The 72089-nt window shown below is 35.0% G+C and overlaps 4 protein-coding genes across 13 annotated transcripts; all 4 read right to left on the reverse strand.

Annotated features, from left to right (window-relative positions):
- Nucleotides 1–9407: 9407 nt before the first annotated feature.
- On the reverse strand, nucleotides 9408–12580 carry LOC114175403. Its single transcript, XM_028060170.1, has 15 exons — nucleotides 12440–12580; nucleotides 12099–12366; nucleotides 11943–12018; nucleotides 11723–11850; nucleotides 11582–11660; nucleotides 11345–11492; nucleotides 11104–11261; nucleotides 10907–11027; nucleotides 10666–10836; nucleotides 10487–10564; nucleotides 10322–10411; nucleotides 10149–10238; nucleotides 9981–10070; nucleotides 9669–9728; nucleotides 9408–9578 (listed from the first exon to the last, which is right to left on the reverse strand). Exons 1-15 carry the CDS (start codon nucleotides 12578–12580, stop codon nucleotides 9408–9410), a joined length of 1869 nt encoding a protein of 622 aa, XP_027915971.1.
- A 15798-nt stretch (nucleotides 12581–28378) lies between these two features.
- Nucleotides 28379–41005, reverse strand: LOC114177801 (lysine-specific demethylase JMJ706-like). 7 transcript variants are annotated; one of them, XM_028063338.1, is made up of 12 exons: nucleotides 39384–39684; nucleotides 39239–39261; nucleotides 38788–39136; nucleotides 35710–35866; nucleotides 35404–35623; nucleotides 32135–32188; nucleotides 31977–32056; nucleotides 31252–31529; nucleotides 30731–31126; nucleotides 29837–30219; nucleotides 29472–29750; nucleotides 28379–29079 (listed from the first exon to the last, which is right to left on the reverse strand). In XM_028063338.1, the coding sequence occupies exons 2-12, from the start codon at nucleotides 39245–39247 to the stop codon at nucleotides 28771–28773; spliced, it is 2514 nt and encodes an 837-aa protein (XP_027919139.1). In that variant the 5' UTR covers nucleotides 39248–39261; nucleotides 39384–39684; the 3' UTR covers nucleotides 28379–28770. The 7 variants fall into 7 exon arrangements, with proteins under 7 accessions (XP_027919139.1, XP_027919140.1, XP_027919141.1 ...); XM_028063339.1 differs by lacking the exons at nucleotides 39239–39261; nucleotides 39384–39684 and adding an exon at nucleotides 40572–41005; XM_028063340.1 differs by lacking the exons at nucleotides 39239–39261; nucleotides 39384–39684 and adding an exon at nucleotides 39726–41005.
- Nucleotides 41006–45621: 4616 nt separating this feature from the next.
- Nucleotides 45622–48896, reverse strand: LOC114176548. The gene is made up of 7 exons (XM_028061621.1): nucleotides 48574–48896; nucleotides 48413–48502; nucleotides 48163–48317; nucleotides 46589–46709; nucleotides 46184–46303; nucleotides 46024–46094; nucleotides 45622–45931 (listed from the first exon to the last, which is right to left on the reverse strand). Exons 1-7 carry the CDS (start codon nucleotides 48682–48684, stop codon nucleotides 45703–45705), a joined length of 897 nt encoding a protein of 298 aa, XP_027917422.1. The 5' UTR covers nucleotides 48685–48896; the 3' UTR covers nucleotides 45622–45702.
- An 844-nt stretch (nucleotides 48897–49740) lies between these two features.
- LOC114178366 (heat shock factor protein HSF8-like) lies at nucleotides 49741–55115 on the reverse strand. Of its 4 annotated transcripts, none has more exons than XM_028064217.1 (4): nucleotides 55020–55115; nucleotides 54532–54776; nucleotides 51879–51947; nucleotides 49741–51243 (listed from the first exon to the last, which is right to left on the reverse strand). In XM_028064217.1, the coding sequence occupies exons 2-4, from the start codon at nucleotides 54685–54687 to the stop codon at nucleotides 49981–49983; spliced, it is 1488 nt and encodes a 495-aa protein (XP_027920018.1). In that variant the 5' UTR covers nucleotides 54688–54776; nucleotides 55020–55115; the 3' UTR covers nucleotides 49741–49980. The 4 variants fall into 4 exon arrangements, with proteins under 4 accessions (XP_027920018.1, XP_027920014.1, XP_027920019.1 ...); XM_028064213.1 differs by having other exon boundaries at nucleotides 54532–54813; nucleotides 55020–55103; XM_028064218.1 differs by lacking the exon at nucleotides 55020–55115 and adding an exon at nucleotides 52072–52298 and having other exon boundaries at nucleotides 54532–54701.
- Nucleotides 55116–72089: the final 16974 nt, after the last annotated feature.

A 72089-nucleotide genomic window follows, 5' to 3' on the forward strand; every position in this document is an offset into this window, starting at 1 on the left:
AAGGTCATGATAATCGATTATTCTGCTTGATAATCGATTATTCTAGGAATTTAGAACTTATTTTGGGAGAAGATAATCGATTATCATGAGTGATAATCGATTATTGAGCGTTGTTTTACGAAAATATGAAAAATGAAGGTTATTGCTCTTTCAAGAGACTTCTAATATTCCTAAATCTCTCCTAAGCTCATAAAATCTGTCTTTGGCTAAAGGCTTTGTAAAGATGTCTGCCAATTGATGCTTGGTGTCTATATAGTCTATCATACAATTGCCTTTACTTATGTGATCCCTTAAGAAGTGGTGTCTAATTTCTATGTGTTTTGTCCTAGAATGCATTATGGGATTTTTAGTTAAGTTTATGGCACTAGTATTGTCACATTTTAGAGGTATATGATTTAGATAGATACTGTAATCCTCTAATTGTTGCTTCATCCATAGGATTTGGGCACAACAATTGCCAGCAGCAATGTATTCGGCCTCTGTAGTTGACAAAGCCACACAGGCTTGTTTTTTGGAGTGCCAAGAAACTAATGAGCTTCCTAAGAGGTGACAAGTACCACTGGTACTTTTTCTATCTATTTTACAGCCACCATAATCAACATCAGAGTACCCTATTAAACTAAGTGATGCCCCAGAAGGATACCAAAGTCCAAAAGATATAGTTCCTTTAAGATATTTTAAGATTCTTTTTACTGCTATAAGATGTGATTCCTAGCTTGATATCTAGCACAAATGCATACATATTGCATAATATCAGGTCTACTTGCAGTAAGATATAAAAGAGATCCTATCATACCTCTAAACATGGTTTGATTTACTTCAATACCTGATTCATCTTTATCCAAATAGCAGGAAGTTGCCATAGGAGTACTTGCTGCTTTAGCATTATCCATTTCAAATTTTTTAAGTATTTCCTTACAATATTTAGATTGAGATATGAATGTCCCTTCATCCATTTGTTTAATTTGCAAACCAAGGAAGAAGTTTAATTCTCCCATCATTGACATTTCAAACTCACCCTGCATTATGCTTGCAAAACCTTCACATAGAGATTTATCGGTTGATCCAAAAATTATATCGTCAACATACACTTGAACCAATAAAATGTGTTTACCTACTCTTGTAATAAACAAAGTTGAGTCTATTTTACCTCTTTCAAAATCATTTTCGAGCAAAAATGTGCTTAAGCGTTCATACCAAGATCTAGGTGCTTGTTTTAAACCGTAAAGTGCCTTTTTCAATTTATAAATATGATTTGGAAATTTGTAATCCTCAAAACCAGGAGGTTGTTCAACGTACACATCTTCTTTGATAAAACCATTTAGGAAAGCACTTTTGACATCCATTTGATATAATTTTAATTTCATAATAGAGGCATAAGCAAGAAGTAAGCGTATAGCTTCTAACCTTGCAACAGGGGCGTATGTTTCATCATAGTCTATACCTTCTTCTTGTCGATATCCCTTTGCCACAAGCCTAGCTTTGTTCTTAGTAATATTTCCATCTTCATCCATCTTATTTCTAAAAACCCATCTTGTTCCAATCACTTGAAGTGATTCATTTCTTGGAATCAACTCCCATACTTTATTTCTTTCAAATTGATTGAGCTCCTCTTGCATTGCAATGCACCATTGATCATCTTGAAGAGCTTCTAGAACATTTTTTGGTTCAATCTGCGAAACAAAAGCAACATTCATGCAGAAATTGTTCATATTTCTAGTGATTACCCCTTTTGAAATATCACCAATGATGTTGTCTAGAGATAGTCCTCTTGGTGACTTCCAGTATTTTTCAAGATCTTCAGATTGATAAGGTGGATTCTCATTTAAATACATCTCATCAAGGGCCTCCTGAATATATTCTTCATCACCTGTAATTTGCTTTTTTGACTCAAGAGGGTTCACCTCAAGGTCTACAACTTCATCAAAGACAACATGCATGGATTCTTCAACATTCAAAGTTCTTCGATTAAAGACTCTATATGCTTTACTAGTAAGAGAATATCCTAGAAATATTGTCTCATCAGCTTTAGAATCAAATTTTCCTAAATTTTCTTTTCCATTATTTAAAACAAAACACGTGCATCCAAAAATTTTAAGATGAGCAATATTTGGCTTTCTACCTTTAAATAATTCATAAAGAGTAATTTTTATAATAGGCCTAATAAACACTCTATTTAAAACATAACATGCAGTACTCACAACATCAGCCCAAAAATATTTAGGAACATTATATTCATTTAGAATTGTTCTAGCTAGTTCCTCTAAGGATCTATTTTTCCTCTCTACAACTCCATTCTGTTGAGGTGTCCTAGGTGCAGAGAAATTATGCAAAATTCCATTTTTATCACAAAATTTTTCAAATGACTCATTTTGAAATTCCCCACCATGATCACTTCTTATAATCTTAATTTTCAAATCTTTTTCATTTTGAACTAATTTTGCAAATTTTTTAAATGCTTTAAAGGCTTCACTTTTTAAGGTAAGAAAGAAGGTCAAAGTAAACCCAGAGTAGTCATCCACAATAACAAGAGCATAATAATTTCCTCCATAACTCTTAATCCTAGAGGGACCAAATAAATCCATATGCAAAAGCTCTAAAGGCTTTGAAGTAGATAAAATATTTTTTGAATAAAAGGATGATCTTACTTGTTTTCCTTTTTGACAAGCAGCACATATTTTATCTTTTTCAAATTTTATTTTTGGTAAACCAATCACTAATTCCTTAGAAATCAACTTATTCAACTGTTTCATGTGAATATGAGCAGCCCTTTTATGCCACAACCAAGGATTTTCTTCTTTTGCAATGAGACATGTTATATCACTAGATGATGCACAATCAAGATCAATTAAATAGATATTGTTGTGTCTCATACCTTTCAAAGCAATTTCATTAGAATCCTTTTGGTGGATAGTGCAGTAATCACTTTCAAAGATAACTTTGAGACCTTTGTCGCATAGTTGACTAATACTGAGAAGATTGTGCTTCAGTCCTTCTACAAGTAGCACATCCTTGATCTCCAAGGTATCCCCTCCACCAACATCTCCAATTCCAATTATTTTCCCTTTGTTGTTATCTCCATATGTAACAAATCCTTGATCTTTTCTTTTGAGATTCTTGATCTTCCTTTTATCACCCGTCATGTGTCTTGAGCATCCACTGTCAAGGTACCACAATGATTTTCTAGCTTTGGAAGTTAACTACAAAATAAGAAAAAATAATTTCTTTAGGTCCCCATTAACTTTATTGGGTCCTTGGGGTTAGAGAGATATAAGAATTATCTAGCAATAGGCATCCAAGTATACTTCCCATTTGGAACATCATAGTGTTTAATATTGTATTTATTTGATGTATGCCCTTTTTTCATGCAATAAAAACAAGTAGCTAAACAAGTATTTCTATAGTGAGCAGTTCCTTTTTCTACCCACACTCTACGAGTCCTTTTAATTTTATTTTTAGGAACATATTTATTTCTACTTAGATTCTTCTTCTCAAAAGCATGTTTTTCAAAAGATTTATTTTCTAAAGCATCTTTAAGTTGTTTTTCTAAAATCATTAACTCAAACATATAGCTTTTGCAAGATTCACATTCAACTGCCTCAATTTCTCTATTTTCTAAACTTAAGATTTTATTTTTCAAAACATTTTCTTCTTCAAGAGATTTTTCAAGATTGTCTTGTAATTCTTTAAAATCCTTTTTTAATATTTTGTGAGCAATATCTAGTTTACTGGATTTAGCAAGCAATTCTTGAAAAGCATCATAAAGAGAATCATAATCATTTTCATTGTCAGAGGAGCTTACCTCACTGTCAGAGTGATCACTATTGGCCATTAAGCAAAAGTTTGCTTCTTCCTCATCGGATCCTTCAGAGTTGGATGAACTTGAGGCATTATCTTCACACGCTATGTATGCCTTTTTCTTATAATATTTCTTGCTTTTCTTATCTGCTTTTACATGACCAGTTTCTCCACATCCATAGCATTTAAAGTTTGAGGAGCTTCCTTGATTCTCCTTCTTATTACTCTTGAATTGATTTCTTCCTTTGGACTTCATGAACTTTGTGAACTTCTTTATCATGAGACTGAGATTCTCATCATCATCAGAATCTTCTTCCTCTTTTTGCTTTTTGCCTTTGACAACCTCGGTTTTGAATGCAATATTCTTCTTTCTTCCTTGATCTTCTTCATCATTCAGTCTTCCCAGCTCAAGCTCGTGCTCTCTCAGTTTTCCAAACAGAGCCGCCATGGTCATTGTTGCAAGATTTTGTGACTCCGTGATAGCCGTCACCTTTGGCTGCCAAGTCCTATTCAAAGATTTAAGAATTTTTATGTTAAGTTCATCAGTATCAAATGTTTTACCTAGCCCATTGAGATGGTTGACAATGTGTGTGAACCGCTTTCGCACATCGTAGATGGTTTCTCCCTGCTGCATTCGAAACATCTCATATTCTTGTATCAAGGAGTTCTTTCTAGCTCGTTTAACATCGTCAGTTCCTTCATGAGTCACTCGAAGGATTTCCCACATCTCGCGTGCACTGGTGCATACAGAAATTCTGTAGAACTCATCAAGAGTTAGAGCAGATGATATAATGTTTCTGGCTTTAACGTCATATTGAGCTCGCCTGTTTTCATCAGCAGTCCATTGAGCAAAAGGCTTTGGTTCCTGCACTTCATTAACAACGTTAACAGGCACAAATGGTCCATTCAAAACAGCATCCCAAATACCCCTATCAACTGATTCTAAAAATATTTGCATTCTGACTTTCCAAAAAGGATAGTTTTCACCCGTGAAAAGTGGAGGTCTATTGATAGACGCACCTTCAGCAAAAGTTTGATTTGACCCTACCATTTTCGAAAAATTTGAATGACTATCAAAGCAAGCTCTAATACCAATTGTTGGTATCGCGCAGCGGAATGACTAAACAATGGTCAAAAATCAAGAAGGGGGTGAATTGGATTTTTAAAAATCTTGACAGGTTTTAAAATTTTTCTCAAAATTTAATTAATTAACTTAAAGTAATAGTTACTTTAAATGCAAGTGCAGATAAATAAGGAGTTTAAGGGAAGAAGATGCACACTGATATTTATACTGGTTCAGATCAAAAGACCCTACGTCCAGTTGTTAATCTCTTAAACAAGGAGATTAACTCAATCACTATAATAATCAAAATTACAATAGATTATATAACAGAAAATATTAGAAAACACCTCTCTTGAATAACCACAAGAGATGAACAAAACTCCCCCTGAATCTCACAGAGGATGGCCAGCTTTCCTAGCAACAGCACAGCACTCAATCTTCTAAGAACTCACTTAGAAAAAGTTATCGCTCACTCACACTAGGTTTTTCAAATCTTTCTTTAAGAATCTCACAGAGCAACACTTTGCAGTCACAGCCAAAGAACTCTGAATCTTAAAAAGGTGTAATTGAAGTTGAACTGCAGTTCCTTAAATATAGTTTTCGAAAATTTGGTTAAAAAATGAGCCGTTATGTTCCAACTGCCAAGGATAATCGATTATCACTAAAGATAATCGATTATTCCAGTAGGTTTTCGAAATTTAAGTTAAAAACTGAATCGTTATGTTCCAACTGCCAAGGATAATCGATTATCACTAAGGATAATCGATTATTCCAGTAGGTTTCCTGAAAAGCAAATTTTGAATAGGATAATCGATTATTTCAGGAGATAATCGATTATTCCAGTAGGTTTTCGAAAAATACAAGTTCTGCACAGATAATCGATTATCAATAGTGATAATCGATTATCACTGTAGTTTTTCTAAAAATAAGAAACCTTCTAGAAAGACGAATGCCATGCTGCTAATTCTAAGTTTAATTAAACTATTCTACAATATACTTATTTTATTTTACAAGATAACATTTGCATAATTGAACACTTTGTCTTCATTAGTGCTTGATCATCATTCAAAATCACTCGACTTCCTTCTTTTTGCCAACATATTGTAGTATCATTTAGTACTCTCTGGAAAGATGATTGACCTATGGATCCAGCAACTTCAAACTTTTGAAATAAATTTTGACGGTGAGAACTCTGATGAAACAATCTGTGGTTCATTTCATTACTTCTTCTTTGTGGTCGTTGACCTTTTAATAGCCACCAATATCATTATTTTTTGGAGTATCTTGATTGAGGAAAACATTCATTGTTATATCACATAGTGGTGTGAAATTCCTTTTCTTCCGCTATTCCTCGTCAAGTAGGAGACTTTGAGTCTTTTGTGCACACTTCATTTTCTTTTCTTTTAGCACTAACTTTCTCTTTAGTCTTGCATTTGCGCAACCTAGATTAGATAGCACCTTCAGATCACTCATATTGGTTACTATGGCAATAAAACTTGGAACTGAAACAAAAGCAATTTGCACATTCACATTAATCTGTTAAAGGTAAAGACATTAATTATGTACATAGACAACTTTAAAATTTATCCCAATACACAAACACATTGACATAACATAAATCTTGAAAAATTAATTCCAAGATGGAATAAAGACAGGGTAGATGCCTAATATGTGCAAGAATCAAATATTAAAAATAGCATTTAATCCATTTTTGTACCTCACACTTCATTTACTTTACTGGTTGACTACTTTATCCGTTATATTGCCTGCTGCTGTGTGTTTTAGTTTTTCTGATGTCTGAAGCTATGAAACAGAACTTCCTAAAAAAGCTTTTCGTTCACGGTCCATGAATAATGCGCGCCAAAAATAATTTATTTATTAAATTAATTTTATGAAATCCTTTATTATAGAAATGATTGATTGCATGGTATGGGGGTAGTTCGACTTCTAAACGCTTTTCTAGAATGTACTTGACGTAAATGTCTACATCCATTAATTAAGATTTCATTTCTATGGTTATTTTTTTCAATTAAAAAAATGAGTGGAAAGATAGAACGTTCCATTTCGATAATCCCTTGCGTCATTTCAGCATTTATATATATTCTTTACTTTTTGCTTTTTGGAAATGTATTTGGAACTTCACCATCCAACCTCTTCAATGATGACCTCTCAGGAAAATCAAAATAACTCTGCAAAACGTTACTCCTTCAAGAACTGGTTCCATACTTCAATGACCTTGGTTCATCCACAGTGGGTAAGTCTTAAAGTTGTGATTTCATTTACTTTTAACACTTCTTTTATTGTTAGATTGCTGGAAAAAATCAATCTTTCATGAAATGTTCAACCATTGGACCGTGTATACTTATTACTTTTCGAAAAATTCCATTTTTGTTGGCTTTTGTAATTGTTTGTAGGAATTCATAGAGTTTGATGAAACCTTCTTTGCTTACTGGGGACAACACATGCTAATGGTTGAATTTGAAGATTGTTTGATGGAAAACCGCAGATTTCGGATAGCTAGTGAACTTGCAAAGTTTTATAAGTTGAATGATCTTTACTGATTAGTGATCCTTTACCGTGGAAACCGGTATTTCCAGTTTAGAATTTTCAGTTTACCCATGGAAGAAATATATTATCTTGCACCCAACATGGTTCCTATGCTGCAACGCACTTTGCCTTCTTCAAGGTTTATGACTTGTTTTAAATCCGAGATATTGGTATCTGAGGTACTATTTAAAACTTCACATCATTGTATTTCATTATCTAATTCATTTGGTTTAAATGATTTGTTTATGTTTAACTTGGTTGCAGAAAATAATTCGCCTAAACGACTCCTTTGTTATTTTTTGGGGACATGAATTGACTATCAACAAATTTAAACTTATTGATCCGCGTCAGAAGAAACATGATGTTGGTATCCAGAAATTAGACAATGGAGATTTTACAATACATGAAGGTGTCTTAGAGATATGTCAATACTACAATCTGAAGGAAAACAAAGCCATACATATGAATTATGTTGACAAAGATACCTTTTTATTCAAGGTTTTTTCTGCTGAAGCCATTGAGATTGATTATACTTCGCAATTGGTCAGCAGTAACAATTCGGAATGCGTATCTTCAAATGATGCAAAATCTTCAAATGATGGAGGTTATGATCCTGTAGACTTCTACCATTTAATGTCAAAATGCTTATCTTCAAATGATGCAAAATCTTCTTCACTGGTAACAAATTCTTAAACTTGGTTATTTGAATGCAAATTTGTTTGATGTGTTCTAATTTATTAAAATTCAAACTTCTTTCAGTACTTGGATTCTGAATTTGCTGGAAAAGCTTTGGTTAAACAGAGGAAGCGCTATTTATTGGTGAATGCAGAAGGTGATTGCTGGCCTTGCAAAATTAGATGGTCTGGAAGAAATAACAGTCAATGTTATTAACTTGTGGATGGAAAGATTTCTGCAATGAAAATGGATTCAAGGAAGGCACTATGATCCAACTTGGTGTTGATAGGGACCTAAGCATGTATATTCATGTAATGGAGATAAAAATTTAGTTCCGGTTCTTCATCATATGTTTGAAAACATTATCTATATTTTGTAAACATGTTTAATGAACTATTACATATATATATATATATATATATATATATATATATATTGCATACTATTTGCCTAAATGATTGCTTATGTTTCTCGTTGTGATCTCATAATGCTCGATGTTAAGTATTAATATTAATTTGATCATTAAGAAAATAAACTCAAGAATATAGTTTAAGGAACTTCATGATTTACCAATTTTAATGGTTATTGAGATAAAAATTTAGTTCCGGTGTTGATCATATGTTTGAAAACATTATGTACATTTTGTAAACATCTTTAATGAACTATTACCTATATATATATATATATATATATATATATATATATATATATATATATATATATATTGCATACTATTTGCCTAAATGATTGCTTATGCTTCTGGTTGTGATCTCATAATGCTCGATGTTAAGTATTAATATTAATTTGATCATTAAGAAAATAAACTCAAGAATATAGTTTAATGAACTTCATGATTTACCAATTTGATACATGTTTTTATTATTTTTACCATCAACGTACTTTTACACCAAATAGTATCCCATTTGGGTTCTTGTCCATATAACATTTAAACTTGTAACAGCAGTTGTAGCATATCACAATTAATAATCAATACTTAACCCTTTAACCCGAAATATATGTATAACAATTCTTAGAATAAAATTACCATAACATTACATATCCAAAAATATTTACATTGTAATAATAATGTGCGATATCCTTTGGTGTTTCCAACATTAATTATAACCATTTTCCATCCTTGATAGCCAACTCCAACAAAATACACCCAAGTCCACCACAAAAAACATTAACATGGTTATGGTTTCCAAAACCCAAGTTAGCATTTACCACCTACATTTAATATATATATATATATATATATATATATATATATATATATATATATATATATATATATATATATATATATATATATATATACACATCAGTGTTTTTCCTGTTTCATTTGTTTCTTAGTCTTGGACCTCGAAAATTCTACACTTGGTATGTCTTCAAGGTGGTCGCAATCAACTTCAAAGTCCAACAATAAGTCCTTTGTAGGGGTAACACAAAAATTAATATAAGGATCATGATATGCTGAACCACTCAGAGTCAACTGCAGCATATCAAAACAGTATTACTATGACATCCATTTTGTTATTTATAAAACATTTCATATTTAATAAAATTACATATCTTATCTTACCATGCAATTGTCAGCTTCGGTATTTTTATTAACACTTGGCTTACCCCTGGATTCTTTAATCTGTGCATTTAAAAATAAAGTGGTTAGAAAATGGGAAATTTAGTGCAATGAAATAAGTATACAAACAATTTTAATTAAAGAGACCTTTCCTGTATGACTTGGAGTTTTAATGGAAGCAAGTGTTTTAGATTGCGTACTGCAAGGACTTAGATCTATAGGATCACACACTTTAATCTGTAACTTGAATAAAAATAGCATATTATAAATTTAGTGTCAACAGAAAACTATAAAAATAGGTTGAAGTACAGATACCTTATTTCCATGAGATCCAGTTTTAATCGGATTTGTGGCTTTCGATTGGGTACTGGAACCACATATTGCAGTGGGATTGGACTCTTTAATCTAAAATTAGCATAAAAGTACCTTATTAGAAATTTAGTGTGAACATAGAAGTATAAATATATTTTAAAGTACACATACATTTTTTCCACGAGATCCACTTTTAATCAAACCAACCGCCATAGATTGCATCTTGGAACCACATATATCTGTGGGACTGAACTCCTTATTCTATAATTTCCATAACAACAGTTATTACATCATTTATTTAGTATCGCAAATAAATGACTAACATAAATTTAAATGACTCTTACCATATCTGTCTGAGACTCGTAAGTAATAATGGGAATTGATTCATGTTCGTTGTTAGAGTCACATATAGGTAGATCAAAAGACTGTTTACCCTGTGCGTTTAGAAATATATTTATTACATCATAAAAAACTACATACAAAGCAATTAGTGACATAAATTATTTCACCTCTTGTATTTGGTCTCTGCCCTTAGAATTTTCCTCAGTATTGGAATCACACGTATCTTCAGCGCTGGAGTCTTTAATCTACGTATGAAGAATCAAAAATTGAGTAGTTAAAAACATTTAATTTTATGTAACTATTCCAGTAGAGTATCTAAACTTAAAGCATGATATAAATGAGTTACCATCTTTGACTCAAGTTTACTTCTAATAAAAGCAATGGTTTCAAGATTGTTTGAAGCTTTCATGACCGATGAAGATCTATTTTTTGGTTGAACTCTAACCTTGAATGCAAGAGTACATCCCAGCATAACATCTAGATCCTCTGGAAAACATTTCAGATCATCCTCCCCATCCTAAGAACAAAAAAAAAAGACATTAACACTAAAATTTTGTTAAATTAATAAATGAACATAGTAATATTACCTCAATCATTTTATTCATTAACTCAACAGCTGATACACCAATCAAGTTAATGCAGTCTTGATCCCATATAACGAAATTCGCATAACTATCTTCATCGCAGACCTGTAATTCCAACTTATATCTACAACAAAATTAACTTTTTTAATTCAAACCATACAACATACATTAACATATACAATACTAAAAAAAATACAAACCTAATTTCAGGTTTTTCATTATTAAACCCACACATGACACAATTAAAAGCACATATCTCTTCAGTCTTCTTCCTGCAACCATTGCATACTGGATAACACCATCCATCATTCCCTAAATTAAACTTGACAGTAGTTCCAACAGTAGCACAATACACTTCCTATATACATAAAAAAAGTTATTACAATAACAAACTTAAAAATTCAGTAAGGATGTTAAAACCATTACTTAGTGCTATATTACCTCCTTCATTGTTGTGATTTCGGATATTGTACTCACAACAGCTTTATACATAAATTTCTCATGTTCACTATATTGAGACAGTAAACTCAATTGGCTAGCTTCTTGACTTTGACTAACTTCATTGCCAAAACGTCTATAATTCCAATATCTATGTCAGTATAATATAATAAATAGAAAACAATGTTCTAAGAACTAAGTAATTCAAGAAATGCATATTGTATCCATTGCTCCTTGAACTGAACCAATTCAGAACATTCGTCACCCATAAACAACTTTGAACCATTCCAGGAATTTGATATTGACACTGGCCACCGTCCTAAATCCATCAGAAAAATAATGATTACAAAACCACAAAATAATGAAATTAAATTCACAAACCTGAAGACGACTTGATCTTAGCTTGAGTCAACATAACAACAACAATAAAGGAATTTGGTTCTCCCCTCCAATTACTCATAAATTTAAAGTAATAGGAATCCCACAACGTACACCCAATAACAGCAGAACTGTAAAATGAAACAACAATACATTATAAACAACAACACATATATGAAACCCTAATAAAATAAAACACTATACTTATATCAAATACACAAACCTTAAATCCCTTATATGAAATACAACATTCTTGGACTGGGGATTACACCTCACATTATCCACCACTCCAATAATATCTAAAACCAATATTACCACGAAAACAAAATCATTAAATTTCTACAGGGTAAAGTAAAAAAACATTAGTATATGTACCTACCATACACCAAATCAGCAGAGAATTTTCCATCAACTATATCCTCGATACTTTTGAAATTATAAATGTTTAGAGGAATACTTGAAATTGGTTGTTCTTTTATAGTTGTTGCACCTATGAACAATAACTTGTAAGGGTGGTCACAAACCCAAAATTGTCCTTGGTTCTTCATGATTTTAAAATTATGCATTATGTAGGTATGACCCTCAACCAACTTTTCTTCCCACAAACCTATATCTTCCTTTTTTACCATTGCAGGAATCATATTCCCCTGAAAAATATCGCAAAACAGTAAAGATCATTCCATATCCCAAAAAATAAAGAACACATCAAACTTTATTTACCTTCTGATCCAAAAGAATCAACTCCATATGACGATTCGTATCCCGATTTTGAACAAACCACAAATCCTTTACTCTCACAGCAAGCTTCAAAGTCTCTTTCTTCTCATCTATATCTTTGATCAAATCAAATTTTCTAGCCATTTGAAGACAACAAATACAACCTACACGAACTCAAAAAGCACACACGAAATAAAATCCATTTACACAACCCGAAAAGTATACAAATAACAAAAAATAAAACTAAAAAACAAAGCAAAGGAAGATCATACCTCACGTAACTGGGGAAACGAAAATACAAACCAAAAGCGTTAAACACATCCAAAACACAATAACAATAAACAACAAACAATGAACTGAAAAATACAAACATGAAATGTAAAATAATTTTAGAAAATATATTAAAGAGGATCGAAGCAAGAGGAAGAAAAGAAAATTCATCTCAGACCAACTGAGATACACAATCATAGTAAACAACATCCAAAACACATTAACAGTTAATAATAAACAATGCACTGAAAAATACAAACAATAAACAAGATCAAACCAAAAGGAAGAAACGAAAAATCATCTCAGGCCAACTCAGCTACACCATCAAACCAAAAAGTCGGACACAACAACGAAGAAAACCAATAACGATATCAGAGAAAATAGGGTACTGAATGGAAGGAAAAATTCAAACAGTAAACTGGAAAAAAAATCCCATACCCAAACCAGAGAAAAGAAGACGCGAGAACCATATGAAAAAACCAAACCACTAAACACTACCCTTAAAAAACGATTTCAAACACAGCTGAGATAATTAATGCATGCAACATCAATCAACTCATGCACAGTATCCCTTCTTCCAACACTTAACAGGCGGGAAATGCAAAATTACTTTTAACCCCAAGCACTAAACGAAATTCAATCTGAAGAAAAGGGTTACAACAACAAAATACTGAGCTTTGGGTTTCAGATCACTGCCAAAACGTTATTTTACCAAAATACCAGTTTAGAAGACATGTGTCAATGAATTAAGTTGGGGTATTTGGGTAATATCCACCTGTGAAATTACTAAAAAACTTGAAAAAAGGATACGTGTCAATGATTTGAGTTGGGGTATTTGGGTAATATCCAGATGTGTTTGTTTTCTTATAGTTTAGATATAGTAGAGTAGATAGTAGATAAAAGGAAAATTTGTTGTGAATACGAAAATAAGACATATTTAACTTTTTTACTTTTTAACTTATTTTGAAGCATGATATTAATGATGAAATTATTATTTTATTGGAGGAGCATTTTCTTAAGGTTTAAAACATTATAGGTGAGAAGTTTCATATTAATTCTTTACAACGTGATACATAGAAACGTCTTCAGATATGAGAATATCCAATGAATTAAGTATAAAAGCGTATTTAAAATGGGTTCATACCAAATACAACTTTAAAACTATCATTTTTCCTATGAGATTTTAATCTAATTGTTTTAAAATGTTTCCTTCTTGGCTAGAGTATTCTCCGACTAGTGATGGAGCTTATTGTTTGACATGTTATCTATTTAGTTCAAAGCCAGATGATCCTTGCTCACTGCATAACAATGCTATGAAAGCTTATGAAGACTTGTTGAATCAATCTATGCACATTAATAATATTATAAATGTTTTATAGTAAGTTTGCAAGAACCATTAACGACTCAAAATCTCTATTGATACAATTTGTTCGCTAGCATTTCAAGCTTGTGCATTTACAGGTCACAAGGAAACACCAGAGTTAAGTAATATAAGTAACTTTCTTTAGATGATTAAATTATGTATTCATTTTTATTGTATTAGTGAATAATTAGATATATAAATTTTGAGTGTATTATTTGGTCTCCCAAAAGTATTGTTCAAAATCCACAAATTATAGGAATGATTTATATTCAAAATATAGTAGATTAAGTATGTTAAATTAACTTGAATTTTGAACCATTTCCCTTAAATAATATTTGAAGCCACATCATATACTTATTCAAAATAGTCTTACATCGCTTAGAAGTCGAGACGTGTTTTAAGGACAAAATCATGATGAAGCACACACTCCAAATCGGACAATACCTCGAACATCAGCGAAACATTGTATTGACAGGCCAAAATTTTTGGTTTATATATATATATATATATATATATATATATATATATATATATATATGTATATATATATATATATATATATATATATATATATATATATATATATATATATATATATATATATATTGTTGAGACTTTGGCAAGTGTACCAAGTCGCGCAAGTAGTAACCGGTAAGACCGGGATATCGTTTCCCAAGAGACTCGTGTATACTAATTAATTGCGTAATTAGTGACTAATTTAAACTAATGAATAAATCCATATTTTGAGTTTCAACGTATGAAGTTAAACTTTGCATAAATAATTAAAATTGAACTTTGGAAGTTAAAGGCACTTAGTGAATGGAAAAGATTAGAAATGATATGACTTGATATTGCCGGGGTTAGAATTCACCAACTATGCTCTCATGCAACTACAATTTAACATCCTCTTCATTAATATGCTAATGCCAACCCACGATATTACTCAAACCCTAATTCCTTAATGAATTGAGCCTAAATTTCCTTATTAAAAGTCAATTCCTTGAACTCTTAATAAGCAAATTTGCTTTATGCACAAAGGTTTTAATGCAACCAATGGGTCAAGCCCCATTCCTAGGTACAAGCTCCATTGAGTTTTCTTATTTCAAATCTAGGTTTCAAAAGATATTTCCACGCCCAATGAACCAAAAATCATGCAAGATATGGCTAAATCAATGCAAGCTTTAAGTGAAGAAATAAGAAGACTAGCAATTAATGAAAGAGTCACATATATAATCAAAACATTTGCATTTACACAAGAGTTTCGTGGCTACATCTAACCCCAACAAAAATGGGTTTAGCTCTCCATTGCCATGGAGAGCTCAAGCTTAAAAATGGAAGAGATGGAAGAGAAAGAGATACAAAGAGGAAGATGGAGCTGTTCCCACAAGCCCTAGCACTCCTCCAAGCTCTCCAAATGTGTTCTTCGTGCCTCCAAAATGCCAAAGATGCTTTTCCCCTCGCGAAAACAGAAGAAAAGGAGCCAACTTGCCACATCAGCGAACACAGGCGCCTGGCGGAAGGGTCTCACCGCCAGGCGGTATCGAGCAAACAGTGGGCAAAACTGGCAGCTACCGCCCGGCGGTGTCCAGTTACCGCCAGGCGGTTCGTAACAGGGGCGCCTGGCTGGCGCTTGGTTGGCGCTTGACTGGCGGTCTGTTCCGCCTGGCGCTTGCTTCGTGTCGCCAGGCGCTTCCTGTTGACATTTTTCTTCTTCTCCTTGCTATTCCGGGTCACTCATTAATCTGGATTTTTGGACAAAGCTTCCCATCTACAAAAAGGACACAAAAAATTGGGATTAATGGTATATTTAGATAAATGTAACCCAAAATGTATTTATTTACAAAAGTAAGGTAAAATTGAGGATTAAGTAGGTTAAAAGCTTTGGAAGAGATGATTTTGCTAATGAAATATAGCTTGGATAATGGTCAAAATTAACATTATCAACTCCCCCAAACTTAAAACCTTGCTTGTCCTCAAGCAAAAAGGGTAACTTGGCCTAGATGAACAACACAAGTGCAATGATCTAGCAAATCAAGAAAACATATGTCAATTGTGCTTGCTCTTATTTGAAAGATTGTGTAGCACATGTGTTTCATTAGCAAGGCAAACTAAAGCTATGGTGTTCACAAAACAAAAATATCACAAGTGCATGCAAGAGTTTATAAGGGATCAACAATCATGGCAAAATGTTTCCTTGATCAATGGGAACCACTTCTCACAAGAACAAGTGTTTCACTCAAGCCCACTAGTGTATGGATATAAACAACATTCTCTCTGCCATCACAATGTCACACAATTTAACTTTGCTTTTTGTTCAAAATGTCTAAGACTTTCACAAGCATGCTATCATCACAAGGTCTTTTATGGCTTGTATCGTGGCTAGGCTAAGAAGGAAATTTGGTTTTTCAGGATAACAAAAGTACCTTGAGCTAAGAGAGCAACTAATCAAATCATGAAAGTATTTTTCTCCCTTCTCTATTGAACCAATGAAACCAATTCCCAACTTGCTTGCACCAATTTTCTTTTCTTTTCTTTTCTTTTCTTTTTTTTTTTTTTTGAATGAAACCAAAAACTTTACAAATTTTCCCACGCTCCCTTGTATTAGCAATAATTCCCCCAAACTTGAACCATACTCATGACTAACAATCATTTGCTCTCTCAAGCTCAAAGTAAGGTAGTCAAAATCTTCACTATGCTCAAGGTTCAAGGAATGGCACATATTATCTTTAAGGCTCAAAGAAGACTCAAAGGATTTGCACAAGAAATCAACTTAAAAAGGATTGGCTCAATTATGTAAAGAAAAAGAAAGATGGCCTTGATCACCTGTAGCATGCAAGTAAATGAATAGCAAATGAACTCAAGCAAAGTCAATTATGAGTTCACAGTGATAACATTCACACAAATCAACTCTGGGGCACAACCTCTCACAGGGTATTTGGGTTCCACACTTGTCAACATATGCCAAAATCATTGATCACAATTAAACTCAAGCATCACTATATCAAAATGAGAACAACCACAAGCTCATGCTCCCAAGCCAATTCAACATCATTTCATAACAAGCACAAAAGATGATCATGAAAAGTAGTAATTCAATGCAAAAGATTAGTTCACCGCAACCAAGTTACAAAGTTCTACACTATGCTAAAAAGTTCAAAACTATCAAAAGAAAGTTAAGACTGAAAACTAAAAGTATAAAATAAATCAGGACTATCAACAAAACAAGTCCTGCAAAAAGTGAATCATTCTCTCCAAGTGCTCAGGCGTCATCCTCGCCCTCTTCGTCTAGATCTTCCTCCTCATCCTCTACAGCAGTTGAGGCTCCACCTCCTCCAGTAGTATTGGCCTGGGCCCCAGGCCAAGCAACAGTGGCAGCAAATTCCTCAGCTGATGGGGTGTGCAACTCAGGAATAGTTAGGGAGATGCCCCTAAGCATGTCAGCATTGGCCATCCCCATCCGGTATAAGGCCTGCATCTGGGGTTCCAAGAGCTGAAGGTGATCGAGCTTGGCCTCCAAAGCCTGCAACCGCATGTCAATGGTGGGAGTTGCCTCGGGCTCGGGCTCTGGCTCAGCTTCTGGCTGTGGCTGATGGCGCCTCCTGGGTCTGGGAGCAACTGAGCAGAACCTCTGAAAATATGAAAAGTCCAGGTCCTGCGTTGCTTTCTCCAACGGGGGTACAGAAATATCCACCCCTGCCAGGCTGCAAAGATGGGTGATGAGAGAGGGATGGCCAAGAGCGGCCTTGCCAGCAGCGTTGGCACACCGGTGGATCTCATTTGCAATAAACTGCCCTACATCCATCACCCGCCCTGTCAGGATAGTGTATAAAATGGTGGCGCGTCCCTCCGTAAGATCAGACACATGGGAGCACGGGGAGATGTTGGCGTGCACAAATGTTGACCAGAAGCGGGCCAAGGGGTGAAGGGAACCTCTCTGAATCGTGCCCCTGTGAAATCCTTCACCCGCTAAGCAGAGTGCTTGGATTAGCTCTCCAGGCGCCACGCCCTCATCATCCAACACTGAAAATTGGCACTCCACATTATCAGCCAGCTGGGTGCCCAAAAACTCATTGATCGTGTCAGCATCAAAGGGCACCCTTTTCCCCCGCACATAACTGAGAAAAGTGGGGGCTGCTGAGGTGGTAACCTTGGCATTAGCATAAAATTCCTTCACCAAGGTTACACTAAAAGTGCTAGGATAGCTACCCAGCCTTTCCCAGCCACGCCTGATCAACTCCAGCTGAAATTCGTTGACCTCCCCGGGCTTAAGAATCACTTTCCTCTCTGCCACCAACTTTCGTTGCATGACCACTTGGAAGCGGTCCTCATTATCCTTTGTGAGAAAGTGATGAGAGTAAATTCTCTCCTTTCGCTTTTGCCCTTTCGAAGGGTTCCCCACGGAGGTCTTCATTCTTTTGGGATTTGAGGAGGATGCCATCTGCAAAATAAACATTGGTACAAAGAGGCAATTTAGAGTTAGCATTGAAGTGAGAGATTCAATCAAAAAGAGAGTCAATTGCATCTAAAGACTAAACTAGAACAACAAAATGTCAAGTCATTCATATGCAAAAACCCTTGTAGCATTGGTGCCTCACAACCCAAGCTACAATCATATGAAAATCAAAGAAAGAGGCAAAGACAGGGGCCACCGCCTGGCCCCTCCAACACGTGCGCCAGGCGCCAGCTTGCAGCAATGGGCACTGCTAGGCGCCACCGCCTGGCGGTAAAATAGGCCAAAATGGCCACCGCCAGGCGGTACACAACAGGGCAGCAAAGTATTATGGTTAGCGAGCACAGAACAGCAAAAAGAAAAAAAAATTAACTACAGTGCCAGCCTAGAACAGCAAACACGAGTTTATACCCACAACAAGCAACAGAAACAAAGTATATGAAAGCAAAGTAAACCCTAAGCTAGTGAATCAACAATGGAGTAACGAAACAAGAATCAAAAATGCAAAAACGAGGAGAGCACAAGAAAGATGTTTTACTTGAGTGGAATGCACGAGTGAATGTTGCAAGAAGTGAGATTGGAGGGTGTGTAAGGTGAACTGGTGTGTGGTAAGGGGCAGCTGCGCCTGGCGAGAGTGTGGCAGCAGTGTGAGTGAGAGTGGTTAGGGCACGAGAAAATGAGAGTGGGTTCAAATTTGGGATTAGGGTTTGAATTTGAGAGAGATTGGGAAGTAGAGAGTGAGATTGAGAGTTAGGGTTATGAGTGTGGTGAGGAATGAGAACAAGGCGCCAGGCGGGAGTAATAAGGGGTAAGGGTTTGGGCCAGGTCAGAACAGATTTTAAAAGGCCCAAGCATAGCTCGCACAGCGCTACCGCCTGGCGGGATGTCACTAGCCGCCAGGCGGCGTATCAGCAAAATGCCACTGCACCAGTTTTTCTGGTGTGGCGCCAGGTGGGCGCTAGGGAGCCGCCAGGCGGTATGCTTCTGCAGTGCTTCCAGTGGTCAATTTTTCAGATGGCGCCTGGCGGGAGGGAGTGAACCGCCAGCGGTTAAGCTGCAGGGGTGAATTTTTGTGTTTTTGGGTAATGGTTGGGTTGGCTTTGACTCTATTGTACTCCTACCAACCTTTCACTCTTGCACACAAACTTTTTCAAGCTTTTCAACTTCAAACCAAGCATTCACACTTAAGCAAAATATTCAATTCACAAAACACATGCACAACTTAACTTAAGATATGAATTTACTACACAAGCTATGCTACTAATATTCTCACAAACAACCAATTGTACACTACCACATTCTATGATGCACAAAGGCTAAACTCAATTCAAAATGCTACAACTAGCACATGCTAACACCATCCTAAAACTAAACATGCTTAACAACATTCTAGGCTATGCTTCCACAATTTCACAAATGCAAATTTAACACAAAATTCAACATCTCAACAACACAACAATCATACTAACACAATTCACACATGCATACAAACATCATACTGAATTGAAAACAAAAATTAAAAGCTAGAATGAGTTTAGAGCAATGGGTTGCCTCCCAGGAAGCACTTGTTTAACGTCACGAGCCTGACGGGTAAGGCGCTTAAGATTGGTTGGTGCTTTTGGTGTGCTCCTTCCCAACCTCACACCTATACAACTTCAATTGAGCACTAGTCACCAATTTAGTCCTTCTAGAATAAGGAGCTTCAATTTCAATTCTTCCATCAACTTTGATGTCTCTAATAACCCATAGCCTTGCCCAATTTGACTTGAATCTTCTAGGAGAAATCTTCAAATGTTCCTTTCTCATCACAATTGGTTGGCCAAGTCTAAGTCCATTAGTCCCCATCAAAGAGTGGTGGTGAACTAGAGCATCATTTTTCTCTTCCCTCTCTTCATTCACTTTTGCAGAGAAACAATTTGAGCACTTTCCAAGCAACTTAGAAGCTTGCCACGGTCTACTAGTCACAGATAAGACTTCATTGATGGCCTTAAGACTAGTTTCTTCATCAGTTGATTCTTGCACAGCTTCAAAAACGTTGAAATTCACTTCCTCATCTTGGTCCTTCAATTTCAGCGTTCCCTCATCCACATTGATGACAACCTTGGCTGTCTTCATGAATGTCCTCCCAAGAATGAGTGGTACCCCTTCATCTTTCTCCATTTCCATCACCACAAAATCAACCGGGAACTTGAGCTTATCTATCTGCACCACCACATCTTCCACCACGCCATAAGGGTATTTGATGGAGCTATCTGCTAGTTGCAAGGTCATCCTTGTTGGCTTGGCTTCGAGACCACCAATATTTCTAAGCATAGATAGGGGCATCAAATTAATGCTAGCCCCTAAATCAACAAGAGCTTTCCCCATATCTTGATTTCCAATGGTGCAGGGGATGGTGAAGCTACCCGGATCCTTGAATTTTGGAGAAAGATTTTTCTGAATAATGGCACTACAATTCCCTTGCACTTCAATGGTTTCCTCTTCTATGTATTTCTTCTTTTTGCCAAGGAACTCCTTCATGAACTTTGAATAAGAGGGTATTTATTGCAGTGCTTCAGAAAATGGGATCTTGATCTCAAGTTGTTTAAATATGTCCTTGAACCGAGCTAATTGTCTCTCTTTCTCTTTTCTTGAAGGATTTTGAGGATAGGGAAGGGGTTTCACAACAACTTTCTCTTTTTGTCTTTTCTCTTTATCCTTCTCTTCACTTTTATTCTTTTCTTCTTCCACAACAATCTCTTCATCAACTTCTTCCTCTTGAATCTCTTCTTCATTCTTTCTCTTTTCTCTAGCCTCCACCTTTTCTTTAGAACCTAGTCCAACCTCCTTTCCGCTTCTAGTGAAAATGGCTTTACATTGTTCTTTGGGGTTGGCTTCGGTGTTGGCGGAAAAAGGACTTCCTCGTTGATCAGCCAATTGCTTGGCTAATTGCCCCACTTGCACCTCCAAGTTTTTTATTGATGCATCAGTGTTCTTTTGATTTTGAATTGACATTTGCAAGAACTGTTGCATCATGTCCTCAAGCTTTGAGGTTCTGTCAGTCAAAGAGGGATGTTGGTAAGTTTGTTGATGTGGGGGCCTATTGGAGGGTCCTGCTTGGCCCATGTTTTGGTGAGGTTTCCATCCTTGATTATAGTTCCCTGATCGGCCTTGATTGCCCATATAACTAACTTCCTCTTTAGATGTGCTTGGCATAGCACATTGCCCATTGGTATGGTTTCCTCCACATAACTCACAACTTTGCACTTGTTGGAGTTGAGCTACAGAGGCATTTTGAAGCTCTTGAGGAAGTTGTGACAATTTCTTCATCAAGGTCTCCAATTGCTGAGTCATAATCTTGTTTTGAGCCAATAGAGCATCTTGAGATTGAAGCTCTAGAATACCCTTCTTTTGAGAATGGGCTCTCTCAGTGTAAGCTTCATTATCATTGGTGGCCATATTCTCTATTAACTCATAAGCTTCCTCTGGCGTCTTCCACTTGATACTCCCACCGGCAGAGGCATCTAACATCAGCTTTGACTGGGATTTAAGTCCTGCCAAGAAAAGAGTGAGCTGTGTAGGTTGATCAAACCCATGAATGGGAGTCTTCCTCAACAGTCCCTTGAATCTATCCCATGCTTGGCCCAAGGACTCATCCATATCTTGTTGAAATGCCGAGATTTCCCGTTTTCCCTTATTAACCTTGGACTGGGGGAAATATTTGCTCAAGAACTTTGCAACCACATCATCCCAGTTAGTGAGGCTATTTTTAGGAAAGGAATTCAACCAGGCTTTTGCGGGTCCTTCTAGTGAGAATGGAAAGAGACTCAGGCGTATGGCTTCATCAGGAACTTGATGGATCTTCACAGTATTGCATATCTCCAAGAATGTGGCCAGATGAGTGTAGGGATTCTCATGAGACAGGCCATTGAACTGATTACTCTGCACCAGATGAATAAGAGCTGGCTTCATCTCCATGTTGGTGGCATTGACAGTTGGCCTAGCAATACTGTTGAAGTTAACATGGCCTGTGAACGCTGCATAATCTTCCAAAGTGCGTCTTTCACAACCTCTACCATCACCATGAGGATTGTCTGCCATTTCTTCTTCTGGCAAAGGATCAGGATTCTGAGAAGTAGATGAAAGAGTGTCTGAAGCAGAAGAGTGATGGACAACTTGTTGTGCTTGAGCTCGTCTTCTCCTTGTGGCACTATTGTTTCTACGGGCAGTTTTCTCTATCTCGGGATCAACAAGGAGTGGTTCTGAAGATGCAGTCCTCCTTGTACGGATCCTACCCTGCATAAACTATAGAGCAACAACAAAAGCAAGCTCGAACTACAAGTTAGCCAAAAATTAATGTGCGTATAAAAGTAAACAAAAACAGTAAATATGCACAAAAGAATTTAAGTCTAAATAAGTCAGAAATCACACAAAAGTCTAGTATTAGACACGGGTCCCCGGCAACGGCGCCAAAAACTTGTTAAGACTTTGGCAAGTGTACCAAGTCGCGCAAGTAGTAACCGGTAAGACCGGGATATCATTTCCCAAGAGACTCGTGTATACTAATTAATTGCGTAATTAGTGACTAATTTAAACTAATGAATAAATCCATATTTTGAGTTTCAACGTATGAAGTTAAACTTTGCATAAATAATTAAAATTGAACTTTGGAAGTTAAAGGCACTTAGTGAATGGAAAAGATTAGAAATGATATGACTTGATATTGCCGGGGTTAGAATTCACCAACTATGCTCTCATGCAACTACAATTTAACATCCTCTTCATTAATATGCTAATGCCAACCCACGATATTACTCAAACCCTAATTCCTTAATGAATTGAGCCTAAATTTCCTTATTAAAAGTCAATTCCTTGAACTCTTAATAAGCAAATTTGCTTTATGCACAAAGGTTTTAATGCAACCAATGGGTCAAGCCCCATTCCTAGGTACAAGCTCCATTGAGTTTTCTTATTTCAAATCTAGGTTTCAAAAGATATTTCCACGCCCAATGAACCAAAAATCATGCAAGATATGGCTAAATCAATGCAAGCTTTAAGTGAAGAAATAAGAAGACTAGCAATTAATGAAAGAGTCATATATATAATCAAAACATTTGCATTTACACAAGAGTTTCGTGGCTACATCTAACCCCAACAAAAATGGGTTTAGCTCTCCATTGCCATGGAGAGCTCAAGCTTAAAAATGGAAGAGATGGAAGAGAAAGAGATACAAAGAGGAAGATGGAGCTGTTCCCACAAGCCCTAGCACTCCTCCAAGCTCTCCAAATGTGTTCTTCGTGCCTCCAAAATGCCAAAGATGCTTTTCCCCTCGCGAAAACAGAAGAAAAGGAGCCAACTTGCCACATCAGCGAACACAGGCGCCTGGCGGAAGGGTCTCACCGCCAGGCGGTATCGAGCAAACAGTGGGCAAAACTGGCAGCTACCGCCCGGCGGTGTCCAGTTACCGCCAGGCGGTTCGTAACAGGGGCGCCTGGCTGGCGCTTGGTTGGCGCTTGACTGGCGGTCTGTTCCGCCTGGCGCTTGCTTCGTGTCGCCAGGCGCTTCCTGTTGACATTTTTCTTCTTCTCCTTGCTATTCTGGGTCACTCATTAATCTGGATTTTTGGACAAAGCTTCCCATCTACAAAAAGGACACAAAAAATGGGGATTAGTGGTATATTTAGATAAATGTAACCCAAAATGTATTTATTTACAAAAGTAAGGTAAAATTGAGGATTAAGTAGGTTAAAAGCTTTGGAAGAGATGATTTTGCTAATGAAATATAGCTTGGATAATGGTAAAAATTAACATTATCATATATATATATATATATATATATATATATATATTAAATTATAATTATATATTAATTTTATATTATTGAAAATAATAATAAAAAATAAAAAATAAAAAATTTAATGGAAACATTGATTTATAAAAGAGATTAGGGTTTTGTTTTTGCTATAAGATCTTTCTACCATATGAGGAAAAAAAATACAAAAGAGGTAGATTGAGAAATAGAGGTTGGAGAACACATAGATTGAGATTGAAATATACATTTTTGCATGATCTCTCGCATGTCAAGGTTAGTATCTTATAATGATTTATGTATGTTAGATTTATGGTTCTTCTTAGGATGTTTATCCGAAATTATTATAAACCCTAATTATGATTTTAGGGATTCTTTTATGAAATTGGTATGAACCTAATTATATTTTTTTTTCCAAATTAGTAAACCCTTAATTATGAAATTTAGGAATTTTGTGTTTTCCTGCCTGTGGTAAATTTTTTAAAGTTTTTAATTTATATAGTGTTGCTTATTTAATTAAAGAGGTATGAGTTTTGTTATGTTTTGTAATGTGATAATTGTGATTTGTGAATATAAATTTTATCATTTTCTAAATAGGTGAGAGGTGATAAATTTATATTAGAAAATTTATGATAAAGAGCAAAAGAATTGATTTTTTTTAAAGAAGAATTGTGATAAAGATGAAAAAAAATGCATCTACATTAACTAAACTTAAGAATTTTCTTGAGAACTAAGATTTCAAAACAAAGATAAACAAATCTCTAAAGTTCTTAGAGTTACATATAATGAATTTAAAAATTCATTAGAACGCGATCCGGGAAAAGCGTCATCAAATTTCACAATACCCATCAAATGAAATTGATGAGGTAGGAAGAGTTTATCTAAAATGTTATTCATGGTTTGGTATCATGATATAATAACGAATGATAGACATATTTTTTTGAATTCTACTATGCTTGTTTTAAGCAGAAGAAATGAAGAGAGAAAATGAAAAGTTCTTTTTTTAACTAAAAAAAAATTATATATAAAAAATCTAATTTGGCACCCCTAAATTTTTTGTCCAAGTTTCACCACTGACCTCGAATGTACGGTGATTGACAATGGTTCTATCATTAGGTTTGACATTAAAACATTAACGCCCATCGTGAGACCGATAACGAGGTTCTACATGCGAACCATTGATCCCTTGAGCTCTCCATGGGGACGAACAATCATTCCTCTTACATCTCGATTACGATTGGGAGCTGATAATGGTCATTGACCGAATCAAATTAATACTACTTATCTATAATAACTTCAGTATTGTTAAGAAAGTAGTCAACAAAATAGAAAAGGTAAAATAACCCAAAGTCATCATCTCCCGACGAACACAAAATTGATTTCTAACAAATTATTTATTTTAAAAACTATACAAAAGGGTTAATAAAATAAAATAAGAAATAAAGACATAAAGTTGAAAAAAGATAAAAAGATATAACACAATGATAAAGAAAATAGAATGATTCCATTTCTTTTCAAAATAGATTATTCACTGGTTATCGTTTAATTAATTATTCTCTTAGATTTTCAAATTAATCAATGTAAATTCTCACTTAATTTGTTGACATTCTCAATATTAACCAAAGTACATTTTAAATTAAAAGTAAGAACTTTGTAGATTAATTATAGTAAAAAACACCAAAGTACATTATCAATTAAATAATTAAATATTACTATGCCTAATCATGTTTATTCTTTTCCCTCCAATATCAAGGAAATAACTAATTAGCCAAAGTACATTCTTGATGAATTCTTGTTAAAGTTTTTACCTTTAATCAAAGTTCATTCTTAATCATTGGCAAAAACTCATTCAATCACATAAAAGTCTCTAAATTTAATCGAACCACATTCTCAATTAAAATTAAAAACCCTTAGACTCATATGATCAACATGCATATAGATTATAACATCACACTAATTAGCCATGATGTAAAAACCATTACTTTTTATGTGATTCAGAAATAAAAGACAGATAAATGAAAACCAAAACAATAATCAAAAGAATAAAGACACTATTTTAATATAACCTCATAATCCATAATGAAATTACACTAAAACCAATCCGAAAAGCTTAGTCCTTCATGAAAGTATTTGTAATTATCAAATACAATTAATTTCTAATAACAACAATTATATGAAATCTTTCAAATTTCAAATTCAATTAAGAGATATTGTCCTAAAATAGTAAAGTTGTATGGTTCACTACACCCCATTTAAAAGTAGTAATTGAAATTATTTACAAATTTATTTGGTTAATTAATATGTTAAAAGTTGCAAGTTAATTTTTTCGTATTATAGTCACCATCATAAACAAAAAATTAAGAAATTGTAATGACATAACATAAACATAAAAATAAAAAGTGCCAAATGTGAAACAAATCTATCCCTTGATTATATGTGTGGGATTTAAATGGATAGTTTTTGTTTTTTTAGTTATTTACTTATGACTTTGTAAATTTAAGAAAATATAATTTATTTTTACTTGACTTTCAATTAATTTATGTATGATTTTCTTATTATGTCAAAAGGAGAAGAATTAATATCAAACACTTCATAATTATAATAAATAAGAATGGCAAAATTTTACACTAATATAAATTAGAGTGATTTCATAAGTAATTAAGTTTTTAGGCAATTTGATGTTACAATATTTAAATTTAAATTGGTATAGTAAAAAATTTAATTTTGCAATTTAAACATTAATAAGTCTCTGAATCATTATGATTAAAAATTGATTAATTTAAATAATAAAATTGCATTCCTTTTGTGAGAGAAAGTTTGTAAATTAATAAATCCATACACATCGCAAGTCTCATCCTCTTAAAGAATCAAGTTCAAATAGATCACAAATAACATAACCTCGACCTAATTCATTTATACTTGTAATAACAAATGTATTAACTTAAAAAAAGAAGAAGAAAAGAAATAGCTTAGTAGTTATAGTTGGAGTTGCAATTGAAAATATATTAGAAATTACTTCACCAAATCACTATAACTTCTTTCCATTTCCTCTCCTTTTCAAGTATGACAAAGGTCATGTAACAAATGATACAGAACGAAAATAAATTTACATAATGAGAAATTCTAGTATTATCAATAATTTATGTAAATATTTGTTTAATAAGCACTCAATTAAGCTCGCATCCTGCATAAATCTATATTTGGAAAGGGAAAATTCTCAAAACAATAATTTTGTGGCTTATTTTTAGAAAAAAAATCACGGTAAAGTCATTTGACGACTATTTTTGATTTGCTCACATGTGATTGTCGATTAACCATTTTGTAAACTGCGATAAAAGATAAAGAGAACACCCTTAGCTTGATTTAATTGATCCGATGATAGAAAAGAGGTATCTTCCAACTCACTCACACAAGGTTGAGAACACTTTCTAATGATGTGGTAAACTTAAACTTCGTCCAAACCATTTGAAATTCACTATCATCAGACTCAAGAGCATGCTCCTATTGAGTAATAATTAGCATAGACTGTAGTTTGGTTTGCTCCAACAAAACAATAATCTTCAAGCGCTGATAATAATTCAAACATAGACCTTGACCTTTGTATTTCGTGTCTTCCTTACTACTCATCTTTTCTATAATGCAATTTACTTTTTCAATTGCTTTTGCAGAAAATATAAGATTAATTATATGACTTACGATTGCAAATATTTACTTAATATTTTCTTTTATTTAAATTAATTTTTAAGAAATATTTCCATTTTAAAAAATAGTTTTCAATTTTAAAAACTAGTTATTATTTTAAATTAAAAAATCAAGATTCAAATATTATAAATATTTTGTTTATATATATATATATATATGAAAGATATACGAATAAAATAAAATAACAAGTTCTTATTCTTACATATCTCTTATATGTATAATCATAGGACCCTATTATTGAAATTGTAATGATTCTTAAAATTTCATAAACCGGAATGTAAAAATTAAAAGTATCCTAATCGTCGACAACGGTGCAAATTATATTACAATGAATAATGGGCGAAAGCATAAAAATTGAAAAGAACACGAATCAGAAGAAATGAAGAATTTCTCTGAAGTTTATTCCAATAGTTCTAGGTACAAGGGGCTATAAAAAGAATGAATGAACGTGGACAACGGCAAGAGGCTAATGCACTGAACTGAGAAAACAATGGGGGGACCAGAGTCCCTAAATTGACCTAAACGACTTATCTCAACAAAAAAAAAAAATGACCATTTACATTTAAATCAGAAACCCAATTCTATGCTCTAGATCGTGAAAAACCTGACCTGAGAACCCAAAGATCACCTTGCCTGCACAAAGAATATGTATTCTTGTCTCTATTTGGTTAAGTATTTGGCATTGCTTCCAGGATTTTGCCTGTTGTTAGAAAGCCCATTTAGCTTTAATGAAGTTAGTAAAGTCAGCCAACAACTTAAAACTCAATTCAATCTGCTGTTTAACCCCATAAATGAAGGGTCTCGAGTTTTAAGGCGCTTTGGAGCAACCTCTATGGAATGCAGCAACCTATCTGTCTGGCAATGATGTCGTCGTCTACTAACTTCCCCATTACTTCTCTTCTTATATCTTACGGATACGGGAATGCTATTTCCCCTCGCAAATTTCTCCCTCGACCAAATTTCACCATTGTCACTATATTTGTAACTCCTTTCCTTTCTTTTGCTCATATCTACTGCTGGCACTGCCACACTCCTTCCTTCGTCAAGGTCTTTCTTCAATTCTTTGAGTTCCTGCTCATATACATACTATTATATGTCATCATGGCAAATGCATTCGTGCAAAAAGAATTAGATGGTGATATAGAGAATGCTGAAAACCCGAAAGGTTAAATTCTTGGCTAGATCTTATCTGCACAAGATATTGGGATTAGACCAATTAATCTTTTTAACATATTTATGCTTAACAAAATCACAAATCCTTGTGCCACAATTATTTTACATTAAGGTAATGATGTACTCAATTGGTGACTAGTTTAGTGTCCACAATTATTAGAATAAACAACAGAATCATTCACCTAAGAAATACCAATGATGATTTTTTATTGGTTGACATTATAAAAACTTAGACTGACAATACATATCTAAAACAAATTTTTAAATATAGTTCAAATATGTAACAATACCTGCTGTCCAGAATTTGATGAAAACTTAGCACCTCTTATATTTCTCCTCTCTGCCTTAAGAGAAGAAGGGCGCTTAACCCTGAAAATCCCTGAATCAGAATCGTCACTCTTGTTATCCACAATGAGCTTCTTCTCTAATCTATGCACATTACCCATAGATTTATTAAGGCATTCAAACTGAACAGAGGATTGAAAAGACTCAGAAGCATTATTGGATATTCTTTCACAATTCTCTTCAAAATCAGGACTGCCTAATTTCATGTTAGCATGCACCTCATCCTGCAATAAGGATACGGAGAAAAAAATATGACTCCTGATACAGGAGTATGAAAATGATAATCTTAAATCCATAGACAATGACTTACGATATTGGAAGCTGAGATCTCAGGAGGTTTGGAAAGAGAACATAGCGTAGATGAAGCAGAAGATACCTCAGGTCTTGAAACAAATTGACTTCGCATATGCTCTTGATTGTTGTTTGTTGACAGCTTTGGGGTGGTACAAAAATTAGCAGTAGAATCAAATTTCATCTCACAATACGGTGTATATCCATTAGCCTCGGCCATCTGGAACATGTTTGACAAAGGGCATGAATAGATGTTTTTTTCACTTTTCATTTCCTTAAGTATCTCTCTCAAAATTCCATCTTCCTGCTCAAATCTCTTGGCCGCAGCTTCCATGTCTGGAGTATCTTCCCTAAGATAAAGTGTGCGCTTGGTCCCACAGGTGAAGTCAAGAGATTCTACATCTAGATTATCACATTTAAAGACAAAACAAGAAAATTTCATCACTAAACAAGTCGTGCATATTTTAATTCATTACATAATAAACCCGAGGAAGAGAAAAAAAATATAATGCTTATCTTATTATGCACAATATATGGAATGAGGAATTGACTATTTATTTAACCAAAAATATATACAACCGAGCCTTTCCAACTACATAGGATCGGCTAAATAAATTAAAACACAATAGATTTTTATCATAAATTGTGGTTTTTAAAATTATATAGCAATGCGGCTGCCCTACATCTGATCTACTCTCTCCTAACTAAGTCTTCTCCACACGTGTCTAAATTAGCTAAAATTCTACTATTTTCTAACAACAGGTTATTATGTTGCAGCCCAACTTTCTCTGTAATGCACTCGTTTCTAGACCTATATTGGGAACAGCAAATGATAAATCAAACAAGCACTTCATTACCTAACTTGAGCAAACTCAAAATGATCTATTAGTAAAAAGCATTGACAAAAGCTTACCATGGCGAAGGCATACTGGATGCAGGTGACATTCACAGTCAACATAAGCTACATAGCAGTCCCGTTTGCAGAGGCTACAGAGAATTGTACCTTGGGAATGTGAAGAAACACTTGTACATGCCCTTGATTTCATTAACAGCCAACGAGCACAATGTTGAAAGCGCATCAAATTAACAAAAGAAATCTTAACACAATTACGAGATAACAAATCTTCAGGGGAAATGTCTGAATCTTCAAGTGTTAATGTTGCATACAGAAGCATTGCTTCTTTGCATAAAAGTTCTTCATGGGGAAGCAAGGGATCTTTGTGAAGAAGTGCATATCTTTGACTTGCAATAGCCCCTAAAGGAAACCAATCACCAATTGCAAAATTCACTGCTTCTCCGCAGTTGAAGCCTAAAATTTAATGGAAATATATAAATTATGTGTTTGATACAATAAGTGGGTTGGACTGTGGGTATTCCAAGTTTAACATATCCTTTGGAACTAAAATGTACTGAATATAAAGAAGTAAATCTTACCATGACTAAAGCCAGCATGATATGCTCTGGGGAAAGTTATTACGTAATCCCCTGGATTTTGAACAGCCTTGTAGACAGGGACTTCATGCTCCAACAAAATATTTGGTGGGAACATAGTTGTTTTTCCCAGGAGAACATCAAAGGCTCCATCTTCCCCACCAGTTGACAGAATATCATTAGTATACACGTGTTGTCTCACCACCCTTTCAAATTCCAATGCTGCGTGACCTGGAATGCCATACCAAGTTTTTGATGCTCCACAGTGATGATAATTAACGCTGTCATAACAATATAAATATGATTAAATAAACATGCGGCAAATGAAAACCAGTGCCCAAAGTTTTCAAACCTAGAAAACTTTCATTAAAAATGTTACAGATGCACCATTACCATGATTTCTAAATGCTTGTTTGCAATTAATAGAATTTTTAGATTCTTAACTCTTGAGAATTGTAAAGGATTTTGCCTCTTGAAATTTCTGAATTAAAAGTAATAAAGGCTATATATACGAGTGACTTCATCCATTTTGTATCATCAGATTAATAAATCATTTTCAGATTTATCCTTCAAATATTTCTACTTTCACGTTGCCCAATTTTATTTTATTTTTTTTTAAATTTCTACCTATTACTCTCTTATCTGACGCCCTTCAAGATATTGGTTAGCAAGACTCTTAGCATTATTAAGCCTATGATGATGTTATGTAGAAAATAAGCAACATTTACCTGTATAAATAATGATCTTCCACGTGCCAAGCAAACATGCTAAACAGCATTCCAATGTATAGCATGGGTTCTGTTACTCCCTGGAATAAAAGCCCAAAATACGTTATTGACAAATATAGACATGGGTTTGGTCATTCAAAGAAAAATAACTGTTATACCGGAATTGATGTTTCCAAGAGCCGCAAAATAGACTTGGGCAACCACGAAAATTTCTGAGATCATAGGAAAAAATGTACTTCACAAAGTTAAACAACACAATACAATACTAGATCACATTTACAACAAAGAAAACAACGAAAACAATCATACCATATTCCAACAAAAAATCTCACTAAAAGTGCCAAAAAACTTCATCAACATGGACAAATTGAAAAACTGTTACAATAGTAAACAGGGGGCATTGCTTGGATGTTCATCAGCCAAGCAACCCAAGATGAGTGCTCAAAAGGAGTGGATAGAACTTTCTTTATAAAGGCTGCTGAAAAGAGGTCCAAGCCCAAAATTCATAAGGTTTACGAAAGAAAAAGGAGAGATTCAGCAATCATAACCCTGATATAGATAGTTAAAACATTATAATTGGGGATTAGATTAGATAGGGGGAACATATGTTTTTTTAGAGTGTTCTTGGAACCTACTGATGAAAGGGTGTAGGGCTCTCGAAATCCCTTATAAAGCTTGCCAAATTGGCCAGGAGGATCACCAATCAATTCTTAATAAAAATACCTTATGTTTATTCTTAATTCGTCTTTTTCTCGTCTAGCAATCAACTGGTATCACAGCTCCCAATTCAGGAAGCACAATTACAATACAACAATGCAGACAAGAACAGAAGCACAGCAGAATTCCCTACAAAAAGTTATCATGGCTACCAGGGAAGAGCAAGAAACTCAAAGAATTGCAAGATGGAAGGTTCGAGAAGATGGATGGAATTCTTGAAGCTATAAAGTAGATGATAAAAGATAAACCAGGGGAAGTGTACACATGATAAAGGCTGCAGGGAGGACTATCCTGAAGCAGAGAGGGGTTGGGTCAAAACACCCATCCGATAGTGGAGGACTAGACAAGTAGAAGAAACACAAGATTCCGATGTTCACGCAGAAGATGCTTTTGGGTGGCTGAACCTCCTGAAGAGGTATTTTAAAATTGAGTGTGTCAACCAGGAAGAAAGGATGCAGGCCGTATTGTTTGCTATGGAGGGAAGGCACTAAGTTGGCTCCGTTGGTGAGAGTTTAGTAACTCAAATCCTTCTTGGGAAGGATTCAAGACAGTGATGATTCAAAGATTTCAACCCACTATGATACAGAATCCTTTTGAAGACTTGTTGAGCCTGAAACAAACATGTTTGGTTAAGGAATACATCGAGCAAGTTGAAAGATATGTTGGCTATTGTACTTGCTATTCAAAGGTGGAGACATTATCTTTTGGGCATCACTTTATCATTCTTATTGATCAAAAGAGCCTTAAATTTCTCACATGAGATTAATAGGGGAAAAGGAAAAGAAGCGGGCTACCAAGCTAATAGGGTGTGATTTTGAAATTCATTACTTGATTAAAAGCTAATAGGGCTACCAAGCTAATACTAGATGATTAAAGAATAAGTGAGTTATTTCAAAGCTGATGTATATATGTGTGTGTGTATGTGTGTGTGTGTGCGTGTGTGAAAAAGGGAAGATTACATTATAAGGGAAAGTTATATCTTATAACAGTCAATCCTTAGGCTAGTTACGTACACCAAAAAAATAGCTTTATAAATGTTGAAAGATACAATAGAAATGATCATTTTAACACTCCACCTCAAGGTGGAGCATGTAAATTGTAAGCACTAAGCTTGGAATATATAAACTTAATTTCAGGTCCTTTGGAGGACTTCAAGAGAATGTTTGCATGTTGCTCGCCATGATAAAATGACAATCAACCTCTACATGTTTGGTACTTTCACGAAACACAAGATTGGGGCTGTCTAATCATCAGAATACAACTTTCATCTGCTCAACTTCACAGGATTTCAACTCTGGAAAGTTGTTTAATCCACACAAGTTCAAAAGTAGCTAAAGCCATAGATTTATATTCAATTTCTGCACTGAATAAGGCAACAACAATTTGTTTCTTGCCCTCCCAGGAGATAATATTCTCTCCAATGACAACACAATATCTAGTCTACTCTCAATGGACTGCCAACCCAATTTGCACTTCTATACCCCTATAATTTAAGTATTTCTTTTGTCATCATACAACAACCCTTGTCCTGGTTCTCACATTTCATAACATTGAGCCATCCATTTACAGCTAGCAAAGTGGCTGCTGTTTTTCTCAGAAAGTTTGACTACATGGTTTCCCTGCCTCTATAGTTAAAAACCGGGTTTATCTTAAGCTACAGCCTTATAAAATGAAGTTCTTGGCAAGGAGACCAAATGTGAAGCCAAGTCCATGCTTCAATGCCTGTTATCAGGTAATAGAAAGTATAGGCGAAAGAACTGACTTACTGATTGCAGCTGTCCAGATCCAGCTGAATTCACAAAGTTTTCTGGTGTTTATCTATTAAAGCAATCAGTGAAGTCACAGGTACAACCCCAAACTCTTCCAGACATGCTGATTGAGGAACAAAAATTGGATGGTCAGACAGAATTGGCATTGATCATCAGGGAAGATTCCCGAGAAGCATTGGAAATTTTGATAAAGTGGAAGAAGATTCTAGAGTCTGAGAACAGTTGGGAATCAACATCCAGAATACAATAAGTATTTCCTGAATTTCACCTTGAGGACGAGGAGGGGACTGTTACATAGGGGTATTACTAAGAAGCCAATGCCCAAAATTTATAAGGTGTATAAAAGGGGAAAAAAAAAGCGGGATGCAGGGAATCATAACCCTGATTAAAAGAACCTAGTTGCTGGAGGATGCAGAGCACTCGGAATCCCTGTAAAGTTAGTTCCTTTATTGTTTTCCCAACCTTATGCTGCTGCCAAATTGACAAGGAGGACCATGAATGAATTCTTAATAAAAATTCCTTATTTCAATTCTTAATTCTTCTTTTTCTAAACCTATCAGTCCCACACGCACTCCTCTGGTTCGCATTACCTATTGTACATTGTTTCCAGGATAGGCAACTAAGGGAAAACTGATAAATAATACAGAATGACTTTCTAAGAACAGAATTTTACAAAAATAGATTACAGTCAAATGTACAAGAAAATCAGAAACATTTTTTTTTTCTAAAAACACTACATTTATTATTGGAAATTTTTGCTTGATTGTGATTCAGTGAGGAAAGAGCAATTAAAAGCTATCACAAGGCAGTCGAATTAAAGCAAGAGCGAAAAGCATTTTTTATTAGTTCTAATTACTATTCTGTAAAAAAATAAATGAGAAGTAAACAAGGAAAGGAACATAACATTTAAAGAAAAACAAGGAGACTAGTTGAATTAAAACCTTCAAATTCCATTTGCTGTTCCCAAGTTGATCAGTGGGCAAAGATGAAAAGGCACTACCATCAACGTCACATGCATATTCAACAGTTTCCATCTTCCCACAACCAATTTCACTCCAAAATTCTTTCTCCAAGTATGTGGCAGGAAGACATCCAGCACTGCAATATCTTTGTGCAAAAGACTTGTTCGCCATCTTTTCAAAATCACGAAATGTATAATCTCTGAATTATTTACAACCATATCAAAATCCAAAAGTGACAAAGATAATGAAAAGTAGAACAACGACATATACAGAAAGAAAACTGACATCCCACTCATGAAAAACACCACTTTGTCTTCGGTATCCCATTCGGCAAGACGAAGGGGCTGCACTCTAGTTGTAAACTTGAACCCTGCTTGCTCCCTCATTAAAACAACCCCCGCAGGAACAGAAGCACTCAAAGGTGAAATAATCTTGCATATGCCTGACGAAATCAAATGGAGTTAAGCTTTAATTCAATCACTGAATAGGTTCCTCATAAATCAAATGTCTGATTTCTAAAGATGTGTGGTTCATCTAAAAGATTTAACAACATCTAAACAATGATGAAAGGATAAACTTGAAGTAAGGGTTATAGATCAAGACCAACCACTTAATAAAGAGTTATAGAATTAAGAACTTGTAACCTTTCTAAACAAAAAATGGCAACTGTATGAACTAATTGAATCCCGAAAGAAATAAAGTCTTATCAGTGCATTTTGAGCTAAAATTAACATATTTTGAAAGCATGTATTCAAGTAAACAACTTTGGTACTCAAGGATACAATGAAGAATTCAATTATTTGGGCTCTAGAGAGCTTTTGAATTTTGAAAGAGCCTTTATTCCACCTCATAATGTTCAAATATTTGGTTTCCAAAAAGCCCAGAAAAGGCTACCACTTAAAATATGATATTTGAATTCCGTCGTCAAACATGGTTCCAAGGAAAACCAGGTCACTGTTTAAATACCAGGCTTCAAACACTCCAATTTTTAAGGCAAAAAAGAATATATTTGAACAACACTGGAACATTCAAACACAACCTTCTAGCTTGAAAAAGCAAAGGCTAGTTTTCAGGATCGAATGAAACCCAACCACCTCAAATATCCTCTTTGGACTGAACCTCTACATTACATTCTTTAAATGTAATCACTCTTTACCTTATATTATCAACCGTAAGATAAGTGAATGAAATGAAGAAAAGAAAAAGAAATGAGTTATAAATAAAAGTAAAAAATCATGACAGATGCCGTAGGCTATTTGACTATTTGTCTTTCCATATTTACACTAATGCAAAGAAAATGAGATTCTATTAAACTAACTTATGAGGTATTAGGGTGAACAAGGGAAAAATTAGCATGAAACACAAAATGAAATGTTCATGAACGGTAAGCATACAAAACAAATAAAAACATGGGCGCTCACATTTTAATAATTTTAAAGGCGTTAGCAGCAGAAGCTTTAGCATGCAAAATTAGTATGCTCACTCAAATGAGAAGTGTTCTAGCAAACTAATGAAGTGCTTAAGAGTAGCTGAAAGCTCAAGGCACAGAAGAAACGAAAGTCATCTCCATTATCTCTCATGTTGCCCTCATTGGAAAGTTACATGAAATTATAAACAAAAGACGGACTCAGATAACGTGTTCCAACCGAAGTGAACAACAGGATAAGAAAATGAAAAAAGAATAGCATAGCTTCCAAACTATGATGAAGGAAATAGAGACTCATTCAACACCATTGAGGGAATCACAAAATCTAAAGTACTCCATACTCAATCAAGAACTTTAGGTTATTTGTCACAAAAAACAAGGGAAAGAATCCCTCCACCACCAAAGGGAAACTTTAGCAAAATGAAAAGCTCAGTAAAGGCAAACCAAAATGATACAAACAGGGATATGAAAAATGAAGTACGCGCCAAAGACAAGAATGAAAAGAAAGCAGTCGTTAGACAAGACAATGGCATTAATTCTTCCATAGAATCCAACTTAGAATCTAGATTCTCAATGAAATTAAATTGCATTTGATTCAATGGGATTAGACAGAAGGTTTTACGGTTTCATGATTTTAATGAAAAGGGAAACAAATTTGGAAAATGATGTTACTCTTTTGAAAAGGAGAATAATAATTAGAATATAAAAAATTAAAACCTTGGCATAATTGATGTAAATTTAGCAAATGTCACTTGTACTTCTCATAAGTAGATTTCATCCGTGAGTTCGCTCAACTTGCCATATATGAGAAACCATGTCAAATTTGAAACTTCCATAAAAACACACTAGTCAAATGTACGATTGAATGATACAACTAATATACTATTTATATAAAAAAAGAATTAATTACAAAATAAGAGAAGAACATGTGAGAGGAAAAGAAATTCTCAAAACCCATACCAAAAATAAAAAGGAAACAAAAAACTAAGAGGGGGAACGTTCAACCCAGTACGCCAAGGTCTGTAAGAATAACCTTAATACATTATTAAAGAGACAAAGATGAAAATTTGCGAATACAGTCCAAATATTCAACCACCATTTGTTCTACACCTTTTTCACGTAGTCCTTTCGTGATGGTATTTTGTCACAAGATCACAATCTTTTACTCTTAAGAACAAACTATGGTGCTGAGATAGGGTTCTTAAGGACTTCTACAAGAAACAAGAAAAAAAGCTTAATATTTTCTATTATCTCTCATCTCAATGAGTGTTAAATACATAGCATGCAAGGAAAGAACTTCCATTTCTAGGATGTCACTTCAACTTTCTTTTTCCTAATTACTAAAATCTTCTTGTTTATGCGCCAATAAAAATGAAGGATGCAGCAAGCAACATTGGAGAATGGGCTAAACATTAACATCAGGTAAAAGAGAAAACAAAATTATAAGATAGATAAACTAGGGTCTTGATGTGCACGTTCGTGAAGGTAAATACGGTTTCTACCTTATTTTTAAACAGAAAGGGTTTTATGATTACTGACTAATAAAAATAACTCTAAATTTCAGCAGGTTAAAATGTTTAATTAATTATGAATTACCAACTGATCACAATTTATTATTCTTTCGGTGTAAAATATAGTTACACTAAAATAGATGATAGAATATCAACTTCAAGAATGAAGACATCTAAGGCCATAACTTTGCTGTATAAATGGCTAGTTTGAAATATACACTACCCTCGTCACTTATGTTTTTCGCTTTTACAGAGATCAGTGTACAATCCCTCATCTTCACGGTAAAGCTTCTCATCAACTTAAGAAGTGATACAGGCAGTGCAATGCCGGTCTTATACATCTAAGAAACCCTAGTTAACCATATCAACTCCAAATCTTAAATTGAATGCAAAGTAAATCATAGATTCAATAGGGCATACTGATACCATATTTAGAAGCTTCGGGAGCAATTCTTTGCAAATAAAGCAAGGGATCATCAAATTCCTCCTTTGTTGGATAATACACAGGACACTCTGGAATTTTCTCAGTCCAAGCCAGATCACTTGTGTCATACTTATCCACCTTCCGCCGGGAAAAGCTACCTGCATCACCGGGCAACCTCATACTATATGATCCAGAAGTACTAAGAGCATCTCCTCCACTTCTGTTCATCATGTTAGCAATGTTTGTTGCTGTGGCATTGGCAGTAGTAGATTTTGCTCGCTGAAGCCTTTTATATTTCAAATATTCTAACCCATTTCTAGCTTCCATAGATGAACGTACTCTTCCTCGCACCTATTAGTGTTTTCATCATTTAACAGCCAAGATCAGCCAGTAAGTAAATAGGAGATACGGTATGCACAAAAACCACAAGTATAGGAACAAAGTGAAACTCACGAGTTTCATCTACTCACAATAAACTGACAAAAGATATAACAATAAAAGCATCATTGGAAGTCTGAACTAAGGTGAAATAAGCTAAACAAAGCATTGCACTTTAATTCATTAACAATAAACAAAAAAGAGGTATCAATGCATAAACCACTTCTGATGCATCAACTGTCTACTTGGACAAATAGAGAGAAAGGAACGTTCTTCAAAACATAAACAAGTTAGGATTTTAAACCCCATGAAGTGAACAGATTTATAAGATGAGAAAACACGTACATCCACCCTTATTTAAAGTGATTACAACTGGGGTACTTTAATTCAAAACAATACATACTGAATTTCTTACTTTGATACCTCTCCACTTCAAAAGTGTCCAAATCCAACAAGTTAAAACAACCCGACCCCACAAAAAAAATGTAATTTAAAAGAAAAGGAAAAAAAAAAAAAAAAAACCTATGGACCCGGGGAGTGCTATATCACTCTGGCATATTACCATTGAGGAGTCAACAACTAGATGCCTACGGTGTTTGTTGTGGGGCAATGAAAGTCATAAATAGTATGAAAGAGTTACGTCAGGACTCCACCCTGGGCCAAACGGAAGTCACAACTTTATGTACGAACCGCTAAGACAACAAAAATTGACTCACCGACTGAATGACCGCAACGCCGACTTGGAGATTTTGTCAAACAGAAGCATTTGAATTATATCGGAATTTCGCGAACCGAAACCCAAATTATGGTTAACGGAAAATTATTTTTTGAATAAACATATATGAATAATCAATGGATGCACGCGCTGAAATTTGAACAGTGTCCTCTTCTCAACATCATTCCCCCCACCTTAAAATAAGCCAAATAAACAAAAGGTGGTATCGAACTTCTTCACGGAATGCAATGAACCATCACAAGATATTCCAAGAAGAAAATAACTTCTAGACAAAAACATTATTAATCCTTGAGAGAACATAATCGTCTAAATTCCTATTATTAAAAGACGGGGAAAAATAACACGAGTCCCTTTCTCTTATTTTTACTTTCCTTAAAAATTTCAGAGACGAGTTCCGAATCTCTAACCAAATAGAGAAATTAAATGGCAATAATTGTACAAATGTAAAGAAACACAGGAAAAATCAAATTACGAAGTGATACTGGAAAAATCATATTCACGGTAACATAAACAAAGCACGACCAATCGAGTCCGAACCGCCGGAGATGGAACAATGCTCGGGATCTGAACGGCAAGCCAGAACAACACGCACACATCACAGAGTTTGAATAAATGTAATTGATCAAAACACCAAAATTACACAGAAATTTCCAGAAAGTACGATCGACCTACCATTTCATTACGAAGTCGCTCCCTATAACGCTCCGTCTTCGTTTACTCGGAAGAAAAACTTCACAAAAAAAAAAAAAGCAATGAAACAATCACGAATCCAAATCGCCGAGTCAAACCCTAGATCACCGTCCTGGAGACTAAGACCGACTCGTGAAAGACATTCAGCCTCGCCACATTCTCCCAAAACGACGAGTTCAAGGTGGAAACCAGGTTTCCGAGAGATCCAAAGCCTTCTACGACCAAACTCGGCAAATTGTGAGAAAATGTAACCAGTTCAATAAGGAGGCAACAGTAATTCTCCTCCTAGCGGCGACAAATCGCCGGAAATAGAATAAAATTTCCGGCCGGTGAAGAGGTTTTCAGGCGAATGAGAGAAAAGAGTGGGTAAGAGAAAGAAATGGAAAAAGCGAATGCTCAGAAAACCGAAAAAGTAAAAGAGAGCGACAATTAATTTATAGTTTTATTTTATTATAATATTGACTAATCACTGTTTTCCTTAATTTAAATAAACTCAGACGAGAAATGTGAGCACATAGCGGTAGTTGCAAGGTTGGTACGGTTCAAACAAACAATTTGCCGTCCAAAACGCGTTTCTAAGAAATACGATGAAACGCGTTGCCGTTTCGCGTCTTGACGGCACTACCGTTATAGTTCGTGACATTTATTGGCGCGCGGGTTAATAGTAATGGCAGCCTAAAGGGTATTTTGGTAAATCATCAGGTGAGTTTGAAGATGAAAAATGCGATCTGGTTGTTACACGAGGCTAGCATGGAACCATTCAAGGACCCGTGTCTTAAAAGTGTAAGTATCAGATTCTTTGAAGTTTGTTACTTTTTAGTACTTGACTCTTATAATAATAAATATTGTGTTTATAATTCATACATTGAATTAGTGAGTTAGTATTGATTATTAAAATTTATAAATATTGGTGATTTAAGTTGTAGATTTGTTATATATTAGCATTCTTTCTTTCAATAATGGAATACAAAATCTTACGTAGACATCTTATCACGCTGATATTTATCTATAGTAGATAGCCTTATCCATGCACACCTTGACCAATTTCCATGTCATATTTGTTTTTGTACAATGATTAATCACATTAATGTCTAGCAAGTCTCCAATCTCATTCCTATCTATCTCAAATCTACACTTCTCTGTCATTCAAAAAAAATATATATTAACTTTTCTCATACTATCTTAATTGTTAAACAATTTACATTTATTATTATTTAAGATTTTGTCTCGTTTAAATTAAGAATGATAATGATGGGTCAGAAATAAATATAAATTTGTCTATTTCATACGTGACATTTTAATTTATAATAGAATTATTCTAATAAACAAAGATCACATATAAAACTATTCTAATAAACAAAGAATCACATAATTATAATATAAATATAACACGTAACAAGAAACATAAGAGGGTTCAACCATTACACTCATCCATGTTATACGAAAATGAAGACTAAGGTACAAACAATAATCATAAACAAAGTTTAAAAGGGATAAAAGGGAACAATTATCTAAAAGATTATTCATAGAACAAAGAAATTACAAATAATAGTACACAAACTATGCTCCAAACAAGTATAAAACAAGATCTAATCTAGACAGCTGCATCTCCATCACCTGAACGACCACCAGGAGCTTTCACGTCTACTCACACCAAATATTTGATGATCATTGCAAAAAGAAAAAGCAAAACAGAGAATGCACACCAAACAGATAGGGTAAACTAGAGTAAAAATAATTTTCAACATAAGATTAATCAAGCCATTTATTAAACAAATCATAAGCAGGTAAAACAGTAGGCACTCAAACATGTGACATCAAACACTAAGACTCTATGACTCAATTATTCGGATACAGGTCGGATTCATTAGATGCTTATACTTGTGGTGACCTCTACTGCTCTGTAGAGCCATTGTCAATAAGTTTCATCCTACCACACATAAGGTTAGTCCATGATCATTTAAGATTATTATCTTGTCAAAGACTAAGACCTCCTTCTACTCTCACCCTCTCACAACTTGAATCAGTCCGCTCTATGTGAGACTAACCGATTCTTTAGAGTTTCAGGACGTGACCTTACTTGAATTCTTATTTAATTATATACAGTACAACACCACCACAATCATATGTTACTCTAAATATTAATTAAATAATTTATTTAAAAAAGTAAAAATACAAAAAATATATTATTAAGTATTAAATGTCAAAATAATATACCAAATATAAAAAAAATAAATTATAACTATGTAAATATCAAATAAGAATATAAAATATCAATTGAATAAAAGTCAAATAATACTATAGTAAAAATCATCAAATGAAAATAAGTTACTAAATTACAAATAAAAAAAATTAATAAAAGTTTTTTAAGAGGAGACAAATTGAGATAAATATGTACATATCTATAGCCTATTACTATAAGCCTATTACTATAAGTCTCATGTTAAGAATGAATTAAATTTTTCTGAACATTATCTTTACACATATCTATTTTTAATCAATATGAGAATTCTTTATAGACAATTTCGAATAATACTCATATGAGTTAATTGACTTAAACTCTAACTCTCCTTCCTTTTATACTTAAACTTAACTATAAGTACATGTCTCTAATACTCTACAATGGTTTTAGCATTGATCTTAAATTACAATATTATATATTTTTTTATTAAAGTTATATATTTTTGTATTGGGTGGACTAACCCAATAAGGAGTTTGGGTTAGGTCATGATTCTAAATATTTTGGATGCTTTGACTTAACACAAGGGTTGACAGAAAGCAAGACATCCATTTCACCAAATGCCTTAACTAACATCACCTTTTTCCAATTTTGATAGTGTGGTCATTGTTTTGTTTGACGTTTAGGGATCAACAGAATCTATGTGATTTGAAAGTACTCATACTCAAGGTGTATTTTGAAATTTCAAATTTCACATATTGAATTCCGAATACCTGGGACATTCATTATTCTTATCATTCCCTAAACTCTTGCCATGTCTATTAAAACTAAACACAATATTCAGAGTTGTAAAAATAAATTATTTCATTTGAAAGCTAAGTACAACATCTATGATGACCTCAAAACTTTATTTGACCGTCTAGTATACTAAAAGAAGGAAGGACATAAATTCATAATCGTAACAGTTTTATATTATCTCACTATGTCTAATTCAATCTATATCCAATTTCGAAATATTCTACCCAAAAATAAGAACATGTAAATCTGACTAAACCTTTGTTCCCTTTTTCACACAAAAAAGATAAGTCATAAAATACAATCAAATACATGAATTGTCGATTAATAAAAGAAAAATAGCCTTACTTATCTGTTGTTTTAGTTCATCGTTTCCACTTTAATTTTTAACTTATCTATTAGTTGTTGTTTATGCTATGTAGATAAAACACGGTCTTCAAAGTTGTCGATTCTTGTTCAAACGTTATTTATGAATAATCGGTATGAAAACTTATGAATGTTACTTTTTTTTTTTAGGCTTAAATAGTCATTTGGTCCTTGTTTTGGTGCACCTTTTTCACTTTGGTCCTACTTTTGAAATTGTTTTCAATTTGGTCATACTTTTCGTTATAACGGATGTGAACAGTAACTGCAACGTGTCATTTTGTGATTTTTTTAATTTTTTTAATTTTTTTTAATTTTTTTTAAAATGTACATGTGTCAAGTTCATATTATGCCACGTGTCATTATTGATTTTTTATTTTTTTTAATTTGATTTTTTTAATTAAAAAAAATCCACATGTCAAGCTAATATCATGCCACGTGTCAAAATCATATTTTTATATTCAATTTGGTCCTAATATTCGTTATTTGTCTTCAATTTGGTCCTAGTTTTTTTTTTTAGTTTAGTATTTTTGTTCCTCTCCAAAGACAAAATATAATTTGTATATAAATGTGGCTTAATTGCAGTTATATGAATATTCTTATTAAACTACATATTTTTATTAAATATTTTTAATTTAAAATTAGAGTTAGTTTAAAATTAAATAATTTTAACCTCTTAAAATTTAAATTAATGGTGTTATTGTTTTTTTTGTTTTAATTTAAACTAACGCTAATTCTAAATTAAAAATATTTAACAAAAATATGCATTTTAATATATACAAATTAAATTTTGTCTCAATTTGGAGAGGAACAAAAATGTTAAATTTAAAAAAAAAAATAGGACCAAATTGAAAATAATTAACGAATATTGGGACCAAATTGAATATAAAAAACTCTGACACGTGACATGATATTAGCTTGACACGTAGATTTTTTTAAAATTTAAAAAATTAAAGTTTAGAAAAAAATAAAAAATTTAAAAAAAAAATAAAAAATCACAAAAGTGACACTTGGCATGATATGGACTTGACACGTGTACATTTATTTTTTAAATTAAAAAAAAACTTAAAAAAATTTAAAAATTTAAAAAAAAATTAAAAAATATTAAAAAAATATTAAAAAAAATCAAAAAAATCACAAAATGACACGTGACGGTTACTGTTCACATCCGTTAACTATTTTAACGGTGTTAACAAAAAGGACTTGATTAAAAAAATATAACAAAAAGTAAGACCAAACTGAAAACAAATTCAAAAGTAAGACCAAAGTAAAAAAAGTCGACCAAAACTAGGACCAGATGACTATTTATGCCTTTTTTTTATGAATATATATACTAATACTACTTATGGTTATTTCGGCAGTTACATGATTATGATTCGGTGATATCATGCTTGAGAAATTTGGTTGATTTTAGCTATGCAAGCCACGGATTTGGCATAAATAAATGTGAACAAATATGGAAACAAATATTGACTCTTCTCTTGGTGATTGTGTAGGAACTAAAATTCAGTACATGTGGTTCGGTGTCAACTTATTCGGTCATTTGAGACAAAATTGCATTCAAATAGACCCGCGTAATAGGAACAAAAACAGTGCGAAAACAAATCATTTTGCAACTTTCTTAAGAGCTCCAGAGGAAGACTATTTCCTTCTGCGACGTTAATGATTTGTTAGAAAATTCGAAAGACCCAGTCATCAATTTTCGAATTTTGTTAGAAAAAGTGTATGAAAATCAATAAGGTGCATTTTCCTTTACAATAACTAATAATCATTCGTTTAGTCGTCAGTTTCCTCTGGTTTCACAAAGAATTCAATATGGGCTATTCTACCTGGTTGCTGATAGCCAACTGCATCGACATGTGTGTGTAAGGGTTTGGCAATTGAAACCAAATGCTGAACTTTTAACATTCCACCTCTCCCAATGCTTAACTTACTTCCTCTATTTTCTTTAATAACACTGCTAGGCATGGTAGAAGTTGTTGCTCTGAGGAACTTATATTTGTACCTGTTGATAAAATGCAAAGTAATGACATTAATTTACTGCAAAAATGGACAACTAATACAAACAATAGTTATAAAAAGGGGGGAAAATAGTACTTGAAAGAAGCTCGATGATCACACTGAAATGCTACCAAGAGTTCAGAATTGACATAATACATGAAATCTATCTGAAAAAAAAAGAAAAAAAACTGTATATGATTATTTAATATTTCGAAGCAACCAACATTTGATCATTCAAGTTGAAAACAATACAAACCTGTAAGTCTCCATGTCCTTCGGCTCTTAATGTAACAGAAGGGGGATCTGGCTCTAGAATAATCTGGATGCTTGATCCCGGCCATTCAAGATCCTCAATAGCTTCTTTTAGTGCTGCAGACTGGGTTTTTAGATTAATAATCAGAATATTAGTCAACATAAAATAGAAATATGTTTTTTCATAAGTGTCAACTTTAGGAAATCGAGTATTTTCCATAGAGTATTCAGAGTTGACAAAAGCATAAACATGCTCATCATATTAAAGGGTTCACTGGTAGCAACTTATTTGACTGCATATTGAAGAATTCAGAATTCATAAGCAACGACTTTTATTTTATGAGTTAAAAATGTGTCAAATTTAGAAGATAATAAATCATGGAAACAGAATTTGAATTTGATGGCGTACTTTAACAGTAAAGGTTAAAGGGGTGGCCCCTGCAGGTTCAAAATTATAGTTCCATGCAGCTGTATCTGGAATCCTTGTTCTGATCTCTGCACAAATACTGGCATCCTGCGAATCTACAGATCTAAGGAAGTGGAGAAAGTATATTTAAGAAAACGACAAGAAAATTCTACAAAATGTTTCATTGAGCTATCAAGAATCTTATTGAATAAATCCTCATTATGGCTATCACATAATGGAATAACAGAATCAACCAGAAGTTCATACTTAACCGAGAAAATTATAAAAATAAGACACGTAGAAGTTATCCTTTGATTATGTGAATTCATTTTTGTCCAATAACTAAATTCAGATTCCTTTCTGTCAGAAATATTTTCATAACCAACCAAATCTTTTGACAGTCACCAACAGTTGATAGGCATACCGAACTTGCTGATTTGACTTATGTACCTATATTAAATATCTATAATAGAACATTGTGTGTGGACTATATGCTGATGGGGCTCATTCACTAACCACGACATTCCTTTCCGTCGAAGATTGTCACTATTACAGATTTTAGAATAGAAACCCTAATTGGCAAGACAATTGTTGCTTACACAGAGGATGCAATTGAAGCATCTTTCACTAGCACTCATAACAGAGTTTGCTAAGACAAATTCCGTAGGCTTTAGAAAGATATAGGATGAAAATGAAACAAAAGGTCGGCTTGGTTGCTTTCTATTTTCAAATGTTTGCGTGGAAATGGTGTGAATGTTTTCACTATGTTAGTATTTTTACCAAGTAAAGACATGATCCAATGTACTACCTTAGTGGCCACAGACTCCAACATGACCTGGCAACTTTCCAATGCCACTACAGTCTCCAATAAACTATCATCACTCCCATCATTTGTTCCGATTCCAACTTGTTAAATTACACTCATTCCTTGACTATAATCTTCAAAATTATGCAGGTTAAACTCATGTTTAATAACTATAAATATAAGCTAATGGCCATGACCCACGAGTGCCTCGTTTGTTGCAAACAAAAATTTGCACCAAACATACCGTGATTCCATTTCATGATGCTTTTGAAAGTTAAAATTTGGCTAAGAGTTAGTAAAATGTGGATTAAGTTCTAACAAGACATGTATAGGAAATAGAACTAATGGGCAGTATCATCTTCTTCCATGAATGCACTGACATGATTTGTTAGTAATATTCCTCAAATTGAAGAGTCATTGAGGCTTAGCTACTTTTCTTCATGCGAGGTCATTTAACATAGCAAGCACAAAAAGAAATTTGTTCAGTTGCCACGTGCGTGACAACTGAAAAAGGCAGAGAATTGCTTGTTTGTCTGTCAGAGGGAATATAAGGAGCCTTGTAACAAGAATTGATGTATAGTATTATTCTCACTACAGCAGAAACTCTAGTAATCTTTCTTCTCTCACCCATGTATGTGCTAAATCATGACTGCGTCTACATTTTGATATATATTATCATTTCTACCCATTGAAATAGTGCTAACAACAATCACCACAGTTTCAAGGATTGATTTATGAATAAAAAAACGGAAGGGAATAGTTAGTTACACACTTGAGAAGAAGCTGCATGTCAGGACCTGGATATTGAATCTGAATAACGCTAGATTGACCAGGAAGTGAAAAGGCGTTCAAGCAATCAACGAAATGCCCCAAACTCACTCCAAAACGAGGTCGTCCTCGTGCCTTGTAATCGTAGCGAACGAAAAGCTGCAAATAAACACCACACACACACACACTCAACTGAGATGGCGAGAAAAAATAAACCCAATAAATGAAATGAAATCAAATGAAGAAATTGGTACCTCTCGTTTGAGATAAACCTTGGCTTGGAGGCAACTGCTTTCTTCGACGATTAAAACGATGCCGTGTTCCGACAACTCCAACACAGCATCCTAGGAAGATAGTTAAGGAGTGAGTTTGAAAAAAAAAATGAAGGAGTGGGAGAGAAGGTGGTTATTATCACCTGGTGGCGCTTCCACCGAACGGCGGTGAGGGCGTCTACTAAGCCTTGAACGTTTTCGAGCTCACAGATAACATCTGGGGCTTCTTCCTCCTCCATGTCCGAATGGCTCATTCTTCTTCCCTTCCCAAAACCCTTCTTTCTGTTTCCGCTATAAACTCCACTAGCTACTACTGAATGCAAGTCACAACCTAAAATGTGAAGCACACAGTTTCAGTGTAGAAATTTGCTACACTGGTAAACGATGCCATGGAGAAGATTTTGTCGTTCACTTTCCCTTGATTTTGGTAGTTTCATTGTCAAAAGAAATCTGGGTCTCGGTAATTTTGCCATCATCCTATTCTATATAATTGTTATATGATTAATTTAAATTTATAATGATGTTTTTTCTTTTGCTAATTCAGTTAAATATAGTGTTTTATGTTGTCTATTTATAAAAAAAATGATTATATGAAATATAATGATTATTAAAATATTGAGACCCACAAACATTATTTAATTCTAAAATATATTTTATTACTGCCTTATATATTACAAATTTATTTTATAATAATCCAATATTATAAATTTGTAATAAAAATACAATATTTAAAATAGATAATTGAATTGAAAAATTAAAATAAAATATATTATTACCTTTTTTTATTTTTATTAAATAGTAAACATGTTACTTAACTAAACTATAACCATATTAGTATGATTTTTATTTTTATTTTACCGTATTTATATTAACTAATATTTCTTTGTTTAACAATAAACTAATTATAATCAACAATAAAGATTAAATAGGCCGACTGGAAAAGATTAGTAATTTAGTAAAAATATTTTTTATTTTGTTTTAATTATATTTTTAGTTCTTAAAATTAGAAATGAAGCTCAGTTTAATTTTTTAATTAAAATTCTGTATGTAGATTTAAAAATGCAATTTCAACACAGCAAATTTACTATTTAAAGATAAAAATTTAATGAAAAAAATCATTTTAATTCTTCAAATTTAGTATTTGTGAATTAAATCAGTTTTCTTTTTCCATATTTGAGAGAACATTTTAAGAAAATTAATGACCAAAAACAGATTTACATCAAATTTCAAAAGCTAAAAATGTAATTTAGTCTTTTTACCTAAAAAGAAAAAGTAAATGAGTCCAACAAACACTGAGAATACATACTATGAGTTCACAATTAAAATTTCATACAATATAAGGAAAAAATCAATATCAGTCTACAACAAGACAATTAGTTTTGGTCTGATATGCACAAATTAAGCCAGACTAAACAAAATCCATGTTAGTTCTGAGCGAGCACTTGCAGGTGTAATTACTAATTAGTAGTAAAAGAACATCACTCATTGTTGGGGATAAGACGAGGTTACCTTGAACAATATCAATTATTAATGTACATTTCATAAGACATTCAATTTTTTTTTGCATCAGAAGAAAGTAAGCCCATCTGTTCAGTAAGTAGGTCCATATTTTGAGATTTTTCCCATCCATTTTCAGTTGGTTGCACCTCATTCTCATTCAATACTTCAGCACCATTCGTTTCAAAATCCTCTGATACCGGAGTTCGCACAATATCATCCCAAAAGTGAGGATAGTTCAACAAATCATCGATGTCTGGTTCAGGTGAAATACTATCAAAATCAAGGGGCAGTGACATATTCACTCCAAATGAAGCAGGATCCATGTATCCGTCACCACCAGTTTCTGGTGCCATATAATTTTCTTGAGGAATATCGAGAATGTTTCCTGCCACTATATCTGGTATTGTAGAAAGGTCCGGCATGATTTCATCTGTGTGAGTAACAGGGATAGCAGGTGCATTAGGTTCTCCAACTGAAACATTTATATTAGGATATGTAACTTCTCCACAGGCTGCAACTTGGGGAGAAGATAGAATCCCAGGTTTTCCAGTTGAATGGCCCTGCCCTTGAGTCCTTGTTGCAGATGGAACATGAGAAGACTGCAACTTAGTTGGAGGGACCTCTTGAAGTGTTACTCCAGAAGATCGAGTCAAAGAGTTTCCCCTGTCCATTTCACTGGATGGTGATGAATGATCACCAATCAAGTAATTATCGGGGTTATTACTGAAAGATTCTAGTCGAGAAGCATCCAATTTCATTATCTGCCTTACCATTGCTTTTGCTGCTTCATTTATCAGAGGTTGATATTTAACAATTTGCCCATCAGAAGCAGCTGTATGTTCCATTTCACCAATACCTTCCTGCTTCAGTCGACGTTTTTTGTTCGCCTCTGTTATGCGTCTATTACTATCATTTTGCTGTTGTACAAACTGAGCTAAGAAACCAGGGCTCTGAACAGCCTTTGCAAGGAATGACATCATTTGTTGCTGTCGTTGCTCCATTCCCTGAAGGCGCTGAACCATAGTCTGCAGCTGGTTATCAGTAGATTGCTGCTGCTGCCTCAATCTCACAAGCTCTTGCATGAGCACATTCTTATCTCTCTTGAGAATCTCAACCTCTTCCTCAAGTCCAAACTTACCAACTTCTACACAAGCCCCAACCGATGAACTCTGTCCATGTACTTGTTGTGCTTGTTGATTATTATGACCATGGGCAGGTTTCCGCCGAGATATAGTCTTAAGCAAGTGCTTTTGACCCCTTAAAAATCCCTCATTTGCAAATTCCCAGCGATCCGGGTCTACCTTTCTAAATCCCTGCTTAATGATGAATTGTTGTAAGAAACGTAAAGGTCACAAGGAGGCCAAATGCAAAACTTTTTATTTGATATACGCATCATTTGGCATGCACAAACAGTCGAAAATCTTGAAAGATGAAATGAAAAATGGTAACATATGGATAAGATGCAACAATATAGCAAAAATATTAAGCAGGCAACAAAACAGAGTAATTCATTTAACCCACATCTGCATCACATAGTCCTCCATAGCCTGAGACAGGTTCTTCTTGGGAACTAGATTCTAGGCATAGTTAGTCCCATACACCAGAGCAAAGCATCCTAACTCAAGACTTATGTATACAAGATAAATTATTTATGATTTGTATACTGCACACCAGCCAAAACACATGCACCACCAAACTTGTGTGTATGCATTTTTATTACAATAAATTTGGTATATATTATAATAATTCAATGCTACTTGTTTCTTTAACCCAGACTCCTGTGGAAAAAGTATGAATCTAATTCAAAATTTGTAACAAAACAGAATAAGACTACAACTCTACTGAATAATAAAATAAGATAAAAACAATATTTTCAATAATAAAATCAAAGAGTAAAAGACAGAGCAAAGAACAGAGGTCTTTGTACACTGTGCAGAACAGAAAAAACCTTGAGAACAAAGGTGGGAAGAACAGGACAGGAGTTGCTACAAACAAGAGCAAAGAATGCCATGAAGTCCTGTAGAGTGGCAAGAAAATGACAATAAACACATGTAAATGGTGAAATTCAAACCATAAGAGGATGCGCAGCAACAACTATGATTCCCTAACAATAGTAAGGTGCAAAATAGAGGGAGAAGTACTGCCGAAGCAGAGGGGGCCAAGATGGAATTCATGATTCATCGGTAGTGACTGTGATGCCACAATAATGCCATAATTTGAAAAAACTTGGGGCTGCAAGAACAGCTTTATGAAAATGTGATGATGCATTGCTCTGCGCATGCAAGGGGATGCATAACGAGCCACGGTGCCACAACACCACAAAATCCCACAATCAACTACTTGATTTTGGAATTTAGATACTTAACCCCTGCATATAAGCATACAGACCAACAAGGTTGTCAAAAATTTTTAAGTAAAGCTGTGATGCTTTCACAAGCTAAACTCCCAAGAGTTACATAACTTGAAATGTTTAAAAAACTTAGACACGCAAACATGGACCAACATCCCTGTACATATGGTCATTAACGGTTATCATTTGATGTGGCTCCAAAACTATGATTCATCCCGTGTTGTTAGGATATCACAAACTATGGTTATATAAAATTTAGAAGGAAGTAGCTGTATTGTACAGAAAACTAGAAAACAATTGTGTATAAGTTTACCGAGTCTATACATGTTTATCCAGAAAAGATTTTGACAACGAGCTTCTTGAAAATTGGATTTAGGCTTAATGCAACTCTACAAAACTAGCTTGCAATGTAAGAGTTACACTCAAAAACATATTATAATTCAGACGGATCCATAGTTGATATAGGTTTTCCAACACAACTCCTCACATCAAGGATTGGACATCTCAACCATAAGACTAGATATTTGGAGATAGTCCGAAAGCAGCTTGATAACCCACCCCACCTTGCTATAATAGGCTCAAGAGGATTTAGGCCTGACTTAACCCAATAATACTAGCTTGAATTTTGAGGTTTGCACTTACTTACATACATTAATTTGATCACATCCAAACACACCCATTCAAATAGAGAGATGGACATCTTCAGTGTGAGATTTTATATTGACATTGACTTCATAGCAAGTGACATGATAACCAAAGAACTTGTTAGGATAGATTGTGGTACATTTTAAATAGTAAATTTAGGCCTAACTCAACCTACAAAACTAACTTACAAAGTAAGAATTGCTTCCACTTTATATTATAACTTGACCATATCTCTAGTCAATCAAGCTAAATTGTTTTCTATAGCCAGAATTGGAAAATCACAAGGTCTACAAGTTAGCTCAATATTTTGACATCAAAAGCACCCCCAAAAACCAAAGTATATAAATACCTCTTAACTTGGGTAGAAATGTCAATAAATAGCTATAGCATTTAGTTTAAATTGATCTCCAGAAAAGCAAGTAAAGTAATGAATAGAATTTGCATTCTAATAGAAAGTGTTCAGCAGATCTGGAATAGAACGGTGAACGGGTGACAAATGGCCTTTACCATTCAAAATCACCTAGCTAACACTATTTAACAAAAACACCAAGTTCAATGGCTTGGAATTTGGGTTTAAGGCCTACTTCAACTCCCCAAAATCAACCTAGAAATTGAAGACTGCCCAAGCTCTATAAACACTATTCAAGTAGTACATCTAGTTGATGAAAAACTAAATCACCACACCCTTGAAGCTACAATTAGTGCAATCCCCAAACATGGCACAACTACAGTTGCCTAGGATTGGATCACTATTAAGGAGGTTTTTCAACGCTACCCTCCATTCCTAGGGCTACCAGCTTGGAGCATGGCAAATACAAATGATCCAACCACAGATCTAGTGTAAATTTTGATATCATCTTAATAGTTGATTTTAAGCTTAATTCCATAAACTAGTTGGAAGAAGTCGTAGCTAAATCAGGCTAGGGGTGACCGCACTACACAAAAAGGTGGTTGCAAAGATTGTTAATTCCATTTTCCTAAAAAATCCTCAACTTTCCACAATAAAAAAATAGACAAACTCAACTTAAAACAAATCATTTTTCGTACTCAAAATGAAGTTACACGTTCAACATAGTAAAACCAACCTACAATCAAATTTTAAGGTATCATAAAATATCATCGGATCTAATCACTCTCTATGTTTTTTGCACCGAACATTGACGCATCCCCTCAAAATAGATGACAGACCAATCAACTAACATGCCTTGAGTGATCACACAAATAAACAAGCAATCAAGTAACTTATGTAGCAAGATATGTTTCCTCACATTCCCCTCAGGTGGTCCATCCCAATAAACAAGAATCGCAATCCATTCACTCTTCATAATCATCCAGACAAAACAACGCATAAATTTAATTACGTGATTGACCCAACATATATCCGAAGTTACTTCCTCAATTATTATTCCAACTTTAAGACCCCACTATCTACTTCAGTTGAAACGACGACCAAGGACATCAACATAAAGAACAACTCAAGAACAATTCAATAACAATTCAAGAAAAAGCCCTCCATTTCCCACTCGGAAACAGTTAATCCAGTTGACAATTACCGGTAAACAACGGTCCATGTGTTGAAAACGAAAGTCAGAAGGGGTTTACTTACGTAGGTGTTTAACTGGCGAACGAAGCTGGAGAAGTTATTGTGCTTGAAGTGTTTGGGCAAAAGGTCTCTGGCGAACTCCGGAGGGTTCCAAACAATGAAGCTGTTGTTTGTTGGACTCCACGACACAATCGAGTCCGTCGAAGGGTCGTCCACCATGTCGTACGTCTTGCTCAGGAAAGGCGGCGGCGCGTTAGCGTTCGGAATCGGTGTCGGCGCCGCCGTCGACACATCTCCGCCCCCACTGCCTGCTCCCTCCATTTCACAATTTCGATAATAAAAAATCTGAACCGAAAATTAAAAGAAAAAAAAATGCTGGCTTTGGTTATGTGTAATCTTGTATTCTATGGGAATGAGAAAGAAAAGGAAAAACTTAAACCCTAGTTGGAACCTGGGGATGCAAATTATGAAATATACACATTTATATGCATATATATATATATATATATATATATATATATATATATATATTATAGTGTTCGAAAACTAACCAGTGAGAAAATTTTACAGACAGAGAAGTTAGAGAGAGAGAGAGGGTATGGACAATGATGGGGTCAGGATTCAAAATGGGCATTTATTTATATGTGAGCGAGAATTGAGACCGTACGATATGCATTTTTCAGGAAAGAAAAATATCTGTTAGATTTTTGTTTTCTGGTTTTACTGAAAAACTTACCATGGGACAAATTTCGAAAAGGGAAAGGGGAATGCTGACACCAGCATCATAAGTGAGCCCTTTGATTTTGAAATTTGTCACTACATGTAAACAACTGTGTTTCTCCATTTTTGTAATAAAATTAAAATTCAGTCATTATAAATTAACGTAACTTTAAGGACAAAATAGTAAAGAATATATGCATACAAAAGTTTAGTTTTTTTTAAAGAATTTATTAAACATAATAAGTTTTCTTGGCTTTAATAGAAAATTTATAGATTTTCTAATTCTACTTTTATTGGTTATACATTATAAGATTAATGTATATAAATTAATTCAAGATTAAGCGAAAAATAAGGATATAAATGACAAAAGTAATTAATGTTGTTTAAAAATAATATATATATATATATATAATAATCAAATTAAAACAATTTATTCAGTCAAAATATAATTTTATATTATATTATATTATATTATATATATATATATATATATATATATATATATATATATATATAATCAATGTGAAGGTGAATTAAAAAAAATTATATTCCATCTAGAAGTAAAACATTACGATAAAAGTTAATTTAACGCTTCCTAATTTAATATTTGACAAAACTAATGTAAATTTTACAAAATGTTATTCCATCACCAACTTTATATAAAGTTAATCTCATTCACTTATCGGTTAACACATTTTTATTCAATATTACTTGAAAAACGTTTTAAAATATATATTTTATATAAAGTTAAAAAATGATTGATTCGGATTTTTATAAAAATTGAGAGATAAAAACATATTAAATAATATATTATTAATATGTTTATTAAATATTAATTTGTTTTAATCATTAAATTTTAATTTCATATAACTAATAATTATTCACATAAAAATTGTAAAAACTAAATAACAATAAAATATAAATAAATTATTTATATTTTAAAAAGTACATGTTACATTGACTTTAATTTATATAAAAAATACTTAAAATAATTCTAGACATATATATATATATATATATATATATATATATATATATATATATATATATATATATATATATATATATATATATATATATATATATATATATATGCATTATTGTACTTTGATTTATATGTAGTTAATAATAAACATTAAAATTGTTTTTAAGAAAAGCTTTAGGCAATAATTATTTTTGTCTTTTTTGTTTCTTTAGGGAAAGCTTGACATTGATGTAAGACCTCCGTGACAATGCGTGAAAATGACACGGGAAAAGATAAGAAAACTTAGCAAGAAAAGAAAGATTGTATTGTCGCTTTGAAGTTTGCACCGTTTTTATATTAAAAAGGTCTATAAATATTTATTAAACCACTCATTCTCAAAAAATAACTAAACATTATTCTTTTGTATATAGAAGTAAAATGGCTTTTCATAAGAAAATCCTAAATTTTTTTGTCACCAAGACATTAATGATTTATTTTGACGTGTCTTTATAATAATAAGTTTTGATGAAAAATATCATAGGAAAAAAATCAAATTTAAAAATAGCAGTGTAAAAACTTGATTTACGTTGTTGTCCAAATAACACTAGTAAATGAGAAATTGATGTAAAAATAAAGGTAATGATGATTGATTGATTACTAACATAGTATGTAATATATATTACATTTCTTTCTAGCAGTGATGGATGAAATATGTTATGAGTATCTACTTACTTTGATTGTTTTAAGTTTTTTGGAGTGTTATTATTTCTTTCCTAAATTTAGTCAATATAATTATTTTTGTTATTTTTGTAATTATTTTTTTTTCACTTTCATGATTATGTAGATATCATTATTATTGTAAATAGTATTAATTATCTTGTAGAAAAAGAGATGAAACAACTTATAATAGAATCATAATATTCTTAAGTAAAATAAAAAATTTATCGTAACTATCAACTATAGTTTTATGTATAATAATATCCAAATATTAAAGTTAAAATCATAAATATGATTTCTAGAAAGAATTGATAAATGAAAGTTTGTTACAAGCGACAACTATATTATTCAAAGGAGAAGTCAAATATATTAAATTATACTCAAAATATGTTTTTTAATATTATACATAAAGTATAAAAGTTTACACATTAACCATTAGTTATAGTGTTTTGTTTGAAGGTAAACACTTAATCTAATAAACACCTTTTTTTGTCTTCATTATTTTTTTTTTCTTTCTTTTCTTTTTCTCGTAGGGGATCTTCCTTCATTTATCACTTTGACATCATTAGTATTTATTATTTTCCTATTTAATTCTTTATTTTATTTTATTACAGGTTAGGTTAGAATTATTGTTAGATATTATTTCAACTATAAATTTTATTATTTAGGAAGTATAATAAGATATTATTTCAACTATAAAATTTATTATTTAAGAGGTATAGTTAGATATAATTTCAATTATTAATTGTAGTCGGAGAGTAAAGTTAAATATTTAAAATTGTTTTATCATTTATCATAACTAATGTTAAGATTTAAAACCTCATTTAATTAATATAGGTTAAGTTTAACTATATTATGTAAAACCCTAGAAAAATGATATAGAAAAATGATATTTTGGAAGTGATAATGATTTAAAAATAGTGAGACTTGATTATTTTAATATTAAAAGGTGTTAGAAGTGGACTTTAAGTCTAACTCAACTATACAAAACTGACTTGTAAGGTGAGGATTATAACACACACCCCTCACGCTGTTAAGACTTTGGCAAGTGTACCAAGTCGCGCAAGTAGTAACCGGTAAGACCGGGATATCGTTTCCCAAGAGACTCGTGTATACTAATTAATTGCGTAATTAGTGACTAATTTAAACTAATGAATAAATCCATATTTTGAGTTTTAATGTATGAAATTAAACTTTGCATAAATAATTAAAATTGAACTTTGAAAGTTAAAGGCACTTAGTGAGTGGAAAAGATTAGAAATGATATGACTTGATATTGCCGGGGTTAGAATTCACCAACTATGCTCTCATGCAACTACAATTTAACATCCTCTTCATTAATATGCTAATGCCAACCCACAAAATTACTCAAACCCTAATTCCTTAAAAGATTGAGCCTAAATTTCCTTATTAAAAGTCAATTCCTTGAACTCTTAATAAGCAAATTTGCTTTATGCACAAGGGCTTAAGACAACCAATGGGTCAAGCCCCATTCCTAGGTACAAGCTCCATTGAGTTTTCTTATTTCAAATCTAGGTTTCAAAAGATATTTCCACACCCAATGAACCAAAAATCATGCAAGAGATGACTAAATCAATGCAAGCTTTAAGTGAAGAAATAAGAAGACTAGCAATTAATGAAAGAGTCATATATATAATCAAAACATTTGCATTTACACAAGAGTTTCGTGGCTACATCTAACCCCAACAAAAATGGGTTTAGCTCTCCATTGCCATGGAGAGCTCAAGCTTAAAAATGGAAGAGATGGAAGAGAAAGAGATACAAAGAGGAAGATGGAGCTGTTCCCACAAGCCCTAGCACTCCTCCAAGCTCTCCAAATGTGTTCTTCGTGCCTCCAAAATGCCAAAGATGAGTTTCCCTTCGCGAAAATAGAAGAAAAGGAGCCAACTTGCCACATCAGCGAACAATGGCGCCTGGCGGCAGGGTCTCACCGCCAGGCGGTATCGGGCAAACAGGGGTAAAAATTGGCAGCTACCGCCTGGCGGTGTCCAGTTACCGCCAGGCGGTTCGTAGCAGGGGCGCCTGGCTGGCGCTTGGTTGGCGCTTGACTGGCGGTCTGTTCCGTCTGGCGCTTGCTTCGTGTCGCCAGGCGCTTCCTGTTGACATTTTTCTTCTTCTCCTTGCTATTTCGGGTCACTCATTAATCTGGATTTTTGGACAAAGCTTCCCATCTACAAAAAGGACACAAAAAATGGGGATTAGTGATATATTTAGATCAATGTAACCCAAAATGTATTTATTTACAAAAGTAAGGTAAAATTGAGGATTAAGTAGGTTAAATGCTTTGGAAGAGATGATTTTGCTAATGAAATATAGCTTGGATAATGGTAAAAATTAACATTATCAACTCCCCCAAACTCAAAACCTTGCTTGTCCTCAAGCAAAAAGGTAACTTGGCCTAGATGAACAACACAATTGCAATGATCTAGCAAATCAAGAAAACAAATGTCAATTGTGCCTGCTCTTATTTGAAAGATTGTGTAGCACATGTGTTTCATTAGCAAGGCAAACTAAAGCTATGGTGTTCACAAAACAAAAATATCACAAGTGCATGCAAGAGTTTATAAGGGATCAACAATCATGGCAAAATGTTTCCTTGATCAATGGGAACCACTTCTCACAAGAACAAGTGTTTCACTCAAGCCCACTAGTGTATGGATATAAACAACATTCTCTCTACCATCACAATGTCACACAATTTAACTTTGCTTTTTGTTCAAAATGTTTAAGACTTCCACAAGCATGCTATCATCACAAGGTCTTTTATGGCTTGTATCGTGGCTAGGCTAAGAAGGAAATTTGGTTTTTCAGGATAACAAAAGTACTTTGAGCTAAGAGAGCAACTAATCAAATCATGAAAGTATTTTTCTCCCTTCTCTATTGAACCAATGAAACCAATTCCCAACTTGCTTGCACCAATTCTCTTTTTCTTTCTCTTTTCTTTTCTTCTTTTTTTTTTTTTTTTTGAATTGAACCAAAAACTTTACAAATTTTCCCATGCTCCCTTGTATTAGCAATAATTCCCCCAAACTTGAACCATACTCATGACTAACAATCATTTGCTCTCTCAAGCTCAAAGTAAGGTAGTCAATATCTTCACTATGCTCAAGGTTCAAGGAATGACACATATTATCTTTAAGGCTCAAAGAAGAATCAAAGGATTTGCACAAGAAATCAACTTAAAAAGGATTGGCTCAATTATGTAACAAGAAAAAGAAAGATGACCTTGATCACCTGTAGCATGCAAGTAAATGAATAACAATTGAACTCAAGCAAAGTCAATTATGAGTCCACAGTGATAGCATTCACACAAATCAACTCTGGGGCACAACCTCTCACAGGGTATTTGGGTTCCACAATTGTCAACATATGCCAAAATCATTGATCACAATTAAACTCAAGCATCACTATATCAAAATGAGAACAACCACAAGCTCATGCTCACAAGCCAATTCAACATCATTTCATAACAAGCACAAAAGATGATCATGAAAAGTAGTAATTCAATGCAAAAGATTAGTTCACCACAACCAAGTTACAAAGTTCTACACTATGCTAAAAAGATCAATACTATCAAAAGAAAGTTAAGACTGAAAACTAAAAGCATAAAATAAATCAGGACTATCAACAAAACAAGTCCTGCAAAATGTGAATCACTCTCTCCAAATGCTCAGGCGTCATCCTCGCCCTCTTCGTCTAGATCCTCATCCTCATTCTCTGCAGCAGCTGAGGCTCCACCTCCCCCAGTAGTAGTGGCCTGGGCCCCAGGCCAAGCAACAATGGCAGCAAATTCCTCAGCTGATGGGGTGTGCAACTCAGGAATAGTTAGGGAGATGCCCCTAAGCATGTCAGCATTGGCTATCCCCATCCGGTATAAGGCCTGCATCTGGGGTTCCAGGAGCTGAAGGTGATCGAGCTTGGCCTCCAAAGCCTGCAACCGCATGTCAATGGTGGGAGTTGCCTCGGGCTCGGGCTCTGGCTCAGCTTCTGGCTGTGGCTGATGGCGCCTCCTGGGTCTGGGAGCAACTGAGCAGAACCTCTGAAAATATGAAAAGTCCAGGTCCTGCGTTGCTTTCTCCAACGGGGGTACAGAAATATCCACCCCTGCCAGGCTGCAAAGATGGGTGATGAGAGAGGGATGGCCAAGAGCAGCCTTGCCAGTGGCGTTGGCACACCGGTGGATCTCATTTGCAATAAACTGCCCTACATCCATCACCCGCCCTGTCAGAATAGTGTATAAAATGGTGGCGCGTCCCTCCGTAAGATCAGACACATGGGAGCACGGGGAGATGTTGGCGTGCACAAATGCTGACCAGAAGCGGGCCAAGGGGTGAAGGGAACCCCTCTGAATCGTACCCCTGTGAAATCCTTCACCCGCCAAGCAGAGTGCTTGGAGCAGCTCTCCAGGCGCCATGCCCTCATCTTCCAACACTGAAAACTGGCACTCCACATCATCAGCCAGCTGGGTGCCCAAGAACTCGTTGATCGTGTCAGCATCAAAGGGCACCCTTTTCCCCCGCACATAACTGAGAAAAGTGGGGGCTGCGGAGGTGGTAACCTTGGCATTAGCATAAAATTCCTTCACCAAGGTTACACTAAAAGTGCTAGGATAGCTACCCAGCCTTTCCCAGCCACGCCTGATCAACTCCAGCTGAAATTCGTTGACCTCCCCGGGCTTAAGAATCACTTTCCTCTCTGCCACCAACTTTCGTTGCATGACCACTTGGAAGCGGTCCTCATTATCCTTTGTGAGAAAGTGATGAGAGTAAATTCTCTCCTTTCGCTTTTGCCCTTTCGAAGGGTTCCCTACGGAGGTCTTCATTCTTTTGGGATTTGAGGAGGATGCCATCTGCAAAATAAACATTGGTACAAAGAGGCAATTTAGAGTTAGCATTGAAGTGAGAGATTCAATCAAAAAGAGAGTTAATTGCATCTAAAGACTAAACTAGAACAACAAAATGTCAAGTCATTCATATGCAAAAACTCTTGTAGCATTGGTGCCTCACAACCCAAGCTACAATCACAAGAAAAGCAAAGAAAGAGGCAAAAACAGGGGCCACCGCCTGGCCCCTCCAAAACTGCCGCCAAGCGCCAGCTCGAACCAGGGAGCTCTGCAAGGCGCCACCGCCTGGCGGTAAAACAGGCCAACATGGCCACCGCCAGGCGGTACAAAACAGCACAACCAAGGACTTTTGAAAATTGCAGCACAGACAGCACATAAACCATCACAAAGGCAGTCCAAAAACAACAATCCATGGAATGTAAAGCAATGACAGTCCAAAAGCATCATAATAGCAGTTCAATAACAAGGAATATCAAAGCAAAGTGAACCCTAAACTAGTGAATCAACTATGGAGTAAATCAAATATGCTAAAACGAAAATAGTAGAAGAAAGAAGCTTTACTTGAATGGAATGCAAGATTGAAATGCAAGAAGTGAGAGTGGATGAGTGTATAAGAGGAGTTGGTGCGTGGTAAGGGCAGCTGCTGCGCTTCGCCTGGCGAGAGTGTGGCTGGAAGTGTAGTGGGAGTGAGACTAGGGCACGAGAATGGGTTAAATTGGAAGCTAGGATGTTGGAATTAGGAAGGGAATTGGGAAGTAGAGAGTGAGATTGAGAGTTAGGGTTCTGCAAGGTGAGAGTGTGAGGGCAGCGGCGCCAGGCGTGAGTGAAAGATAAGGTGAGGGATAGGGCCAGCTGAAAAAGAACACAATTAAAAAGCCCAGCAGACCTCGCGCAACGCTACCGCCTGGCGGTAGGTCCAGAGCCGCCAGGCGGTATACCAGTAAAATCACTCTGGACCTCTTTTTCTGGTATGGCGCCAGGAAGGCGCTAGGGAACCGCCAGGCGGCTGGCTCCTGGAATGCTCCCAGGGGTCACTTTTTCATCTATCGCCAGGCGGGAGGGCATTGGCCGCCAGGCGATGAGGCTGCAGTGCTGGAATTTGTATTTTTGGCTTATGGTTGGGTTGGCTTTGACTCAATTGTACTCCCACCAACCTTTCACTCTTGCAAGCATCTTTTTTCAAGCTTTTCCAACTTTAAAACAAGCATTCATACTCGAGTAAAACATTCAATTTACATAAGCACATGCACACTCAACTTAAAACACAAATTCACTACACAAGCTATGCTACTACTATTCTCACAAACAACCAATTTTAAACTACCACAATCTATGATGCATGAATGTTGAACTCAATTTAAAATGCAACAACAAGCACATGCTATCACATCCTAAAATTAACTATGCATGACAACACACAAAGTTATGGAACCACATGTTCACAGATGCAAATTTAACACAAAGTTCAATATCTCAACAACAAAACAATCATACTAACACAATTCACACATGCATACAAACATCATACTGAATTGAAAACGAAAAGTAAAAGCTAAAATGAGTTTAGAGCACTGGGTTGCCTCCCAGGAAGCGCTTGTTTAACGTCACGAGCCTGACGGGTAAGGACTCTAGGCTTCACTGAGGTGCATGATGGTGGTCATCCTCAAAACTTCACCACCCAAATAAGGCTTGAGCCTTTGGCCGTTCACTACCCAACTCCTTTATGAGGAAGGGTCTTCAATTTCAATTGCCCCATAAGCTTTCACCTCTTTGATGGTAAATGGGCCTGACCACTTGGATTTCAACTTCCCTGGGAATAATTTGAATCTTGAGTTGAACAGAAGCACTTGTTGACCGGGTTTGAAATCCCTTTTTACCAACTTCCTATCATGGTAGGCCTTCACTTTCTCTTTATAGCTCTTGGAGGACTCATAGGCATTGAGTCGCATCTCTCCCAACTCATGGAGTTGTAGCTTCCTCTTCTCCCCTGACAATGATGGATCAAAATTCAAGAACTTCATGGCCCAATAGGCTTTATGCTCCAACTCCACCGGTAGATGACAAGCCTTCCCATATACCAATTGGAATGGAGTCAACCCAATTGGAGTCTTGAATGTAGTCCTATAGGCCCACAGAGCATCGTCTAACTTAATAGACCAATCCTTTCTTGAGGAAGAAGTTGTCTTCTCAAGGATCCTCTTGATTTCTCTATTTGACACCTCTGCTTGTCCATTTGACTGAGGATGGTAGGGAGAGGCAACTCTATGTCTGACATTGTAGTGCTCCAAGACTTTCTTCAACTGAGTGTTGCAAAAATGAGAACCTCCATCACTTATCAAGACTCTTGGGACACCAAATCTGGAGAATATGTTCTTCTTGAGAAACTTGATGACTGTCTTAGCATCATTTGTGGGTGTGGCAATAGCTTCCACCCATTTGCTTACATAGTCCACAGCCAACAAGATATACTCCTTAGAAAATGAGGAAGGCAAGGGGCCAATGAAGTCAATACCCCAACAGTCGAACACTTCAACCTCCAGTATGTTCTGCAAAGGCATTTCATTCCTTTTTGAGATACTCCCTGTTCTTTGGCACTTGTCACAGTGTTTTACATGTGCATGAGAATCCTTGAAAATGCTCGGCCAATAGAACCCAGATTGTAGAATCTTTGCAGCTGTTCTTTCTCCACTGTAGTGTCCTCCATAGGGTGAATTATGGCAGTGCCACAAGATATCTCTTGCCTCATCTTCAGACACACATCTCCTCAACAGATTGTCTGCCCCAATCTTGAAAAGATGAGGATCATCCCACACATAGTATTTTGCTTCCCTGAACAGCTTCTGTTGCTGATGCCAACTCATATCCTCAGGAACAACTTGAGCAGCCTTAAAGTTTGCCATTTCTGCAAACCAAGGTCTATTAGATACTAGGAGCAACTTTTCATCAGGGAATTCTTCTAACACTTCCTGCTCTAGTGTGGTCACCTCTTCATTCACCAGTCTTGACAGATGGTCTGCCACTTGATTTTCACAACCCTTCTTATCTTTAATCTCAAGATCAAATTCCTGCAACAACAAAATCCACCTAATGAGTCTAGGTTTAGAATCAGGTTTAGTAAGCAAGTATTTTATTGCAGCATGATCAGTGTAAACCACTACTCTAGAACCAATGAGATAAGAACGAAATTTTTCTAAGGCATACACTATTGCTAGTAACTCCTTTTCAGTAGTTGCATAATTCACTTGATGTTCATTAAGGACTTTACTAGCATAGTGTATGGAATGAAAAATTTTATTCTTTCTTTGCCCCAAAACCGCCCCAACCGCATAATCACTTGCATCACACATAAGTTCAAAATCAAGTTCCCAATTAGGTGCAATGATTATGGGTGCGGAGACTAGGCTGGTTTTCAAAAGATTGAAAGCATTTAAACATTCAACATCAAAATTAAAGGAAATATCCTTATTGAGCAAGTTGCTCAATGGCTTGGCTATCTTGGAGAAATCCTTGATGAAGCGTCGGTAGAAACCCGCATGTCCAAGAAAGCTCCGGATTCCCTTCACATTTGTTGGTGGTGGGAGTTTCTCAATGACATCCACCTTTGCTTTGTCCACTTCAATGCCCTTGGAAGATATTTTGTGGCCCAAGACAATCCCTTCAGTCACCATGAAATGGCATTTCTCCCAATTGAGAATGAGATTGGTTTCAACACATCTCTTGAGCACAACTTCCAGATTTGCCAAGCAAAGATCGAATGAACTTCCAAACACCGAGAAGTCATCCATGAAGACCTCTATGCACTTCTCCACAAGGTCGGAGAAAATAGCCAACATGCATCGTTGAAACGTGGCTGGTGCATTACAAAGCCCAAATGGCATCTTTCTGTAGGCATAGATACCAAAAGGGCAAGTGAAGACGGTCTTCTCTTGGTCTTTAGGGTCCACCACAATCTGGTTATAACCAGAATAGCCATCCAAAAAGCAATAGAAAGCTTGACCCGCCAGTCTCTCTAACATTTGATCCATGAAAGGAAGAGGGAAGTGATCCTTCCTTGTGGCCTTGTTCAGCTTCCTGTAGTCTATGCACATCCTCCAGCCGGTCACGGTTCGTGTGGGTATCAACTCATTCTTGTCATTACGAACCACTGTCATGTCGCCCTTCTTGGGAACCACTTGCACTGGACTCACCCATGCACTATCAGAGATTGGGTAGATAATCCCAGCATCTAGGAGTTTCAATACCTCCTTTCTCACCTCCTCTTTCATTACAGGATTCAACCTTCTCTGAGGTTGTGCCACTGGCTTGAAATCCTCCTCCATGAAGATTCTATGCATACAGTAGGAGGGACTGATTCCCTTCAGATCAGATATGGACCAACCAATGGCTCCTGAGTTGACTTTTAACACCTCAATCAACTTTTCTTCTTCTGAGGGTGACAAGGAGCTACTGATAATCACAGGTTTGTTGCTACCCCCTTCAAGAAACACATACTTCAAATGTTGGGGCAACATCTTCAACTCCACTTTTGGCTCTGTGACTTCATTCTCACCCTTCAAATCTTCCATCTTCACCTCATGAGGAGGAATTTCCTTCAAGGCATCAAGATTGGCTAAGCACTCATCAATCTCTTTCTCCTCCTCATCATTGAGAGTCTCAAATGCATCAATTAAAGCTTTCTCTAGAGGAGATGAGGCATGTAAATCTTTCTTGGAGCTCATGAGCACTTCATCAAGCATATCAACTCTAAAGCATCCTCCAATATCTTTTGGGTGAGACATGGCTTCAAAGACATTGAAGTTCACTTCTTCATCTTGAACTCTCACTGTGAGTTTGCCATCATCAACATCAATTAGCACTCTTGCAGTCTTCATAAATGGCCTCCCCAATATGAGAGGAACTTCAACATCCTCCTCCATCTCCATTATAACAAAGTCCACTGGGAATAGGAACTTGTCAACTTTAACTAGCACATCCTCCACTACTCCGTGAGGGTACTTGATTGACCTATCCGCTAGTTGCAATGTCATTCGAGTGGGCTTGATTTCTAACTCCCCAATCTTCTTAAGCATAGAAAGAGGCATCAAGTTGATGCTAGCACCCAAATCAAGTAAGGCCTTCCCCACAGCTAGGCTCCCAATTGTGACTGGAAGTGTAAAGCTGCCAGGATCCTTAAACTTTGGAGGCAACATCTTCTGAATGATAGCACTGCATCCAGCCTCTAGTTCTATGGTTTCCTCTTCAATAAATCTTCTCTTCTTTGTGAGGATTTCCTTCATAAACTTTGCATAGGTTGGCATTTGCTCCAAGGCTTCTGAGAAGGGAATATTGATTTGAAGCCTCTTGAAAATGTCCAGAAACCTTGCAAATTGCCTTTCTTTGTCTTTCTTTGAAGGCTTGAGAGGATATGGGAGAATTTTCACTGGTGGTGGTTTTAATGCCACTTCCTTCTTTTTCTCATTTTCTCTATTTTCAATTTTATTCTCTTCCTCTTCTACAACAATTTCCTTATCTATCTCTTCCTCATCTTTTTCTTCTCCTTTATCATTGGGCTTGGCTTTAGCTTCATCACTTCCTTTAGCATTCAACCCCACTTCTTTACCACTTCTTGTGACCACCGCTTTGCATTGCTCTTTGGGATTGGCTTCGGTGTTGGCGGAAAATGAACTACTTTGTTGATTCGCCACTTGCTTGGCCAATTGCCCCACTTGCACCTCCAAGTTTTTAATTGAGGCATCGGTGTTCTTCTGATTCTAAATTGACATTTGCATGAATTGCTGCATCATGTCTTCAAGCTTGGATGTTCTATCAGACAAAGAAGGATGTTGGTAAGTTTGTTGATGTGGGGGCCTATTGGAAGGTCCAGCTTGGCCCATGCTTTGATGAGGTCTCCATCCTTGGTTATAATTCCCTGGTCGGCCTTGATTGCCCATATAACTAACTTCCTCTTGAGATGTGCTTAGCATAGCACATTGCCCATTAGTATGGTTCCCTCCACATAACTCACAACTTTGCACTTGTTGGAGTTGAGCTACAGAGGCATTTTGAAGCTCTTGAGGAAGTTGTGACAGTTTCTTCATGAGGGTCTCCAGCTGCTGAGTCATAATCTTGTTTTGAGCCAATAGAGCATCTTGAGATTGAAGCTCTAGAATACCCTTCTTTTGAGAATGGGCTCTCTCAGTGTAAGCTTCATTATCATTGGCGGCCATATTCTCTATTAACTCATAAGCTTCCTCTGGCGTCTTCCACTTGATACTCCCACCGGCAGAGGCATCTAACATCAACTTTGACTGGGATTTAAGACCTGCCAAGAAAAGAGTAAGTTGTGTAGGTTGATCAAACCCATGAATGGGAGTCTTCCTCAGCAGTCCCTTGAATCTATCCCATGCTTGGCCCAAGGATTCATCCATATCTTGTTGAAATGCCGAGATTTCCTGCTTTCCCTTATTAACCTTGGACTGGGGAAAATATTTGCTCAAGAACTTTGCAACCACATCATCCCAGTTAGTGAGGCTATTTTCAGGAAAAGAATTCAGCCAGGCTTTTGCGGGTCCTGCTAGTGAGAATGGAAAGAGACTCAGTCGTATGGCTTCATCAGGAACTTGATGGATCTTCACAGTATTGCATATCTCTAAGAATGTGGCCAGATGAGTGTAAGGATTCTCATGAGACAGGCCGTTGAACTGATTACTCTGCACCAAATGAATAAGAGCTGGCTTCATCTCCATGTTGGTGGCATTGACAGTTGGCCTAGCAATACTGTTGAAGTTGATATGGCCTGTGAACGCTGCATAATCTTCCAAAGTGCGTCTTTCACGACCCCTACCATCACCATGAGGATTTTCAGCCATTTCTTCTTCTGGCAAAGAATCAAGATTCTGAGAAGTAGACGGAAGAGTGTCTGAATCAGAAGAGTAATGGGCAACTTGTTGTGCTTGAGCTCGTCTTCTCCTTGTGGCACTATTGTTTCTGCGGGCAGTTTTCTCTATCTCGGGATCAACAAGGAGTGGTTCTGAAGATGCAGTCCTCTTTGTACGGATCCTACCCTGCATAAACTATAGAGCAACAACAAAAACAAGCTCGAACTACAAGTTAGCCCAAAAATAATGTGCGTATATAAGTAAACAAAAACAGTAAATATGCACAAAAGAATTTAAGTCTAAATAAGTCAAAAATCACACAATAGTCTAGTATTAGACACGGGTCCCCGGCAACGACGCCAAAAACTTGTTAGGACTTTGGCAAGTGTACCAAGTCGCGCAAGTAGTAACCGGTAAGACCGGGATATCGTTTCCCAAGAGACTCGTGTATACTAATTAATTACGTAATTAGTGACTAATTTAAACTAATGAATAAATCCATATTTTGAGTTTTAATGTATGAAATTAAACTTTGCATAAATAATTAAAATTGAACTTTGAAAGTTAAAGGCACTTAGTGAGTGGAAAAGATTAGAAATGATATGACTTGATATTGCCGGGGTTAGAATTCACCAACTATGCTCTCATGCAACTACAATTTAACATCCTCTTCATTAATATGCTAATGCCAACCCACAAAATTACTCAAACCCTAATTCCTTAAAAGATTGAGCCTAAATTTCCTTATTAAAAGTCAATTCCTTGAACTCTTAATAAGCAAATTTGCTTTATGCACAAGGGCTTAAGACAACCAATGGGTCAAGCCCCATTCCTAGGTACAAGCTCCATTGAGTTTTCTTATTTCAAATCTAGGTTTCAAAAGATATTTCCACACCCAATGAACCAAAAATCATGCAAGAGATGACTAAATCAATGCAAGCTTTAAGTGAAGAAATAAGAAGACTAGCAATTAATGAAAGAGTCATATATATAATCAAAACATTTGCATTTACACAAGAGTTTCGTGGCTACATCTAACCCCAACAAAAATGGGTTTAGCTCTCCATTGCCATGGAGAGCTCAAGCTTAAAAATGGAAGAGATGGAAGAGAAAGAGATACAAAGAGGAAGATGGAGCTGTTCCCACAAGCCCTAGCACTCCTCCAAGCTCTCCAAATGTGTTCTTCGTGCCTCCAAAATGCCAAAGATGAGTTTCCCTTCGCGAAAACAGAAGAAAAGGATCCAACTTGCCACATCAGCGAACAATGGCGCCTGGCGGCAGGGTCTCACCGCCAGGCGGTATCGGGCAAACAGGGGCAAAAATTGGCAGCTACCGCCTGGCGGTGTCCAGTTACCGCCAGGCGGTTCGTAGCAGGGGCGCCTGGCTGGCGCTTGGTTGGCGCTTGACTGGCGGTCTGTTCCGTCTGGCGCTTGCTTCGTGTCGCCAGGCGCTTCCTGTTGACATTTTTCTTCTTCTCCTTGCTATTTCGGGTCACTCATTAATCTGGATTTTTGGACAAAGCTTCCCATCTACAAAAAGGACACAAAAAATGGGGATTAGTGATATATTTAGATCAATGTAACCCAAAATGTATTTATTTACAAAAGTAAGGTAAAATTGAGGATTAAGTAGGTTAAATGCTTTGGAAGAGATGATTTTGCTAATGAAATATAGCTTGGATAATGGTAAAAATTAACATTATCACACGCCGAGGTATATACATATCATGCATGAGACTAAACATTAATGGGTGATCCAATAGTGACCCGATAACGAGTGAGACAATATGTCCAAGAAATCTCGTTAGGATGGGCTCTAACGAATGACTTTGTTACCATGTTAGAAATTGACTTTAAGTCTAACCCAACCCCACAAAATCGACTTGTAAGGTGAGGTTTGCACCCACTTATATATTGTGAATTGACCTTATCTTTAGTCGATGTGAGACTTCTAACAAAAGGTTGTAGTATAAATAGTTTTGCTAAGTTGTATGTTGAACTATTTGATATTTGATTTGTGTTTGGTAATGATTTGGGGAAAAGTTTGAATCTATGTTTTGAGTTATTGGGTATCAGTTTTGAACTTTGTAAAACCATTTGGAATAAAAAATAGTAAAGGAAAGATGTCCAATTAGTCAATTTAACATGATCAATTTTCTCCAAATTGTTGTTTCCGATACACCGTCAAACACTGTTACAGTGTCGTCGAGTTCTAGACCACTAATTTGGCGTCACTGACACCACTTTTGGATTGTCGAACACTAAAAGTTAGTGGGTTACAGGGGCTGAGCATTAAGCGCCACTTTTCCAGCACCGAGCACCATCCTGTTTTTCTAGTATGCGTCTTCTTGGTAAAATGAAGATTCTCGCTTCGTTAACCGTCAAATCAAGCTAAAATTGACAATTGATCCTAGACACATGATTCTTTACTCTGATCGGTGGGATATTTGTTTTGAAGTTTGTCGCTATATAAATGATTTTCACCGTTTTGATATAATTTGTGTATGTATATGTTTGAGATTGTAATTGAATGTGATGAATTAAGATTATACAAGGATATGATGAAAAAGCTATGTATGATTGTTTGGTATGAAATCTTGTTTTTCAAAAAAGTGATGAGGTTATAAGTATAAAAGTGAATCAGTGGAATAAAATGGTTAAGGTTGAATTGCATCCTTGTTTTGAGTCTTGACTTTTAAGGAAGAAATGTATTCCTCACTAGGAAATTGCTATGCATTGGCTGGGGATGTGTGTTGGTCAGAAGTTATCCTATACTCTACTAGGTTTACAAACTCATATAGAGTGTTGTGGTCTAGGTGGTGAGAGTTGAAGGAGATTCTTATGGTAGGATTAGGGGATAGTAGGATTTTTATGGCGATGTCATACATAACTTACCCTGTCCAGAGGAAATCAATTAATGTTGGTTAATCCAAGTGGAGCTAGAGCCTTTGTTGCAATCCAATTTTATGACAAGTGCACAACTTCTTATATTTGATTCAATGTATAGATTCAGATAATTGAGTCTAGATAGTCTGTAATTGTATGTTTGGTATTTTTTTTATATGAATGTTTGAAATATGTTATTTTATGATGTAATAAGTTTAAATGTTATATGATTATTTCTTTTATAAACTAGCTTACCATCTTCTTTTTGTTGTTTGTATGAGTTGTGTTCCTTTTTTACAATGATCACCTTATTGGTGTGAACAGATGGAGATACAGGTATAGAGGCACACTTGATGTTGAGGAGTTAGTTGTTTGGACGATAAGCGACTTTAAATCATGTTAGGTATAGTATTGTAATAGGATCATAATATAGTAGTTTAAGAATGGATATAAGTGATATTACTATATTCATGTCTTGTAAGACTATACTAATTTACAATATACATTGATTTATCTGTCTCCTAAATATTCATAATGAAATGTTTTATTTTTGTAGTATTAAGCTATTAAATGGGATCTTACATATTACGTGGTTGTTTAATTATATAATTACT

This window comes from Vigna unguiculata, chromosome 3 (genome assembly GCF_004118075.2).
Source record: "Vigna unguiculata cultivar IT97K-499-35 chromosome 3, ASM411807v1, whole genome shotgun sequence".
Lineage (NCBI taxonomy): Eukaryota > Viridiplantae > Streptophyta > Magnoliopsida > Fabales > Fabaceae > Vigna > Vigna unguiculata.

Bases quoted from the DNA above. Each gene is read 5' to 3' on its own strand.
- LOC114178366 (XM_028064213.1), bottom strand. From the start codon at position 54,789: ATGGAGGGAGCAGGCAGTGGGGGCGGAGATGTGTCGACGGCGGCGCCG. The intron at 51,948-54,531 runs GTAAGTAAACCC...GCCACTCTACAG, and splicing joins TTCGCCAGTTAAACACCTAC to GACTTCATGGCATTCTTTGC. The intron at 51,244-51,878 runs GTTTTTTCTGTT...ATCATTAAGCAG, and splicing joins TTCCCACCTTTGTTCTCAAG to GGATTTAGAAAGGTAGACCC.
- LOC114177801 (XM_028063338.1), bottom strand. The intron at 35,624-35,709 runs GTCAGTTTTCTT...TAAATAATTCAG, and splicing joins GTGTTTTTCATGAGTGGGAT to AGATTATACATTTCGTGATT. The intron at 31,127-31,251 runs GTAAGATTTACT...ATTAAATTTTAG, and splicing joins TCATGCTGGCTTTAGTCATG to GCTTCAACTGCGGAGAAGCA.
- LOC114175403 (XM_028060170.1), bottom strand. From the start codon at position 12,580: ATGGCTAGAAAATTTGATTTGATCAAAGATATAGATGAGAAGAAAGAG. The intron at 12,019-12,098 runs GTAGGTACATAT...TATTGGTTTTAG, and splicing joins CTCTGCTGATTTGGTGTATG to ATATTATTGGAGTGGTGGAT. The intron at 11,493-11,581 runs GTTCAAGGAGCA...ATACTGACATAG, and splicing joins GAATGTTCTGAATTGGTTCA to ATATTGGAATTATAGACGTT.
- LOC114176548 (XM_028061621.1), bottom strand. From the start codon at position 48,684: ATGAGCCATTCGGACATGGAGGAGGAAGAAGCCCCAGATGTTATCTGT. The intron at 46,710-48,162 runs GTGTGTAACTAA...CCACTTCCTTAG, and splicing joins GACATGCAGCTTCTTCTCAA to ATCTGTAGATTCGCAGGATG. The intron at 46,304-46,588 runs GTACGCCATCAA...CTAAAAACCCAG, and splicing joins CTTTAACCTTTACTGTTAAA to TCTGCAGCACTAAAAGAAGC.